General features: G+C 36.3%; 10 protein-coding genes across 13 annotated transcripts in view; 4 read left to right on the forward strand and 6 right to left on the reverse strand.

The window, feature by feature from the left end:
• The window catches only part of LOC130717038 (sugar transporter ERD6-like 6), a 4,523-nt gene extending 724 nt beyond the window's left edge, over positions 1 to 3,799 (forward strand). Inside the window, exons 3-18 of the mRNA XM_057567130.1 lie at positions 1 to 16; positions 117 to 176; positions 525 to 590; positions 674 to 739; positions 859 to 934; positions 1,046 to 1,110; positions 1,195 to 1,287; positions 1,385 to 1,465; positions 1,549 to 1,633; positions 1,926 to 1,972; positions 2,062 to 2,124; positions 2,211 to 2,270; positions 2,489 to 2,554; positions 2,634 to 2,693; positions 3,338 to 3,452; positions 3,533 to 3,799. The exon at positions 1 to 16 is cut by the window's left edge and continues 74 nt beyond it. Of these exons, the coding sequence (XP_057423113.1) occupies positions 1 to 16; positions 117 to 176; positions 525 to 590; positions 674 to 739; positions 859 to 934; positions 1,046 to 1,110; positions 1,195 to 1,287; positions 1,385 to 1,465; positions 1,549 to 1,633; positions 1,926 to 1,972; positions 2,062 to 2,124; positions 2,211 to 2,270; positions 2,489 to 2,554; positions 2,634 to 2,693; positions 3,338 to 3,452; positions 3,533 to 3,645 (1,132 nt within the window). The 3' untranslated portion in view covers positions 3,646 to 3,799. The remainder of the gene's footprint in view (positions 17 to 116; positions 177 to 524; positions 591 to 673; positions 740 to 858; positions 935 to 1,045; positions 1,111 to 1,194; positions 1,288 to 1,384; positions 1,466 to 1,548; positions 1,634 to 1,925; positions 1,973 to 2,061; positions 2,125 to 2,210; positions 2,271 to 2,488; positions 2,555 to 2,633; positions 2,694 to 3,337; positions 3,453 to 3,532) is intronic.
• A 442-nt stretch (positions 3,800 to 4,241) lies between these two features.
• On the reverse strand, positions 4,242 to 6,285 carry LOC130717037 (3-ketoacyl-CoA synthase 4). The gene has a single exon (XM_057567129.1). The coding sequence runs from the start codon at positions 6,176 to 6,178 to the stop codon at positions 4,619 to 4,621; it is 1,560 nt and encodes a 519-aa protein (XP_057423112.1). The 5' UTR covers positions 6,179 to 6,285; the 3' UTR covers positions 4,242 to 4,618.
• Positions 6,286 to 8,380: 2,095 nt separating this feature from the next.
• Positions 8,381 to 13,676, reverse strand: LOC130718175 (uncharacterized). 3 transcript variants are annotated; one of them, XM_057568689.1, is made up of 10 exons: positions 13,556 to 13,676; positions 13,329 to 13,400; positions 13,154 to 13,228; positions 12,452 to 12,535; positions 11,616 to 11,696; positions 11,051 to 11,120; positions 10,826 to 10,917; positions 9,587 to 9,628; positions 9,376 to 9,456; positions 8,381 to 8,978 (listed from the first exon to the last, which is right to left on the reverse strand). In XM_057568689.1, exons 1-10 carry the CDS (start codon positions 13,577 to 13,579, stop codon positions 8,907 to 8,909), a joined length of 693 nt encoding a protein of 230 aa, XP_057424672.1. In that variant the 5' UTR covers positions 13,580 to 13,676; the 3' UTR covers positions 8,381 to 8,906. The 3 variants fall into 3 exon arrangements, with proteins under 3 accessions (XP_057424672.1, XP_057424674.1, XP_057424673.1); XM_057568691.1 differs by lacking the exon at positions 12,452 to 12,535; XM_057568690.1 differs by lacking the exon at positions 11,616 to 11,696.
• A 2,053-nt stretch (positions 13,677 to 15,729) lies between these two features.
• LOC130718176 (protein RADIALIS-like 4) lies at positions 15,730 to 17,054 on the reverse strand. Its single transcript, XM_057568692.1, has 2 exons — positions 16,633 to 17,054; positions 15,730 to 16,130 (listed from the first exon to the last, which is right to left on the reverse strand). Exons 1-2 carry the CDS (start codon positions 16,899 to 16,901, stop codon positions 16,106 to 16,108), a joined length of 294 nt encoding a protein of 97 aa, XP_057424675.1. The 5' UTR covers positions 16,902 to 17,054; the 3' UTR covers positions 15,730 to 16,105.
• Positions 17,055 to 20,148: 3,094 nt separating this feature from the next.
• On the forward strand, positions 20,149 to 21,180 carry LOC130717434 (uncharacterized). Its single transcript, XM_057567650.1, has one exon. The coding sequence runs from the start codon at positions 20,149 to 20,151 to the stop codon at positions 21,178 to 21,180; it is 1,032 nt and encodes a 343-aa protein (XP_057423633.1).
• A 6,685-nt stretch (positions 21,181 to 27,865) lies between these two features.
• On the forward strand, positions 27,866 to 31,976 carry LOC130717437 (uncharacterized). The gene is made up of 5 exons (XM_057567655.1): positions 27,866 to 28,074; positions 28,203 to 29,961; positions 30,057 to 30,730; positions 30,829 to 31,117; positions 31,205 to 31,976. The coding sequence occupies exons 1-5, from the start codon at positions 27,866 to 27,868 to the stop codon at positions 31,742 to 31,744; spliced, it is 3,471 nt and encodes a 1,156-aa protein (XP_057423638.1). The 3' UTR covers positions 31,745 to 31,976.
• Positions 31,977 to 32,224: 248 nt separating this feature from the next.
• LOC130717438 (uncharacterized) lies at positions 32,225 to 32,668 on the reverse strand. Its single transcript, XM_057567656.1, has 2 exons — positions 32,507 to 32,668; positions 32,225 to 32,425 (listed from the first exon to the last, which is right to left on the reverse strand). Exons 1-2 carry the CDS (start codon positions 32,666 to 32,668, stop codon positions 32,225 to 32,227), a joined length of 363 nt encoding a protein of 120 aa, XP_057423639.1.
• Positions 32,669 to 45,717: 13,049 nt separating this feature from the next.
• LOC130721517 (uncharacterized) lies at positions 45,718 to 47,147 on the reverse strand. Its single transcript, XM_057572320.1, has 4 exons — positions 46,514 to 47,147; positions 46,337 to 46,438; positions 46,191 to 46,256; positions 45,718 to 46,099 (listed from the first exon to the last, which is right to left on the reverse strand). Exons 1-4 carry the CDS (start codon positions 46,874 to 46,876, stop codon positions 46,040 to 46,042), a joined length of 591 nt encoding a protein of 196 aa, XP_057428303.1. The 5' UTR covers positions 46,877 to 47,147; the 3' UTR covers positions 45,718 to 46,039.
• A 2,818-nt stretch (positions 47,148 to 49,965) lies between these two features.
• LOC130716972 (probable LRR receptor-like serine/threonine-protein kinase At2g16250) lies at positions 49,966 to 54,805 on the forward strand. The gene is made up of 5 exons (XM_057567044.1): positions 49,966 to 50,596; positions 50,700 to 52,549; positions 52,855 to 52,980; positions 53,486 to 53,508; positions 53,916 to 54,805. The coding sequence occupies exons 2-5, from the start codon at positions 50,745 to 50,747 to the stop codon at positions 54,518 to 54,520; spliced, it is 2,559 nt and encodes an 852-aa protein (XP_057423027.1). The 5' UTR covers positions 49,966 to 50,596; positions 50,700 to 50,744; the 3' UTR covers positions 54,521 to 54,805.
• Positions 54,806 to 56,066: 1,261 nt separating this feature from the next.
• LOC130718199 (pentatricopeptide repeat-containing protein At5g39710-like) lies at positions 56,067 to 60,067 on the reverse strand. Of its 2 annotated transcripts, none has more exons than XM_057568715.1 (2): positions 57,523 to 60,067; positions 56,067 to 56,728 (listed from the first exon to the last, which is right to left on the reverse strand). In XM_057568715.1, exon 1 carries the CDS (start codon positions 59,196 to 59,198, stop codon positions 57,621 to 57,623), a length of 1,578 nt encoding a protein of 525 aa, XP_057424698.1. In that variant the 5' UTR covers positions 59,199 to 60,067; the 3' UTR covers positions 56,067 to 56,728; positions 57,523 to 57,620. The 2 variants fall into 2 exon arrangements, with proteins under 2 accessions (XP_057424698.1, XP_057424697.1); XM_057568714.1 differs by having other exon boundaries at positions 56,837 to 60,067.
• Positions 60,068 to 60,948: the final 881 nt, after the last annotated feature.

A 60,948-nucleotide genomic window follows, 5' to 3' on the forward strand; every position in this document is an offset into this window, starting at 1 on the left:
TATAGGACGCAAAGGGGTAACTCTATTTTCTTTCCTTTTTCCTTTATTTCAATGTTTGATGGTTAATGCTAACTTAACGATCAACATCAATTTCATGTTCTTGTATAAAATTGCAGTCTTTGATGATTGCATCCATTCCTAATATTATTGGTTGGCTGATCATCTCATTTGCAAATGTGAGTTTGGATCATTTCATTTCCCCCCCAAAATTTATTTATAGCATGTTTTTATAGCTTGTCTTTCATCACAATCAATTTTGAAACCCAGAAGCTTCTCCGCAGAATTGATTCTAGCTTCATAATCAATATAGAAGGGTCATGGTTATTCAATTGACTCTAAATTGATTACGAGGAAAGAATTGATTCTAGAGATAATTGATTCCGGAGAGAATTGATTCTGGGTGTTAGAATTGATTTTGAGGAAGGAGAAGCCGATCGAAACATATTTGTTTAGTCTATCCAGAGCTAAATAATTTTGAGTCCGGATCCTGAGTTTGTATTGTGGACTTGTTTTTCATCTTTCAGGATACTTCTTTCCTCTATATGGGGAGGTTGTTGGAAGGTTTCGGTGTGGGAATAATATCTTACACGGTAGTTTTCAGATGTTTTCACCTTTTTTTTGCTAGTGTGGGATTAAGCTGTGTGGCACAGTTATTGAGTGTTCAATTTCATAGGTGCCGGTGTACATAGCTGAGATATCACCTCAAAACTTGAGGGGAGGTCTAGTTTCAGTTAACCAGGTAGGTTGATAATAGATACCACCAAGAGTGGATATTTCATTTGATACTTTGATGCTAGATACCTACAATTTAATAACACTCCTGGATTAGTGAACTATATTCTTTTTTTCCTTCTATAGCTCTCTGTTACCATTGGAATAATGCTGGCTTATCTTCTAGGGATTTTTGTTCAATGGAGATTCCTTGCAATTTTAGGTAATACCCTTTAAAACTTGGCAAGTTGGTAATACCTTTTATACATGATGCTGACTTGTATTTTACGTAAGATAAGTTCCACTGAGCAATTTTATGTCTTCACATTTTCAGGAATTATACCATGTGCACTATTGATACCTGGACTTTTTTTCATTCCTGAGTCTCCTAGATGGCTGGTAAGCTTTATGAATCAGTACTCTTGAGTGTCAACGAATATGTGATGATAGTTTCTTAAAGTGGATTTGGTTTACTGAATGCAGGCAAAAATGGGCATGACAGAAGAATTTGAGACTTCCTTGCAAGTGCTTCGAGGTTCTGGTACCGATATTTCTGTCGAAGTGAATGAAATTAAGGTAACAAGAATTCATCACTTTTGTTGCATTCAACGAAATTAAGGCAACTATTTGATGTGTCATAAGTTGACTTTAACAAAGGAATCATTTACTTCAGACTGCTGTTGCATCAGCAAACAGAACAACTACGGTTCGATTTGCAGAGCTCAGACAAAGAAGATATTGGCTTCCCTTGATGGTATTTCTTGTCTGTCTTAAAGCCTTGGATTGCATAGCAATGACCATCAAAGCCTAACTAGTTTTTATTGACTCATTCTGTAGATTGGCATTGGACTGCTTATTTTGCAACAGATTTCTGGAATTAATGGTGTTCTTTTTTATTCCAGTACCATCTTTCAAAATGCTGGTATGCTTTACTGTTTCTTATATTCTGATGTACTAGGAGCAATATCATAGAATTATGAAGCATTTATAGAGCTGATATCTTTTGAATGATTCACCTTAATGATCTAAATGTTCTCTTCTGGGGTCATGATAAATCATATGACTTATTTCTCCTGATTACTTCTCATCTTAGTTACTGACATTGATTTTACACAAAGAAAAAGGCACGGCTCTTAGATTGGCTTGTGTTTAAGCTTTCATTTTTATGCATAAAATTCTGCTTAATGATCATCATGTCAACATGTATAAAACAGGAATTAGTTCGAGTGACGTAGCTACATTTGGAGTTGGCGCTGTCCAGGTTCAGCTAAAAGGAAACTTGTAATAGTCCCATTTTTTCTGTCCATCATTATCTAATAATAACCTCACAAATATCTGCATGTTTTCCAGGTTCTTGCCACCAGTTTAACTTTATGGTTGGCAGATAAATCTGGTCGCCGGCTTCTACTTATTGTGAGTGAACTTTTCCACCATATTTAGTTACATGTGATTATTTGTTTGTTGGGTTAGAAAGATAATAGTCAAGTTTCCCATTGCAGGTTTCTTCAGCTGCAATGACCTTGAGTCTCTTAGTTGTAGCGGTCTCATTCTATGTGAAGGTAATAAAATTTCTTTGGTTGCTATGTATAAGTCAAATATTGTGTATTACATATATGTATGCACAAGTGCTCAGAAATGGAAGAAAACTTTCAGTACTCATGTTGTAGTTAGTACTGACAATTCAGTACTCCTTTGGGTGTCACAGCTTCTCTGGACAACTTGCACCTATTCTATGTGTGTTTCTTTTTAGGTGGTAACTTTTCAAATTTTCTCTCAGGATTACGTATCAAAGGATTCTTCTTTATATGGGATCCTGAGCCTCTTGTCTGTGGCTGGAGTAGTGGTATGTGAATACAAGCAAATTCACTAAACAGATATAATGTTTTCGATTGCTTGTTTCTCTCACCATTCAATTCTTGCAGGCCATGGTTATTGCATTCTCTTTGGGATTGGGGGCTATGCCATGGATTATAATGTCTGAGGTACTATAATTTGTGAATTCCCATTTTTGGCTCTTTCCAATGTACTGGAATATGCTAATTAATGATATGGATTTTTATGTTATAGCTGCTTTTTGCTCTCTCCCCTGTCCAAAGGGATTTTTTCCCACCCATCTAGTTGTTATATATAATTACAGTAATGAAGCTAGAATCTTATACAACACAATAAAAAACCTTTAAGATTTATAACCTACATCTTTTTGGAGTTTGATCACTAGAAGTATAGAAGTCAATCATTTTAGTCCTTGAGTGGAGGAATTTCATATAGAAGTCCCTTAAAGTGTAATTTGTAAGTTAGTCTTGGTCCCCAAAAACATAAATGAAATAACAAGTTTATATTAGTCCTGAAAGCTGAAAGTTAATATTAAAATTCATATCAATTCCTGAAAGTTATGTTATAATTCATATCAATCCCTACATAGAATTTCATGAGATTACAACATGCAAATGATTGTATGGATACATCAGCTAAGATTTATTCAGGTTCTTCTTGAGAAAAACATTATACTTCTGAAATAAAACAATGATTGATTGCATTTGCCAAGAGCACATAAGGTGTTGAAATAGAACTAGTACTCTGTGGTATCAGTTACATTTAATGTGATCTGTTGAATATTGCATCACAGATTCTTCCAATTAACATAAAAGGCCTCGCCGGAAGTGTTGCAACACTTGCCAATTGGTTCTTTTCCTGGTTGGTTACATTGACCGCAAATATGCTCTTGGACTGGAGCTCTGGAGGTTTGTGTGCATAGCATGTGTTTTCCTCTCAATATTTTTATTGTTTGTAGCTAACCAGAAGCTCCCTCTGTTCTTATCAGGAACCTTCACCATCTACACAGTAGTGTGTGCTTTGACTGTAGGATTTGTTGTCATTTGGGTCCCTGAGACAAAGGGAAAAACTCTTGAAGAAATCCAATCGTTTTTCAGATGAAGTTTTTCCTTTAGCAGCTTTTGATTTATTTTCTCTGTCATTTGCTGATTTGAGAATTTTTTATAGCAATGTATCTGGGATTATGTGTGATGCAAGGGTTCATATTTGGACCTCTGATAGTTGTTCCTTATCAATTCAATTCATTTTTCTGCTCCTTTGACTTGTTAAAATTGAAAACTAAATCAGCATCATTACTTATCTCTAACCGATTTCTCTTCCATCCAAGTTCTCCCACTTTCTCTTCCTACCGTTATTTCCCTAACACATCATTCATCATACCTCTCATTTCTCTCTCTTCTATTCCTATCTCTATAGATTTGGGTGAATTTGAGGTGTTCACAAATTTTTTTCCGGTTATAAGTTTTAAGTTGTGTAAAGCTAATAGAAAGTGACAGTTCATGTGGGGTTTTAAAATAAAGTCCTATCTGTCATGTAAAGCAAACTGATCATGATCTTGGTTCAGTTTACAAACTGAATACCCTTATTGATAGCACTTGAGTCTTAGGTGTGGCAACATAAACTGATTTCGCCAAAAGTATTCCAATAAAAGTGTAGTGGAAAGTTCAACATTAAATAAACTAATAAAAGAGAGAAAATGCTATTAAGTTCTCAGGAAGAGAGTATTAGATTGCTGATCACTTTTAAGATGTGAAATACCATCTTGAAAGGAGGCATAACTTTAAGACTTCCTTATAAAGCAAGTTGAATAGAAATCTGCTGAAGACTATAATGCTCTTGCACACACATTCACAATGAGAAACTATCTTCTACACAAGAAGACAATAACCTAGGGATTCCCCATATCATACTGTTCCAGTCAACTGAATTTGACTAAATGGAAAGCCATAACCACAATCATCAATCACAAAAGTGAAGGTGAAAAATTAACAGCATGATGATATCTAGGACAGAGATACAAATGGATACTAAGAATGGGTACCCTGAATTCAATTCTAATCAGTATGTTACTGAGCTATGTGCTGGGAGTGTGACTATCTATTTCCACAGGATACTTATCAATGCAATCTTCCCAGGGTCCATTAGGGGATGACCTCACATTCCTCAGAGCCTCCCACACTGCACTGTTACACTTGAATCCACTCCCAAATGCAATCTGCCAAACCCTGTTTCCCTTCCTCACCCTCCCTTTGGCTTCTATATATGCCAACTCATACCAAATGGAGCTTGAAGAAGTGTTCCCGAAACGGTGAAGGGTCATCCTAGAAGCCTCTACATGGACAGGAAGCAGCTGGAGATTCTTCTCCAGCTCATCAATCACCGCCCTGCCGCCGGCATGTATGCAGAAATGATCGAAAGCGAGCTTGAAATCCGGTATGTAAGGCTTCATATCAGCCTTGAACAGCTTCCTCACAAGCAAGGTTGCGAAAAACAGAAGCTGCTCACTGATTGGGAGCACCAGAGGGCCAAGTGTGGTGATGTCAGTCTTGAGTGCCCCACCAGCGATTGCCATCAAATCTTTAGACAAAGAAACACCAGTTTTTCCAGCATCATCCTGTTCCTGATAAACACACCTGAAAGCCTTATCATCAGCCCCTTTATGAGTCCTCACCACGTGAACAAGCCTATACTTTGCCCTCTTCCTATCCCTGGACTTGTTAGAGAGAAGCACAGCAGAACACCCAACTCTGAACAAGCAATTAGGGATAAGCATTGATTTCTTGTTCCCAAAGTACCAATTTTGAGTAATGTTCTCAGTGCTGACAACAACAGCATAAGTATTCCTATGAACCTGCAGCAAGTCCTTTGCAAGATCAACAGCTACAACCCCAGCACTGCACCCCATACCTCCCAGATTGAAGCTCCTAATGTTACCCCTCAACTTATACTTGTTAACAATCATGGCAGATAATGAAGGGGTAGGGTTAAACAAACTACAATTCACAACAAGAATCCCAATTTCCTTCGGCTTGATTTTGGTGCTCTGGAAGAGATTATCCAGAGCACCAAACATAACCTCCTCGGCCTCAGCTCTAGCCGCGGTCATAGAAGGCTGAGGAGGAATATGGTGCATGGCCTCAGGCACATAGGTCTCCTCCCCGAGTCCCGAGCGCAAGAAAATCTTGCGCTGGAACTCGAGCGAGGAGTCACTAAAATCTCCCGTGAGGCGGGAGTGCTCCATGAAGGAGCTAAAGGGCGCCTTGAGGCGGTCGGCGGGGCGGAAACAGGCGAAATCAACGAGGTAGACGGCGCGTGGGCGCGTGACGGCGTAGAGAGTGAGGCCGAAGACGAGGAAGGCGGAGCAGGTGAGGATGGTGATGAGATTGTACTGGAGGTGGAGCCATAAATGGTGGAGGTGTTCGATTTCGGTGGTTTGGGAGGCTTGGATCAATGTGATGATGATCAAAGGGACTAAGAATAGGGTCAAGAGGTTGGAGATGAGGTAGTGGTAGCCTAATTTCACGTACTTGAGGTTCACGCTCTGGAGGAAATCAGGGAGGATGATTCTGCCGTTTTGGCGGCGGTGGAGATTGGCTCCGGCGGTGGCGCCGCCTTGGTCCGCCGTGAGGGTCATCGAGTGAGAATGTGAATGTGGCGCGAAGGAGTAGTGAAAACGGTTAATTAACTGTTCCGTGTAGTGAGCGGCAACTGGGATTTTTTTATTATAATAAGAATCATTTCACTGTGAACTGAGGAAAGGAGCAAAGAATTTTTTTTTTATAAGCCAAAAGAATATATTGAATGAAGTAAAAGGGGTACTTCAACCCAATACAAAGAGGATGAAAGAAAAAAGAAGAAAAAACAATCGAAGGAACTACAACCAGAACCTTAAGAGAACCCCTTCCCCAAGGAAGCACAGCTTACTAGAATATGCCTCGTTAAAACCTTTCCAGGAAAACCCACTTGGGAAAAACCTGGAGAAGGAGCAAAGAATATGCATCTAATTTTTTTTATACATCGGAAAATTAATAAAAGAACAAAACTAAACACAAGCAAACGAATCCTTTAAGATGAAATGTTCAACTTCCACCGGAGGTTTCTCAACAACGTGTCGCAAAATATCTGCATTTTATTTTGGAATTTATTTTGATGAGTCTCGCCGACAATAATGACTAATTTCTTTGTTGCGGGTGCTTGACTAAGCGATAGACAGTTTATCATGATATGCATTTTATTTTCATAGACGATGATTGAACTTTCAACCTTATAGTTAAGGGACGAAATGAGCACCAGTACGCTATAATAGTATTATATTTTGGAATTTAACTAAACAAATCTCACTTATAAAAGGAGTGATGATATGGCAATAGTAAAATAAGGAAAATGATGTATGACCTAGTTTTCTATTTTGGAGTTTAACTAAACAAATCTCACTTATACAAGGAGTGATGATATGGCAATAGTAAAATTTGGAAAATGATGTATAACAAGACATAGTATTAGAGGAACAATGATGAATTGTTTTCCACCCTTGGGTCCAATAATTTCCCATTTTGATGTATAACATTTGATATTTGAAAAACCAAAATGAATGGTTCGTTTGAGTGTGTGGTTTGGCTTCGTGCCAAATAACATCTCTCTAAACACGGAAAAATCTATTGTACTCATGTAATTGTGAACACTCATTCCATTTATATTGTGATAAAAATATTCATGTATGGTTAGTTATTCATATTTTTCATATCTTTTATTTTTAAATCATAAAAATGATCACTTTTACCACGATTTTACAAAGAAAGAGTACCAAGTGTTTCATAGTAGAGTAGGACCAAATTTTTTCTCAAGAAACACCCTATTAGGCCAACTCCCAACAATCTTATTGTGAGACCATGATTTTACTTGAGGAAATCAAATTTCCTAAACAACTTTTTTTTTCATTCATAAAACTTAAATCCAAAATCTCGCTAAACGGCTAAAGAAAACTAAGCTCTAGTTTGCTTTAAGAATACAAAACTCTACAACAATTTTTTTTATATTTTCTTTAATCTAACTTGTCTATGCTTGAAAAGCCGATTCCAAACCTTGGTAAAAGAGGGGAGTGATGCCAGGCCTTAACAGCTAACGTAAAACTACGCCAATATCTTCAATATATAAAGCCAACTATTTCCTTCTTTAATTAAGGCCCAGTCAGTCAGCCAAACAATAACATTATGTCATAAATATGGAATGGAGACCTGTTTTTATACTATAAATTATAAAATAAGTGGGGGAATGGAAAAGCAAAGGAAGCAGACCCTACAATTCAAATCTAAGACTTGGAAACACTGGGAGAGGATGATGTAAGGAAGGGCAACTTTAGCAAGCAAAAATTGTTGAATTGAATCAAATGGTGCAAAAAGAAAAACAAAATTGTTGATTTAGAAGGCAGTTATATTTTTTTAATAAATTTTAAAACAAGCTAGCGATGTCATCCATGTCATCTTCAACAACTAATACCAAATAATATATGCATGCACCACACTTTTATTTAGGTCATTTTTTTGTTGTTGAACTAAACGTATTCATTACCGACAGTAATGACCAATCCCCTCATCGCAGGTGTTTGCACTAAACGGTAAATAACTTACTACAATATGCGCTCCATTTTCATGGGTGAAAATCGAACTCCCAATCTCATGATTAAGGGACGAAGTGAGCTAACCACTACGCCGCACTTTGTAGTTATTTAGGTCATCTTTTTTATTTAAAAACTATTTGCATATATAGTTACTTACTTAAACCTACAAAAAAATCATAAATTTAAAATAGAGGCAACTATCATTTCTCTAATATTAAATAAACAATAATCACCACAAAACCTTTATTATTTGAAAACTTTGCCAAATTTAACAAGTAAAAGAGCGTAGTATGTAAGCAGTTCACCTTCATATGCACAAAAACTAATCGATGATGACATGACCTACCAACTAATAATTTCTCAGCCAGAAATGTCCAAGGAGATACAATTACAATCATATCGTCCATGTTGTCCTCAATTTCTGTATAGTAGTGTATTTCCAACCACCCTAGTCCTTCATGTTTCACAGTATCTGAATCTGAATTGAATTATTTTGCATAACTAAGATGTTAGTATGTGATTCTTTTTCTAAAAAACTAATTAATAGTTGAATACTAAGTCACAATTCAGCATTACATTACTAATAAAATGAGGGAAAATTTACCAACTTAATCAGAATACCAATTAATCATTTCAGACATAACTGCAACACAGTACATCCCAGCAGAAACATAGCTGCTACCAGAAGAGACAGCAAGTAGAAGCCATTATTTAGCCGTACGACAAGGTGGAATGGAAACTCAAGCTACAGGGCCTCTTTCAAGAGTTTTTCAGTCAGACTTTTGGGAAGCCCCATCACACTATCGGTTGTCCCTACCTGCAAACATATGATCACTTAGAATTCATCTATCATCAATCTAATGTAGAATTCATCTACATTAGATTCCTTTTGATAATAATAATAATCATAATCATAATTATAATAAAGTTCTAAGTGGTGAAGATTGGAAAATGGCCACTTCATTTGAAGAACAGCTAACTGTTTAGTACAAGCCTAACAGAAGTATTAATTAGACCACATACAGGATGCAACATCTAAAAATAAATCTTCAGGGTGCAGACAGAGAAACACAGTTCACTGTCCAGCCATAAGTCTGACTCGACTTTCTCCTTGTCCCCCGAGGTCAAGGCAACATGTCTCGTATAGCTATTATGAAGATCAGAAGATGCATTGAAATTTGACAATTCTAAGAATGAAAGAGGAGTAAACCAACCACTTCTTTGACAAATGGCAGTATTAAAGGATGCTCTATTAGCAGGCCCCCAGCAACATTCAGAGTAATTCCCTCATCAACCTAAGCAAGAAGAAAAGGATAAGACGCATATTATCAACTACTCAAATCAACAGCTAAGGAGTTCCTTCCATAAGCACTGCTAGTACACAAAACATACATGAAACAAATAATTAAAAGAAAGAACACATACCAGCCTGTCAATGATTTCATCTGGTATTTCATTGAAATAAATCTGTGAAACATCACAAAAAGAAATCATTTTCCACACACTGAATGAGAGACAGAAACCAGCACATTTATATGTGCATAAAGATCATTGTGCCAATGGTTAAACTGAAATTGCACAAGCCCACGATTTGAATTAAGTTCCTCTCATTAGTATTGCGAGGAAAGGACAAAATAATCAAGAGTAATAACAGAAGGCTTCAAAATTGACATGGAAATAGGAATCAGCTGGAAAAATAACCTATATGGTAGTCATTGTTTTAACTTTTGATATGATTGGTGATTATTGAAATCATCTAGCATGCGCATGTTGTACTATCTTTACGGAAAAAGGGAATGTGGGAAAACAATTCTCATATAGTTGTATCAATGTGAATGTCATAAAGTATGTAGAGCTTGAGAAGCGTTTGATGTTACTTTTACCATGTAGGTTTCATCAGCAAACTGCAAGTCAATCTTTTAGCAAAAGTTAAAACCAGTTCTGATGCCACCATTTTATCAGAAGAGTTTAGAACCTTCATGCCGAATATGAAACATGAATTCCCCAATTGTTTGTAGCAAAGGTATTAGCAGGGACGGTTTTAAGGGGTGTTAGAAATATAATATAAATCATTCATGTGTCTTCACCCAACAACAGCTTAAGCTTTTAGAAATAGTTAGCACCAAAAAAGCTTTTAGAATAGTTGGTTCATGACATGATATCAGAGCCTCTATGGCCAAGTGGTTTAGAGTTCGATCCTTGTTGTCCCATTAGTCTAATAAAAATTTGAATTTCAGCACAAGATAGATGGGCATATGCATTGTCCATGCTTCAAGCCCAATAGGCTCTTGCGTGAGAGGGCGTGTTAGAAATATATTATAAAACCATTCACGTATCTTCACCAAACACCTTAAGCTTTTGAAATAGTTGGTTCACGACAAGGGGCAAGTGTGGGCCCTAGACATCCTTCTCAGTTTTTAAGAATTATATATGTAGACCATAAAACAAAATCTGTAGTCTCCTGGCCCGCTAATACAATTATGTATGCCAAAGTTTGTTCACCCCCCCCCCCCCACCCCACTAAAAGAGATGTATTCTCAATCTGTCCCAGGGTATTGAGTTCAAATTAGATAGCAGATCAGGTTTGAACTTTTTTTAAGAAAAAAATAGGAGACAGACTGGACAATAATCACGTAAGAGAGGAAAGGTTCCAGCAAATAATACCTCCACACGATCTGAGTCTCCTTTTCTCAATCCTGTTTTGAGATTTGTTACTAGTACAGATCCCACAGTTGCTGCATGTCTTCCAGAATAATCTGATATTGTTTAAAGAGCCAGTTAATATGAGTATATTGGAGGTGATTGGAACTTCCAAACATAACCATTGAAGGAAAAGGGGAAGAAACTATTTTTGGGTTGATAAAGATAGGAATATAACATTACGCAAACCTTTCAAGAACTGCCGAGCTTCTTCTTTGCTAGATGGCTTTTCCCTAACCACACCTTCATAGACCACCACCTCCAAATCATTTGACAATCAATATAAGCCATGAGCTAACTTTGACTTTAAAAACATAAACTTAACAATTTTTTATACAAACTATTCTTGTCACCATATGGCCATTTATTTATGAGGATAACGAGCATGAACGAGCACAAACATGCATGTTTAGGTATGGAGAATGGAAGTCATTTAACCTTCCTTAATACAAGGAATAAAATTGTTTAAACACAGGACACATTTGAGGTTATTTATTAAAGACTAGTCAATTGCAGCCCGTGAAGACAAGACTTCACTATTCACATCCACAAGAAGAGAGAGAGAGAGTGAGGGAGGGAAATATCTAGAAAGCAAGAAAAAAAAAGATTACTTTTAGCCTTATTGAACTTTTTCTGACTTTTCCCTCAAGAGGAATAACTCTCAAAGCTGTTGTTACTTATGCATAGTGATATGCAGAAGATATACTATAATGGCAAACTAGAACAGAAATATTCAGAAGAATATGATTTATACTTGGTCAGAAGTAATTAATAATGTTGGCTGGGCATCCTTTAAATAGTCATCAACAGGGAGCCTTTGTATGATGGCTTCTGCCTAAGGAAAAAAATTCAGAGCAGCTAAAGTAAGTACCAGAGACCAGAGTATCCAGCTGCAAAACTATAAGTGAACAGTAGTATTTTACAGAGCTTGATCAATAAGTTAAGCAAGTAACTGCTTCAAGCAGAGGATGAAACAAACTGAGCACATGAAATAATTTAAAGGAAAAGGTAAAGAAACCACTGAAGCAACAGTCAAATTATGAGCAACTCGATAACCAAGACATAATACAATACCTCTTCAATGATTTTATAATGAGCATGCATTCAATAAAATAAACAAGTCTCTAAAAAAAACAGAAGCATACAGTGCCAGAACCAAATATTTATCAAATAAGCATCATAAATCTTTGACTTTTGCATTCAATTTTCAATGTTCATTCAATTTTTTTCCAAGATAACAACTCAAGGATACTACCCTCATCCTGAATTTTGGAAGTTCTCTCAAATATATGTATGAAAACTAAAAACAAGAAGGGAGTATAAAAACAGAAGTGTTTGTAGCAAGGTCACCAAGACAAGACAGAATTTGGTCCGTAGTTATGCAAAGGTTCATATTTGATTTTTTGAAGGAATTACCAAATAAGCTAGATGTGAGTCCCATCAATGTGTATCATACAAAATGAAGCACACACATCCTCTAAAAAAGGAGCCGCGTATCCTCAATTAATAAATGGCACAGGTGACAACCGGCCTAATAACCAAAAAAACTAAACTAAGAGCCAACAATGGCAAGAAAAGGAAACAACATACTGTGTCAGCTGCAATTAATATCGTTGGTTCATCTACACTGTTTAGATTACCAGTAGTTTGAAGTTTGGATATAATGGCATTGGCCTGACACGCAATTCACATCCAAAATCAGAAGACAAATCGATCTCATCTCAATACACCCTTCTGTTAAGGAAAGGGAAACATGACAGAAAAAGAAAGCACCAAAGCAAGCAGCATCAGAGAGCAAGCAGTCAAATCATATATCTTCTTAAAGCATCTCCGCACTCTAGTAGAACTACTCGAGCAAACCCCCAATTAGTCCCCCAACAACATTCACCACCAACTTCAAGTTAGTCTTCAAACAATTCAAATATAAACCACGTTAATCCCTATTGGGACGAAAGCGACCACCACCACTGGGACTATGGTGACCGACATTTGAATCGTTTGAGGATTTAAAATGGTGTTTCTTTAGTCTATGGACTAATTTCAAGAGATTGATAAACAATGGGAACTAACTAATTTTAGGGTTTACTCATCATCTAATATCATACAGCACTAGCAGACTAGCACTAAGATCGGTTTGCCGCTTCTACTTAACAAAAAAAAGGATTTTCTGCGGTTTGATAATTGACATGTTAGCATAAAAGAAAGTTCAGGCAAATTCAGCAACATCAATAAGTTCATTTGCATAACAAAACAAAACAAAAATAGGACACAAACACAAACACAAACACAAACCTTGGCTTCAGCTAGGGCCATAACTAATTCTTCTGGAGTTTCTTTCCGGATGCTCTTCTCATCGATATCTGCAGTCTAAATGAAACATCAAATATCAAAGCTGTGTGTGTGTGTGAAATGAAACCAATAGAAATTTCAATGATGGTAAAGTATGTATGTAATGTAATGTAAGTACCATTAGGGTGAATTGGTATCCCATTTCGGACAAGATCTTGCGGCGTGCGACGGAGGAGGAACCCAGTATAATCTGCAAATACCACAAGGACAGAAAGAGTGATGATTGATAAATAAACAGGAAGCAAATATCAATCAAATGCTCTGAAAAAATTGATGTGAGTAACTGAATTCATATAAAGAGATGGAAATGGAACCCTAATCTAGTGCAGTGTGGATTGAATATACCTTGTATGAAGAAATGGCTGCCATCGCTAGCTGCAAGCTCTCACTCGAAATGTAACCAAAAGCTGCGGGTAACTGGGAAATATTTGAGTAGTGTTATGTTTGTGTTGTGAGGACTTTTGTTTCTTCTTATATATCATATGGTAAACTAGCAAATTTAAGCCCAAATTTAATTTTACCCCCTTCTGCTTCATTTTTTTTTTGAAACCAAATAATTTTTTTATAAGAATTATTGTTTCCTACAAAATAATAGATTATTAGTAGTTTCAAAAAAATAAAAAAAAATTGTTGGCTTAATTGCACTTTTCGTCCATGATGTTAGGTCTATGTGCAATTTGAATCTCCTTTATTTAAAAGGAGCAATTTTGGTCCCCTAAAAATTAATTTGTGCAAATTGAGTCCTGCATAATTAGTGCTCTAGGCTTTATCACTTCGGGTCATCTTCCGCTCCATCAGTATGCTTGCATAATTAGTAGCATTAAGAGGCTCCTCCGTCGGCGTTGGATTGTTCATTGTCGTCACTTGCTTCACGAGGGAAATGTTGTCACAGATCATTTGGCCAAGTTTGATTCGACTAATGCGAGTGCTTTCAGTGTTTGGAGCTCTCTTGTAGCTGGGGTTGTACCCCTTTTGCAGGCTAATGCCCTTGGTGTGACTTTCTTAAGGTCGTAGTTTTTTTTTCTTTGTTGTTGTTATAAAAAGGATTATTAGTTTTGGTCCATAAAATAATCCCTTGAAACACATCCCAATTTATGAAATACAAGGTCTCCTTATTCGAGTTTCCGTCTTTTCGGTATTTCTTTGTTTCTGAAGTTAGAACCGAATAGTTTTAAATCAACGTTTCAAAACTACCTGATTTTTTATTCAAATCTGCACATATTGTTTATTTTGTTATTATCGACTTTGATATTTTTTCTCCAATTTTAAAGTTTATCACCTTATATTTTTGTGTGTTGATTGTATTCTTGTTTTATTCTTTATGGGGTGACACACACTTTTCTCCTAAAGTTACATATGCCTGGGCTGGGGTGCAAGTGCAACTATCAATTGCGCTATGTATGCTCAGCTTGGCGATGACAACTAGCATTAGATCAGCTAAGAGGATTATTAAATTTATAGCACCAAAATAAAAAATCCTGATGGATATTTTATAAATTTATCACTGAAATTGCTCAAGTTTTATCAAAAAACAAAGCCTAATCCTCATTCTTAATTGTTACTGGTATCTTATCTTATGGTGTGCTGTTTTTGCATTCCTTCACTGGTTTGTCATTCTAAAAGTAGCGTACTTTGATGTCATCAACCTTTTTTCAAGGTTCTGATAATCTGATCTGATGTTTCATGGTTCCAAACCTTCCGGACAGCAATGATGAATCCAAGTCATGGTCGGTGGACTAAGTTAACACATAACACACGTGCTACTACACTGTCATTTTATTTATAAATAAATTTCCTTTTCTTTAATAAACCTTTTTTATTGTTATTGTTCTCTGTAACTCTGTTTTTTTAAGTAGGAAGGTCATGTGTTCAATGATCTCCTTCAGCAATCTGAAATCAATTCTGCTAATTGGTAACTTTTAGGTGTTAAATTAATTCTGAGAAAACACAAATGTAAATCCTTTAACAATTGATTCTAAAGTCATTTTTGTGAGAAGTTTCCGTGTATAAATTAACTTTTTTTTATTATTGCTTTCTCACTCTTTGGTGTATAAGTAGCCGGGTAACCAATGATCTTCGTGCATTATTAGAAATCTTTATGCAATTAATTAGTTTTAAAGTTAAAATCAATTTGGTGAGAAGTTTTTTTGAGTAGCTTCTGAGTGTTAAATTGGTTATGAGACAACAGATGCGAAAGTCCTTATGCAATGATTTAAAGTCAAGACCAATTTTCATGAAGAGTTTCAATAAGTAGTTTCTAAGTTCTAGGTACCAAATTGGTTTAGAGAAAACCGAAGAATAATTCTTCTGCAATTAATTATAAATCTAAAATCAATCATAAACTTTTGGCTGTTAAATTGATTATCATAAAACAGAAGTTAAAATCTTCTACAATTAATTTTAAACCCAAAATCAATTATGGTTAGAAGCTTCTGGTGAGCGTCAAACTCAAACTAATAAAGCATAAGCTAATCTAGATTGCAACTCAAGTCTCTATCATTCACATTCATCCAAAAAGATAAATTAAAAAGAATTTGACCGAAACTGATATTCAATGGCCATGCTTTACCATCAAAATAGGCCAATAGGGGCATATCCTTGAGATAATTTGATTTATACAATTAAAACAGTTAAGAAAGAGTGTGTTTGAGTTCAGGGCAAACACATTATCCAAAGCATACAATTACAGAAGTTACGTTTTATAGCTTCTCCATGTAACAAAGGAGTGATACTTGACATGAATAGAAAGTAAGGGGAAAACAAAAAAATGCTTTTTTTATTATAGAACCAATCTAGGTGCATATGCAATTTGATCTTGCACTTAATTTGATTGGTAATATGTTAAGGTCTCCTCTTTTTTCCCCCCACCAAATCTGGCTCTGCCACTTTCATACTTCACTGGAGGCTTAGAAATTTCATCCTGCATTAACATGAATTTATGTATGCACAATCAGACTAAGGCCACATTCACAATGAAGAATGTTCTCTAATGAGGTATGAAATGGGTGTGTTGAATCATGTGGTTAAATTAAACAGAACAACCAAACATAAGTGATACACTTCAAAGTGTCTAAATTGTAACATTTCTTGAGCCATATGCAAAAGTTAATTTGCTAATGCAATGTGGCAATACGACAATAGGGTTTATTTAAGTGAGTGCTTGCATATTTGATGCATATTTAGTTTCACGATTTGCACATAATCCAAATTATGTCTGCTCAAAACTTAAAACTTGTAGCTTCTAACAAGAAGTGATTCTAGGACATTTCACCATGGAACAAAACATACTAGCAATAGATTCCTACGTTGGGAGAAGTGGTTCTAGACAACACAAGCTACTCCAAGTAGCACACTTTTGTGAAAAAAGTGATTCTGAAAGATTTAAGCGTGAAATTAAATATGCTATGAGTATAGTAGGTAACCTTTGTTCTTCATCCATATAAGTGTAACCTTTGTTGCTGCCTCCTATTGTTGCAGCATTTCTGTAGTTAGGCAAGGGCACATGACCTTCCTCAATCTGCTTCAAGTCGTCCACAAGCATCTCATAATGCTTCTTCACTTCCTCCACTGTCTTCCCTCCGACGGCCCGGGCCAGTTTCTGCCACCGATCCGGCGTGTCCTTATCGTAAATGGCCAGAGCATTCTCAAATCTCTTGTTCTGCTTTGTTGTCCAACCTGAACTTGAAGTCATATTGCAGCAACACAACAATGGTAATGAAAATTCAATGTTTTTATGGTTGAGCTATGAGAATGAGGATAACAGTGCTACCCTTTATATACTAGTGGATGTGCTTGGAAGAATGTGGGTGTGATGAGTTGTAGGGTGTATGTCATTGTTGTTGCTCATGCTAGCTGTTGCTTTCTGAGAATATCAACAGTGGGACAAATTGTCTATAATCTTTGAACTTTTCAGGAAATTTTCATGTGTTAGCCAAATAGTTTAATGGTTAGGCTTAAAGAAATATTGTACTTAGAGGTAAAATATATTTAAGATGTGCAAGTAGGCTCATGGCTCTGGCCGACTTTCCCTAAACCAATAAAGTTATTGCATCCTGTGAATTTCACTCATTCTTCCATCACTGGATTTTAGGAATGTATGGACGGTAAGAAAAAAAGACAAACCTGGTCTATATATAAGCAGATTTATAATCAGGGAGGGGCCGAATACATTTTATGGATGTAATATAAGCAGATTTATCTTTTATTTTTACAAGAGGTTAATTCCACGAGTTAAACATGTATCTCCGAGGGTTAGCTCAAGTGGTAAGAGTTAAGGGACTTAAGGGTTGGGGAGGGGAAGGTCCAAGATTCGAATCCTGGAAGGAAAATTTAAAGGATTTTCTAACTTACTAACTACTAACATTTGTCTATAAAAAAAAACGAGTTAAACATGTAATCGCGCGCAAAGTCACATGACAATAATCTTACTGTTACATTGAGGTTTACCATCTAGGAAAATATGGATGGTAAGGAAATCAAATAAAGATCAGAAAAATGATCTTGAATTGACAATTTCACATGTGAATAATGTATGTCCATGTCCCCATAGGATAGCTCAAGTGGTAGGAGCTGGGGGACATATATATGAGTTGGGTAGGGGGAGGTCCAGGGATCGATTCCTAGTGGGTACAATTTATCTTTCCGATGTACGAAAAAAAACATGCATGTGGATAATGTTTCATTCACATTTCATTAAAAATGAAAATAAAATAAGTAGAAGAGAATATAAGAAGAAAAAATAAATGTAATTGATGATATGATTATAAGAGAAGAGATAAATATATAGAAAGTGAAGTGGAGGTGTGAATAAATCATAGCTCCGCAGGTATCATGCAACCATGAAGAAAACTTCATGTCAAGATAGTAACAATACTTTTTTGAAAAAAATTCTGCTATAATTGATTCGAAAATCCTTATATAATTAATTATAAAGCCTGGATCAATTCTGAAAAAAGAGTATGTGATACACTATTTGGATCATGTTTTCTTTTCTCAGAATCAATTTAGTTCTAGTTGGCCCAAATGCAAGTTAATTAATACAATTCTAGTCGGCCGAGAGGATTTAATTTGCAGCCGAGTGAAAGATGTATTGGTCGGCCTGGACGACTAAAATGAGACTTTATTCCGTCCAACAGTCAGCCTGGAAAATGCAAAGCCAACATGATTAAAGATCTAAATGTTACTCAAGTGTAACCATAATCTCGAAAACTCTTCACAACATATAGCTTCCCTAAAGTTAAGTGTTTCCATTATAACTCAGACCAAACTCTATAAATAGTTAAATACAAGTACATCCCTCGTTGCTCTGCTATGGATAAGTAGCTCACCACCGTGTACAAAGCATGACGAAGGAAACGTGAGGAGTAACAGCTCGATTTATGAAAGGACAACTTTTTACTTTACACTTAAAAGTGACTCGCATAAGTTTCTTCTCAAAATATTTTATTTTCAGAATCAATTGTAAAAGAATTTATAAACATGTATGAATCCAAACATGTTAATGGTGATGTGTATGGATCAGAAGACAAAAAAAAGCACTAAAGGACATTTTCATTTTTTGGGTATTTTCTATTTCTGTGTTTGTGGTTAAGACACGAAAGTAGCTGCAGTCCATAACCGGTCCTTACTCCCTTCTTACTCAACAATCTTCAATTCTAAGAAAAATGTAAGCTGGGTTGGCTCCAAATACTGCCATTTTTTTTAATTAGTCCGTATAAGTGATCATGGCTTTTGTACAATTTCTGAACTACATATATCATATACGACTTTTGAATCAGTTTCTTTATCCTCACAATCAATTAAAAACTCAAAAAGTTATTTATAGAATTTTTTCCAGAAAATTAATTTTGTATGTGTTTGTTTTTGAGTTCGGAAAAGTTAAAGCACATTTACTAATCCATCCATTTAGTTTCTTTGGCTTTTAGAACTTGTAATTCGTACGAATGTTCATTGAATACGTTTCCAACTGAAATACAATCACAATATTTGACTCTAAATTAAAATTAATTGTAAAATAATTTTCAAAAGTGTACTTAGTAAAAGGTACCATCGGTATGGTATGTATATGTAAACAAAGGTTATCATTGGCTTATGAATATTTTTTTTACTTGCTAATAGGAGAGTATAAGATATCTAATATGCTTAAAAGTTATTTTATAATTGATTCTAAAGTCAGGTCAGTTTTAGAGAGAAACGCCTAACTTGAATCTGAAGAAAAATAAACTTATGCAATGCCAAAGCATGGCTAATTTGTTAGCTATTAGAGCAAAAATAACATGGTTAGCTGTATTATATTGTTGTCTTGAAGTTAAATCATGTCCTTACAAAAAGATAAAAACTAGTATACGATGGAAAGTGAGCCTGAGAGATTAAGCATAGCTGCATAGGGTCCTTGTTATGTTGAATTCTAAATAGGCTTGTGTAGGTGATATATCTGATAGTTAAAAGCATGTAGTCTATTGAGGACTGATATGTAAAATAGTGTAATTGTCTAGTAGCACTATAAATACTAGACCCTGTACCTATATTCAGAGTTAGTGATAATAGAAAATATTATTCCACAATTCCACACTTTTCGTTTTGCTCTAACAGATTGGTATCTAGAGCTCTCAACGGTCCAGTGGGTAAACCGTAAAAAAAAAAAGAAGCGTTCTTGGCATTGTTCGTTGTCGTAGTGGCTCTGTGAGAGAGTTCCAGCGGGTTGCAAACGTAGCAACCGTGACTCGGCGACGGTGCAGCCGTGAGTCTGCGGCGGGGACCTGGGTATTGTTCTTCTTTGTGTGGCTCTGTGAGGTGAGTTGCAACGGGTTGCATTGTGACTGAGCAACCGCGATTCGGCGACGGAGACACTGCGATTTGGCGACGGAGCAATCAATCTTGATTCAGCGGCAGGGCAATTGTGATTCCTACTGTTTCACTACACGTTTCTTTGATTCATGATGGGGAGTAATGGAAATATCCCAGCAAACCTTCCAATCTTTGATGGCAAGAATTGGGATCAATGGTGTTCCAAGATGCGGGTCATCTTCAACTTCCAGGAAGTGGGTGATTATGTTGATGGTGGCTATGCACAGTTAGGGGAGAATCCAACGGAGGCTCAGCGAACTGCACACAAAGCGGCAAAGAAGAATGATCAAAAGGCTCTCTTCTACATCCATCAGTGCGTGAATTCAAAGGTCTTTGACAAAATCTCAGAATCAAAAACCTCCAAAGAAGCATGGGATTTGCTAACGAAGTATTATGGTGGTGATTCGAAGGTAAAGAAGGTGCGACTCCAGTCTTTACGACGTCAATATGAACTGCTGCAGATGAAATCTGATGAATCAATTGCTGATTACCTTTCAAGATTGGGATCTTTCACCAGCCAAATGAAGAGTAATGGTGAGGATTTGACTGAGCAATCGATTGTTGAGAAGGTACTCCGCACATTAACCCCAAAATTTGATATGATTGTGGTTGCAATTGAAGAGACAAAGGATCTTAGCCAATTGAAGTTGGAAGATCTGCAGAGCACACTTGAGGCTCGTGAATTACGGGTCACTGATAGAGAAGCAGAAACTGAGATTGAACGAGCATTGATGGCCCAATCCAAGAAGGGATCCTTTGATGATAAGAAGAAGAAGTGGAAGAAGGGAAAGTTCAAGTCCCAGAAGGAAAATTTCTCTAGCAAAGAGAAATCTGATCTTGAAGATAGGCCTGAACCTTCTTCCACAAGAGGAGGTGATAGTAGAAAGTTTAGTGGAAAGAAAAAGACCACTGACAGAAGTCAAGTTCAGTGTTTCAGGTGTGAAAAGTTTGGCCATTATGCCTATGAGTACAAGAAATTTAGAGGTGGTTCCAATAAAGGAAAAACTCCCAAGAAGGCTGAAGAAGAAGCTAACTTGGTTCAAGATGACTCAGACTCAGATCCTGTAATGTTGATGGCTACAACCTGTGAGAGTGGTAAGGATTCTGAAGTTTGGTATTTTTGATACCGGGTGCTCCAATCATATGACTGGGCGCAGAAGATGGTTCTCTGAATTTGATGCTACAAGGAAAACAGTGGTTAGGTTAGCAGACAGCAGCAAAATGATGACTGAGGGTGTAGGAAAAATAGCACTCGAAATGGAAGGAGGCAAACCTGCATTCATAGAGAATGTGTTATTTGTTCCCGGCATGGAATGCAATTTGATAAGTGTGGGACAACTGATTGAAAAGGGTTTCTCAGTAGACATTCAGAGACGTACACTCAAGTTGTTTGATCCGAAGGGAAGATTCGTTCTTATGTCTACAATGTCAAAAAATAGAACTTTCAGAACCACCATCAAAACTGCAAATGTTGCGTGTCTTCTCACCACATCTTCCACTAATGAAGCTTGGCTCTGGCATCACAGGTTTGGACATCTCAACTTTAGGAGCTTGAGTGAATTGAGAACCAAAGAGATGGTCCTAGGTGTACCTAAGATAATGTTACCTACTGAAAGTTGCATAGTTTGTCTAGCTGGAAAACAAACTAGGCTACCATTTGTGAAAAACCTTCCTATGAGAGCTAAGCATATCTTGCATGTTGTTTCCTCTGATATATGTGGGCCTTTTGAACATGCTTCTATTGGGGGTAACCGATATTTCATTACCTTTATTGATGAGTATAGCAGAAAGTTGTGGTTATTTCTGATTCAGTTAAAGAGTGAAGCCTTTTCTGTGTTCAAACGGTTTAAAGCTTTAGTTGAAAGACAAAGTGGTAGAGCCTTGAAAATTCTGAGGACAGATGGTGGTGGTGAATACACTTCCAATGAGTTCAAAGATTTCTGTGAGGCACAAGGGATCATCCATGAAGTAACACCTCCTTACACACCGCAACATAATGGCCTTGCTGAGAGGAAGAACAGAAGCATTGTTGAAATGGCCAGAAGTATGCTAAAGCAAAAGCATTTACCACACACACTATGGGGAGAAGCTGTGCAAACTGCTGCATATGTTCTGAATCGGTATCCAACAAAGAAGATACAAGGTATGGTACCTGAGGAAGCTTGGTCTGGAACCAAACCGAGTGTTGCTCATCTGAGAGTGTTTGGGTCCTTATGCTATAAGCACATTCCAGCAGCTAGGAGGAGCAAACTAGATGATAAAAGTGAAGTGATGATTCTTGTTGGCTATCATCCTACTGGAGCTTATAGGCTCTACAATCCCTCTACTAACAAACTCTCAATCAGCAGGGATGTAGTGGTGAGTGAGGGTGAAGAATGGAACTGGGAAAAAGGAGGAGTGAGTCCTAACAGTCTAGTTTTCCCAGTTAGCAATACAGATGAACAAAATGTTGGTGAAGCACAAGCTCAGAATGTTGGTGAAGCACAAGCTCAGAATTTGCTTGATCATAATTCAGATGGTACTCTGAATGGAGTTGATCAACGTCATTATCATACCTCTGATGAAGATACAACAGGGAGTGGTGATCCAGAGGAAATTGACACGGGAGGAAATCATGAAATTGTATCTCAAACTCAGGAACAAATGAGACCACAAAGGAATAGGGGATTACCTTCTAGACTCACTGACTTTGAGATGATTCCAGATAATGCAGTTAATGAGGATGGTGAGTTAATTCACTTTGCCATGTTGGCAGATGCAGAACCAATTCACTACCATGATGCATTGAAGGAGCAAGTCTGGAAAAATGCTATGATAGAAGAGTTGAAAGCCATTGAAAGGAATAAAACCTGGAGTCTGACTAAGTTGCCAAGTGGTAAGAAATCCATTGGTGTGAAATGGGTCTTCAAGGTAAAACTGAGCCCTAAAGGTGAAATTGTGAAACATAAAGCTAGACTAGTAGCAAAGGGTTTTTTACAAAAACCCGGGATTGACTATGCTGAGGTTTTTGCACCAGTTGCTAGACTTGAGACTATAAGGTTAGTGGTGGCTCTAGCATGTGGGAGAGGCTGGTCCTTGTTCCATCTTGATGTCAAGTCAGCCTTCCTCAATGGACCCCTTGAGGAGGAAGTCTTTGTGGCACAACCTCCTGGCTTTGAAATAAAGGGGAAAGAGGACATGGTGTATAGACTAAGCAAGACTCTTTATGGTCTTAAACAGGCTCCAAGGGCATGGAATAAGAAGATTGACTCTTTTTTCCTCAAGCATGGCTTTAAGAAGTGTCTAGTTGAGCATGGAGTGTACATAAGAGGTCAGAAGGGGAGCAACCAATTGATAGTGTGTTTGTATGTAGATGACCTCTTGATTACAGGGAATTCTGGACAAGAAATTGAGGAATTTAAATCTGTTCTCAAATCAGAATTTGAAATGACTGATTTGGGCAAGGTGGCTTATTTCTTGGGAATGGAATTCCTGTACAAGGAAGATGGTTTGATTTTGCATCAAGAGAAGTATGCAAGGGAAATACTTAGTAGGTTCAAGATGTCTCACTGCAATCCAGCTAGGACACCTGCTGAGACAAACACTAAAGTGGAAGGTATAAATGATGAAGAGAACACAGATGAAACTGAATACAAACAGTTGATTGGATCATTGCGATATCTGTGCAACAGTAGGCCTGATATTTGTTATGCAGTGGGAATGTTGAGCAGATTTATGAATACACCAAAGAAATCTCACCTCATGGCTGCTAAAAGAGTGTTGAGATATGTTAGAGGCACATTGAAGTTTGGTATTAGGTTTCCAGCAAGTGGTGGTAAACAGAATGGTGAGGGACTAGTTGGTTTTTCAGACTCTAATTGGTGTGGAGACAAGGTTGATAGGAGGAGTACCACTGGGTATGTCTTCCTGTTTCAAGGAGCTCCAATCTCTTGGACCTCTAAGAAACAACCAGTTGTGGCTCTTTCTTCTTGTGAGGCAGAGTATATTTCAGGTTGCTTTGCTGCTTGTCAAGCGGTTTGGATTGTATCTTTGCTGACAGAATTAGGAATTCAGATGAATAAGCCAATCAAGCTGAATATAGACAACAAGTCTGCCATAAACCTTGCTAAAAATCCAATATCCCATGGGAGAAGTAAGCACATCGAGACTAAGTTTCACTTCATTAGAGAGCAAGTGGAGAAAGGGAAGTTGGAGTTGGTTTACTGTGCAACTGAGAAGCAAGTTGCAGATGTGCTCACAAAAGCTGTGAAGACAGATCAATTTGTAAGGTTGAGAGGAGAGATTGGTGTAGTGTTTTTTGGACCTATTTGAATTCAGGGAGAGTGTTATGTTGAATTCTAAATAGGCTTGTGTAGGTGATATATCTGATAGTTAAAAGCATGTAGTCTATTGAGGACTGATATGTAAAATAGTGTAATTGTCTAGTAGCACTATAAATACTAGACCCTGTACCTATATTCAGAGTTAGTGATAATAGAAAATATTATTCCACAATTCCACACTTTTCGTTTTGCTCTAACACATCTCTTTCACATTTACAGAATGTAATCTCATATTGTACACACACTGAACAAAACAAGAGTACAAGTTTGATACAAAACTCGCTCTGGATTAACTGAAAAAACAACACTTTTGACTTTTCAAATCAAAATTTTGAGTTTAAGAGCTAAATCTCATTCATATAATAGAGAGCTATTTGAGCTTAAGTTTTCTACATCCCTTTTCATAAAAGAAATAAAGTAGAAGAAAAACCCTTCAAAAAGATAAGGAGAAGTCATCGAGAATGCTTGTGAGGAGAAGTAATGTATAATACTTGATAAGGAGAGGTCCTTTGAGAATATTTGATAAAGAGAAGTCATTACGAATACTTGAAAAGATAAATCTTTGATACTTGGATGATTTGTGGAATCTCTTTGTGGATACCAAGGATTGAACGTAATTCATGTTGGGTGTTTCTGTCTTTTTTTTCAAGTTCTACATTGGAATGTCAAAAAAATGTTGAACAATTTTTAAGTGAGAGTACTCATACACCAAATACAAGTTTGGGTGAAAGATATAGTTCCAATTCACTTCTGTGATTTGCTTTTTAACTTAATGTGAAGATTCTCCAAAATTTTATACGCACAAGGTCGAACTTGGAGTTTAAACCCCTTGAACCATGGTTGGGATGCAAACTCCAAGCCAAACATAGAAATTACTTACATATAAAATGGGCTTATTTCATTCACATAATCACATGGAATGAAAGCAACAACAGAAGAATGTTATGTGGAGCAGAATCTTAATTTTATCTTTTGACTGAGGCTACTTTATCTCTTTGCCTCCACGGATGGAATAAAACCAGGCTCATCAATTGGTCATTCTATTTTATTTTAATACATAACATAAGTCAGCATGAAAGTGTGATGCTGATACATTTGGAATCCTTATCATCCACGCATATCCCAAACTGAATTTATCACTGAAATTCTACTTCAGAACCTTTTATAATCCCTCCCCACTGCCAATACAAATTGGAATTAGGGCCACGGCACTAATTTGTAACCACAGATTGGGATATCCATGTTTAGATTCCAAGTCTGGATGCTCTGACATTTTTCAAAGATAGTCCAACTATAAAATATAATTGTTCAAAAAATGCCACTTCAATGACTAATTTTCTCACATGATCACTTAGCATTTTGCTTCCATAAAAAATAGGATATGTTTTACCATATAGAGTGGGTATTTATATCAGTGATAGAAGAATTGATTTTACTAAAGTTAGTGTAGAGTTAAAATAATGTGATTCATATTTTGGATGCCCTTTTATAAAAAAATTGTTTTTCTAGAGTAATTTTATAAAATTCAATTATAAAAATATCATACTTAACTATGTTAAACGCAAAAAACAATTATCTGTTATCGTAAATGGATTGAATTCTTGACCTGTGCAATCAATTTACTGCACACCTTTTTTTTTAAGCTGAAATTTTATCTGGATCGACAAAACTAAGAAACAATCATGTCCCTGAATAATAGCTCAAGTGGTAAGAGTTAGGGTACATGCGGGTTTGGTGGGGGAGGTCCTGAGATCAATCCCTAAAGGGCGCAATTTATCTTTCTGATGTACCAAAAAAAACTGAGAAACAATGTCAATAACCCACAAATATTTCACCCGTTTCATTTTATGTTATTGTGCTTCATCATATCTTTCATTCCATTTAGCTAAAGTTAGACATCCAAACACATCATTTTAGAAAACATGTCAATAAATTAAAAATGATAATTAAATAAAATTAATATATTTAATACCTTATAAATATCAAAAGATCATTTATCGGCAATTGACTATGTTTGACATACCTAACTGATGAGCTAGTTAGTCATCAAAAAAGAAATAATAAGCTAGCTGATGGTTTAAAGCTTATAAGTTAGCTTAAATCTGAAAGCTGAAAAACTATCTAATTGAATAAAAGTGTTCGGTAAAAAACTAGCGGTTGAACAAACTGAAATTGTAAAATAATATAAAAACTAGCATACTTGTATGATTCGGTTTATATTTAACATTACTTTTTTACTTATTAATATTGTTTTTTGGTCTTAATCAAGGTATCCCCACAGCCAACAGTCATGAGACTAATCCCTCGCCACACGGTCAGCGCACTAAGCGGTAGGGGGCTGGCCAAGGAGTTTTTTTCTATTCGCAAGAGTTGGGATTCGAACCTCCAATCACTTGCTTAAAAGATGAAGTGCTGAACCACTACACCAACCCACTTGGTTACTCATTAATATATATATATATATATATATATATATATATATATATGACATTACTTTATTTACTCATCTAAAAAATATATTTTCAATTTATTTTTATTTTCATATTTTTATCAAATTAAATAGAATAAAAAAGAATCCATGATAAGAACGAGAGCACTACTTAAGATAGTTGAATATATATATATATATATATATATATATATATATATATATATATGACATTACTTTATTTACTCATCTAAAAAATATATTTTCAATTTATTTTTATTTTCATATTTTTATCAAATTAAATAGAATAAAAAAGAATCCATGATAAGAACGAGAGCACTACTTAAGATAGTTGAATTGATCTCTTTGGATGAGTTGAAGACTAGAAAAAAGGAATTTGTTATTTCAGCGAAGGTATTATCATTTAGATGTTTCTTGAGATCTTAATTTAGAAAAAGTGTCTAATTTATCCGAGTTTTACTGGGGTTAGTTGAAACTGAAAATTATTACAAAGATGTTTCAAATTCTTAATAAATTGATATGCCTTGTTTTAGCACTTCCTATTTTAACAGCATCTATAGAGTAAGTTTTTTCTGCTGTAAATGTTGCTAAAACTCGGCTTCAACAAGATTGAAGATGACCTTTGTAGAATTTTTGTTAGGCTTAATTGCAGTTTTCCTCCCTCATGTTTCACCGTTGTGCGAAGTTCCTCCCCCATGTTTAAAAGGAGCAGATTCGCTCCCTCATGTTTCAAAATGTGCAGATTCGATCCTTCCGTTAGTTTGCCGTCTGGAAGCTAACGGCAGATGCTGACCTGGCTTCCTTTTCACACCCCCCTTGCATACCACCCCTATTTTTTAAAAGAAAAACACGAAAAATAAATATAAATGAAAATATGCTAAACCTAAATCCCCAAATCAGACTTCATAAGCCTTCACCAAAATTAGAAACCCTCTTTGTGCGATTTCCCTCCTCCATTTTTCCCCTCAATCTCTAAAGTCCATTGATCTCTTCGCCCAAACTGCTCAATCGCACGGTTCTTCGTTGAGATTCCCTTCAATGGCTGGTGGTCCCAGGCGTGGAGGTAGAGGGCGACAACGACGAGGCAACGACAAGGGAAAGGAGCCTGTCGGTGAACAAAGCACACGTGAGGGGAAGGGAAAAGAGCCTGTCGTTCAAGAACCTGTCGAGGGAGAAGGAAAGGAGCCCGTCCTCGAAGGGTGGCAGTTGTTTGGAGCTGACGATATTCCAAACCATTTCCGATTTAGGTACCAACATTTCTGCCCTTTTTTCCTCTTATTTTTTGTTCAATGTTTACTTTTAGGTAGTGTACATTCATTGTAAATTGAATGGAATTTAATGGGGGTTGTTGAAATCTTAACTGTGTTGGTTGCAGGCCTACTGTTGTGAGTAAATTGACATTGATTATTTGGCATAAAGGTCATTTTGTGTTTGAGCCTACATGTGCGTATGTTGAAGGGGAGTCTGAAATATTGCCAGGTTGGGATCCAGATCAAATAAATTCAATAGAAGTAGACAAGATAGTGACAGCACATTTAGGGTATGCTTCATATAAGTGTTTGTGGTATAGGGCTCCTACTTTAGGGTTGTTTGATGGCCGCAGACCACTTAGGGATGATGGAGATGTTCATCAATTTCTGAGTGATGTCAAGGGTTTCTCTGAAGTTGAGTTTTATGTTGAGCACTTGGAAGAAACTGGAGTACAAACTGGTGAATTGCAGAAAGGGACACAGATATTTGTGGAGGACATTGACTCTGAAACAGAGTCTGCTTTTGTGAGTGTAGCAAGGGAGGCAGAGGCTGAGATTGACAGTCTTGCAAGGGGGGTGAGTGAGGTAAGGGCGGTGTCTGAAGTTGTGAGTGAAGAGAGTGTGGTGCACGAGGGTGTGAGTGAAAAGAGAGTGCTGCCTGAGGGTGTGAGAGAGGAGGTTGTGGTGCATGGGGGTGTGAGTGAACAGAGGACTGTGTCTGAGGTTGTGAGTGAACAGGGGGTACAACAAAATATTGTTAGCCTGACTGGGGAGCACATATCAGATGATGACAGCTTGGATGATGATTATGAAGCACTGAGTGGGGAAGAAGAATCTGATGATGTGAGCCTTGATGACTCAGACTTTGATGAGAGATGGGAGTGGACTACTGTTTTGCCAACTGGAGATGTTGAAGCTGTAACTAGTTTGCTTGGTTCACAAAACCCCAATTCTACCAACTATGATAGTTTTGAAGATGAGTATGGAGACTCTTCAGACCTAGATACTCCACCTGGAAGTGATTCAGATACTGAGGAGAGACCCAAGTTTCCTAAGTTCAAGCAAAAGGAAGATGATTCTGAAGTCAGGTTTGAGGTAGGTCAGATATTTAGTTCTGCTGCTCTTCTTAAGAATGCAGTGAAGGATTATGCCTTGCAGAATAAGAAGAATGTTTATTTGGAAAAAAATGATCCAAAAAGGGTTGTAGTTAAATGTACTGAGGAATGTGTATTCTATCTTAGGGCATCTAAGTACAAGCAGAACACATACTTTCAGATTGTCACATTATATGATGAGCATACATGTGTAAGGACCAGCAAGAATAGGCAAGCTAAGACCAAGTGGATAGCAAAGAAGTTTGTGTCTATGCTAAGACACACACCTTCCTTGAAGGTAGGTGCTTTGGTAGAGGAGGCAAAGATAAGGTGGGGGGTTGTGTTGTCTAGATTTCAAGCTTACAGAGCTAAAGTAACTGAATTAGAGATGATACAAGGAGCAGTGCTTGAACAGTATAGACATCTTAGGAGTTTTGGTGAAGAACTCCTAAGAAGCAATCCAGGTAGTACAGTCAAGATCAAGAGTGTTGTGGGAGCTGGTAATCCAGTGTTTGAAAGAATTTACATTTGTTTTGCTGCCTGTAAGAGAGCCTTTGCAACCTGTTGTAGACCCTTAATAGGCTTGGATGGGTGCTTTTTAAAGGGATTATATGGTGGGCAGTTATTGGCAGCTGTTGGGAAGGATGGGAATAATCAAATGATTCCCATAGCATTTGCAGTTGTAGAGGCAGAGACAAAGGATTCATGGGCTTGGTTTGTGCACCTGCTAGTTGATGACTTGAGTAGTGTGAGTCCAAATGCCTGGGCTTTTATTTCTGATCAACAAAAGGTACCACACTCTAATTATCATTTTTTTGTCTTTTATATGGTCTTTCATTTTTTATCAACTAACTGGCATCTCCATCACATTCATGTTATTAACAGGGATTGGTACCCACTTTACAAGAGCTGGATCCAAATGTGGAGCATAGACTTTGTGTAAAGCATTTATATGGGAATTGGAGGAAAAAATACCCCGGTCAAGAAATGAAAGGAGCACTTTGGGCAGCGACTAGAGCAAGTACTGGTCCAGAGTTTGAAAGGGCTATGGATCATATGAAGACATTAAATGAGGAAGCATGGAAGGATATGATGGAGGTACCAGCCAAGATGTGGAGTAGGTCAGCTTTTAGTACTAATACAGTGTGCGATCTGCAGGTGAATAATATGTGTGAGGCCTTCAATAGGGCAATATTAGAATGGAGAGATAAGCCAATTATTACTCTAATTGAAGGCCTCAAATATTATATCACTAACAGGATAGTGAAGCAAAGAGAACTGATGTTAAAGTACAGGGGTGCAATTTGCCCTATGATCCAACAAAAGCTAGAGGTGAACAAGCAGAAGGCTGATAACTGGATACCTATGTGGAATGGAGATGGTGGTTACACTTTGTTTGAGGTTAGTAGGAGTCAAACAGACAAGCATTCTGTGAATTTAGCTACAAAGACTTGTTCTTGTAGGAGATGGGACCTAAGTGGAATTCCATGCTGCCATGCAATAACTTGTATGTGGCACAACCATGTGGCACCTGAAGAATATGTTCACCCTTGTTATAGGTATTATTTCAACACTATCCTCCACTTGTTTCATTTGATTTAAAAAAAAATGTTTATTACCTTTCTCATGTGAATGATGTTTACACTCACATTTGTAGCAAACAAAACTTCTTGGCTACTTATGATCACATTATCCTGCCATCTAATGGGCCCAAGTTGTGGCCTATTAGTCGATATCCTCCACTTGATCCACCTTTCATGAGAAGGGCACCTGGGAGGCCCAAAAAGCAGAGGAGGAAAACAAATGATGAGCCCAGAGACCCCAATAGGCTGAGGAGGTACCAGACCACAATTCAGTGTAGGAGGTGTGGTGAACCAGGGCATAACAAAAGGACTTGTACTGGTAAGCAAGCTGCTGACAGGGCTATACCAGTGGGAGGGAACAAGGTGAGATAATGATTAATTTTGTTTAGTACAATTGATTATATTCTGTCATATGCATTACTGATTAGGTTGAGGTTGTTTCCCTTTCAGGATAATTCCCAGATGCTTCATCCTGAACAAAGGGCAAGTGGGAGTGGATCTGCTCAAGCAAGAAATGATGGTGCTGTTGAAACTGGTGAACAAGAACAATTGTTGACTACTAGAAGGAGAACTAGAAGAGCAAGTGGGAGTGGAGCTAATCAACAAGGGAATGATGCTGCTGTTGAAACTGGTGCACAACAACCAGGGGTGACTACTACAAAGAGAACTACAAGAGCAAGTGGGATTGGAGCTGCTAGTGAAGGAAATGGCGTTGCTGTTGATACCAATGCACATGAAGCTGCTCCAACTAGAAGGAGACCTCCAAGGGCAAGTAGAAGGAGACAACCTCAAGGTGAAGCCTCCCAAGCTGCACAACCAGTTCAAAATCATCAACCAATTCAACCTCAGCAGCCAGTTCAAGCACCATATATACTGACACAGTGCTCACAGACAGCCAGCTCAATAACAACTCATGCTCCAGGGGTAGCAAGTGGTTCTCAGGGAACTGGAAGGCCTGGGAAGAAGCAGAAGCTTGTTGTTTTAGGATGATGTTAAGCAAAGCAACAATGCATAATAAGATTTTTTTGTTAGGCTGCTGCCAAAGTGTTATGTTATCTTGTTCTGGGCAGAACCTTATTACTGTTATTTTGTGTTAGTTTGTGTTACTCGAGTATGTTAATGCTTTCAAGTTGTGTGTAACTTGACTATGTCACTTGCTTTCAAGTTGTGTGTAACTTGACTATGCTATTTTCTGTTATGGATGATGTTCTGTTATGGATGATGTTTAGTATTCAGTTATTCTGAATGTTGTTTATGGATGATGATGGTCAGTTAGGCTATTTGCATATGATGTTTACAAATTAATAGGAATTCATTCAATATGTAACATAGGAATCAAAGAAATAGGATAGAACTGAGTAATTTTCATTGCATTCATATTCAAGTTACAAAAAAACAAGGCTGCCAGACATGATGACAATAACATACCAAACCTCAAACTACATACCCCCACAAATACTACCTAAAAAATCATGCTTTGATAACCATGATACCAATAACAATGATCAACAGTACAATCACAATAACACACAACCCTAAACACCTAATTAAAAACATCTCCTTCTTCTTCAACACTTCAATCTGACTCAGCAATCCAGAAATCATCAAGTTCTGGCGTGTATTTACAGGAGGATCATGCCATTTGAAGAACCCACACCTCCTTACCCTACCCTGCAATTTTGCCCATAACAAATATTAGTTTTTTGATGTAAGAAAATTACATTTTAATTGAAAGTTTGTTTCAGAAAGTACCTGGTATTGTCCACACCCATAGAACCTTCGACCCAAATTTTCCTCTGTCCATGAAGTCCTTAACGGAGACAACACCCCACAGTCACAGTAGAGAGTTCTACGAACAGTGGCATCACTGTAAGTGCTTGTCGAAGATTGGCTCCCATCGTTAACTCTTGTCATGCTTCTTCGTTCTCCTTTGATCTCTTATGGATTTTCGAATGCCCTTCGTGTTCCTCTTCTCACTTCTGGCCTTCGTGTTCCTCTGCTAGCCTTCGTGTTCCTCTGCTAGCCTTCGTCTTCCTCTTCTCTCTTATGGCCTTCGTTCGTCTTCCTCTTGTCTCTCCTTGCCGTCGTGCTCCTGCTCCCTTCTGAATCTAGGGCAGATGTTAAGAGGAAGAAGAAGATGGTGATGTAATTTAGGGAAGTCACGTGTTTGTCACGTGATTTTTTTTTTCTCAAGCATAAATGAGCTTAGTGGCAGCTTAGTGGCATCCTGGTGGACATGTGACAAAGACACGTCAATTAATGAAAGCCAGGTCAGCATCTGCCGTTAGCTTTCAGACGGCAAACTAACGGAAGGATCGAATCTGCACATTTTGAAACATGAGGGAGCGAATCTGCTCCTTTTAAACATGGGGGAGGAACTTCGCACAACGGTGAAACATGAGGGAGGAAAACTGCAATTAAGCCTTTTTGTTATATATTTTTAGAGATAAATTTCTAAGAAAATTATTGTTGATACAATAACAAATAAATTTAGAACTATGAAATAAGAAAGAATTTATTTAAAAAAATTATTATCCTTTTTTTTTGTATATCAAAAAATAAAAAAATATTATTCAAAGTAAATATAATATTTATTAACAAATATATTTTAGTATTTGTTCGTTTTCTAACAAAAAAAAATCCTAAATCCACCCTTTTTTGAGTGAATCAAAACTGTAAGAAATGCAAAAACTTTGGAATCCTTATCATCCAGGTTTATTTTACACAGTGAACCACATAAAAACTTCACAATAGATATTTCAAACTAGATAGCTAGTTGGTCTATTTTCTATTAGTGAGGTCCCGTCCTCACAAGTTGATCATCACCATATTCATTCTGAGATGCCCTTGGTTAATATGAACTATGTGTATGCTCACTGCACCAAACAATTTCAATCAAGTCTTTACAATGACATAAAGTTTTAGCAAATAATAACGTTCTTGGGAAACTTTGAATTGAAAGAAGGGATCTATAAAGTCATAAACCCAAAAGAAAAATTCCGATGTAGACACGTTAGAAAGCATTTGGAAATAGAAAGTATTAGATATTATAACATCTTCCTATCAAAGGAAATAAAGATGGTAACAATTTTATCTATGGCAGAATATGTTAAAAAATGGTCGATTCACGAATCATACTTTTACATGTTACGAAATGACAATGTAACATTTAGTGTATATTATTAACAATATTTTTGTTGTATTGAAATTAATTTATAAGAAAACTCTTTTAACTCATGAGCAAGATTTTTCTTGCAATTCGATGTAGAGATAAGATAATCGGAAACCGTATGCAAATTATGGCTATCAACATGGGCTATCTAAAATTCTGCCAGGCTGTAATATATGAGTACAGAATATATAATCTGATGAGAGCTGATTGTTTGATACTTCATACTTGAGATTCGTAGATAAAAGACTCAATGACAATCTAGATATGTATGATGACATTTGGCACTTATTATTATTAGAGTAAAATACACTTACCCCCTCAAGGTTTGCTAGAAAAACACTCCACCCCATTTTTCTTCAAAATATACACTCCACCCCACTCATTTTATTAAGTTAACCTCATTCAAAAAGATGCTAACGGAATATTCAATTTAAATCAAAATTATTTAATGTAAACTTATTTTTCCTTATTTTTCTGATTTTTTTTTTCAAAAAAAACGTCACTTTCTAATATTTGACCAAACAAATATTCTCAATGCTTACATATTGTTGGAGCTGGTATATAAAGTAACCATTTTATAAAATAATTTAAGAATAAATATGTATGAAATAGTTTTAAATTAAAACTTATGGTAAAAGTACGTTAAACTTCCACTCCATAAAAGAATATAAAGTTATATTATTATTTTAATTAATTAATTAATTTGGATAATATGATCGTGTTGGCTATAACATGTTAAATGTTAAAGTATATATTACTTTTAGTAATTGAAAATGAGGAATGTTTTTTTTTGAAAGGCAAAAAAGAATATATTAAGATGAAGTACAAGGGGTACTTCAACCCAATACAAAGAGAGAGACAAAAGAAAAGAGGAATAATCGATGACTAACAGTATAGTAGACAAAGATCCATCTACTACTAAGATACCCCCACCTCTCCTTGAAAATGAGGAATGTTATTGATATATGATAAGAGAATTTTATTAAATAATATCCATACACTACTCAATGAATTTATAAGCAACATTTTTTTATAAATCTAGGAAAAAGAAATTTAATTAGTATTTATTTGGTGAAATTTTAATTAGTATGAAATTAATTTCGAAATATTTTTATATAATTCACTATTTATAAAAATCTTTTTATAAACTTGGTATTACTAGTAATTGTGATGTTATATTCTTTTTTTGTTGAAACTAACATTTTTATTTTTTAAATGGAACTAACGTTAAACGATTTTTATTTGAAAGTGAGGTTTTTTTTTTTTGAAAAAAATAAATTAAAAAATAACCAAAAAAAAAAGAAATGGAAAAATAAGTTTACATTAAATAATTTTGATTTGAAAGGAATATTCCGTTAGCATCTTTTGGATGGAGTTAACATGATAAAATGAGTGCGGTGGAGTGTATATTTTGAATAAGAATGGGGTGGAGTGTTTTTCTAGCAAACCTTGAGGGGGGTAAGTGTATTTTACTCAATAATTTTGATTTGAATGGAATATTCCATTAGCATCTTTTGGATGGAGTTAACATGATAAAATGAGTGGGGTGGAGTGTATATTTTGAATAAGAATGGGGTGGAGTGTTTTTCTAGCAAACCTTGAGAGGGGCAAGTGTATTTTACTCTTATTATTATTATTCAAGAACGGAGCTATGCACCCCCCCCCCCAAAAGGTGGGAACTACACCTAACGAAAGAGGAACCTTTCGCATCAACACACAACAGATGCCCCAACTCAATACGGGTTTTGAACCACTCTAAACACTAAGGATTGGCGGGCATCGGTCTTGGCCATCTAGTCTGCACGTGCATTCCCTCTTGGAGGGTGTCGAGAAGCCTCACATCTAAGGTTTATCCAAAAGATCCCGCACATTCCCAATCAAAGACGCATACCAATGCTGAGGGGTTAGAGCTTTCTAAATCAAAGAGACAACCATTTCAGAAACTGAGTAGCAAAAAACATTCATGAAACCCTTCTCCCAGGCTATAGCTTTAGACCATGCCAAAGAGCAAGGATTTCGCCATGTGAAGAATGTTGGAATCACCCTCCAGCTCTATTTCTCAGGTATCCCACAAAACCCGCACAATGAGGGGTACCACAAACGTTGCCATCAACATTCAACGCAGCAAACGACACATGGGAAGGGATCCAAGAGACCAACTTGGGTTCCCTTTGCACCGAGCGGCTTGTGAGAAGCTGGGAGAAGAAATCCGCGGAGGCAAAGATATGTGAAACCATAACATTCAAAGACACTTGCTTCTGCTCGCGCACCAAAGGCACCAAGCGCAACCAACACAATAAAAGGGTCAGGTTCTCGGAATAAGGGTTGCACATTGGACCAACTTTTTTTTGGTCGAAATGACTCAGTGGCGGAACCAGCAATTTTGGGAAGCTGGGGCAAATTTATTATTGAGTCCCTAAATTTTGTCTTACCTTGTAAATTTTTGTCTTTTCTCTCTTTTTTTTTTGGCCAAAAAATTTACTTGGTCCAAAGAAATATTTTCGTTTTTTTTTTGTTTGAGGTAGGGCAATAGACCCACCATGCCTGGTGGTGGATCCGCCACTAGAAATGAGGACTTTATCTAGTTATCTAGAAATATGTTGGGCTTTTACATTGGGCTTTAGGTATGTATTCTGACCCCTATAGATTTTTAGTATTTGACATTGCATTTGTGACCTGAGCATATGAATGTATTAGAGTATGACATGATGGGTAGTTTAGGAATAGGGCTACCATAAGCTTAGCCCATTAGAGTCTTGGACGTGGAACTGCATTGTGATTATTCGTTTTTTTATTAGATAATATTAAGATCTTGAAGATATGTGATGTCAAGGGGGAAAGGACATACTCGTTGACCTTAAATGGAACTATAGTGCATGCTTGAAATAATATGGAGATATTTTAGGGGAGGAAAACAAAAAAACGGCACATTGATTATTGATTGAGAACAAACGTGTATGTAAAGCCAAACTATGTGAAATGAAACATTATCAGCACACAGCAACGAAGAAAAATTAGCAGAAAAGTGCCTTTCAAAGACAGAAATAATTGAGGAAGTTCTCCAAATAATGATGATTTCTACTTTATTGTTTAGTATGAATGAGTGTAACAGAACTGGCCGGGACCATACACGGTTCCACATTATATATGCCGAGGACTGAGTCAATGACATACATAACATAACATATCGTGTTTGAATGTCATTTTCCTTTCAATGGTCATTTTCGCAATTTGTTCACATCCCAATTTCTTTAAAAAATGAGAGATGTGATGACCAATATGATAGTTGGTCACTTGGTTGTTTAACAAAATTAATAGAAATATATAGAAAAATGAGTAGAAATAATTTATAAAGGAAAACTAGTCTAAATGTTTTATGAAAATTCTTTTGCAGGTCATATGTTAATTATAGCCGACATGCATGCATTCACATGTTACAGCCGACATGCATGCACATAATCCTGATTCCACAGGTTTCCTCCTATAATTCATGCCCTTATCTCTCTAGTCTCTAACACACGCTTCTCATTCAATAGTTTGTTTTGGATGGAAGCATAAAAAATGTACAAATCTACCTTTTATGTGTGTTAATTCATTTTGTGTTCGAAGAATATTGTAGAAGATAAGGATTAAATTTTAAATCGCTTAATCATAGAGACTCTGATACCATATCATGAATCTATTATCTTAAAACTTAAGATTTTAATTAAGTTACCGGACAGTTTTTATATTATTAATTCTAATAGTCCTTAGATTTTTATATTTGGGAGAAGTAGTTATAGAACAAAGAAGCTATTAGCTGTTATTTTCACGAGGATAGAAGTAATTCTAAACAAAATTAGAAGTGAATCCAAACATGGCATACAAGTTATATGCACAATAATGTTGATCACAATTTTGATTTTGAAAGTAATATACCGATTAATGTCAAATTAAACTATGATTTTATAAACGAGTTTGATTTTATTTCTTTGGCGAAAAAATATGTTTAATGGCGGTAAAAAATAACCAGTAATTATAAAACTAACCGCGACTAAACGTCATTTCATATTTGCCCAATGCTTATTAGACTATATTGATATTGCATTAATTATGTGCAAGATTCATTGGTGCTTCTTCAAGGCTTGGTGGAAAAACCCGAAAGAAATAATACGACAAAAATATAAAGACTATACATATACGGATATGAAAATGAGAAATGTAGAATCTCCTTTAATCTTATATATATCCATTGATTTTGTGTAGAAATATACACTCTACAAATTTTTGTATCCATTTTTTAATAAAAGGTTGTTGATTAGTTATGAGATAGTTCTTAAAATATAATAAAATAGATGCATGTATATGCATGACTTGGATATATGTAAGAAAATAAAAACTAAAATAACCAACTCGAAAAATGAAACATAGTGTGAATCATGTTATGAATCATAATACAAAGTTTCAATTATAAAATTTTAACTTAAGGTAACACAATCAATCATTTAATTCATATTTCAATATAAATCAATTTTATTTTTTTACTGAATTTGAACAATATATACATTAATAAATCAATTTCTACTTACTTTTTTTAAGAATACTAAATATTGAAATAAATCAAGGAAAGAAATTGAATAAGGATTGATTCTTAAAAGTCAAAACTCATATTCTACTAATTATTGCATACTAAATATTTGTTGTTTTCTTCATTTCAAGTTCTTTAAAAATAATAGAAGAAATAAACACTTTTAACTTCATCTCACAATGGAAATATTGAAAGAAATTTGAACTAAACATAAAGAATTATATATTTGAGGAAGTTTTAAAGTGCACTACCAAAATTATATAATTTGCAGTCGATTGAACTCATCATTGGTTCAATATATTTGTTCAGTGAGCCTAGTCAATAAAATGAGAAATATAATAAAAAATTAAAACAATTTTTTTTGAAAATGAAATATATATTAATAAATCAAGGTTTGAGAGCATGTTTCTCAGATAGAAAACTCAAATGCGGCTGATTTGCTATAGTGGAAGAAATAGCAAATCATAAGAAATATAAGACAAAAATTAAAACAATTTATATACTAAAATAAATATTTCACAATGAAAATAATTTTTCCCTGTGTATTTATTAACTATAATTTCATAAAAAATAATTTTTTTGGATAAACATCCATAATTTCAAAAAATAATATGGCACTTTATTGAGTTTAGTCTTTTATAGTTCAAAAATTATATCTCTGATTAATTTTTTTTCTACTTTCTGTCAATTTTAATTAATTTTTCTTATATTTGTGTTTCTGAAAGTATTATTTAGTTACTTATAATTATGCTTGGCTATATGTTTTGATGGCAATAATAAAAGTGCAATATTTTAACAATTACACCATATGAAAGCTACAATTAGTGACTTAAGGCTATAAGGATTAAATTTCCAATTTTAAAAGTTTCTAAATATTAGGTTTGACTAGCATTTTTGGGACAAGACGTGCTGCATCAATTATCACATTTGGTCTTGTAGATGGAAGACAACATTTAAGTCTCATATCAAAAGTATTAAGGAAATAATTAAATATATAAGATTTCCATAAAATTTCATTAGAATTTTATTATAAATTGAGGCACTCTCCACACCATTGATCATATCTTCAAACTCTATAGACAAACACACACACTCATATTTGCAAATTAAGATGCAAGGAAAGAAAATGGTGTCCACTTTTGTTCCTTTTCTGACATTAGGCCTATTGTTAACCTCATTTGTTTCAAGCCAAATGGATGAAATCTCATGCTTTGAGGCTATACCGTATTTGGCACCGTGTCTAACATATTTCACAGGTTTTAGCCAACCATCGACTTATTGTTGTGGCGGATTAACCACTTTAGTTCAAAGGGCTGACACCACTCAAAACCGCATGGACCTATGTGATTGTTTTAAAAAAGCTTCCATACAATTTAATGTTAATGCTGACAAAGCGAAACAACTCCCGCAACTTTGCAACATCTCTATTCCGTTTTCTTTTGATCCTCAAATTGATTGCAACACGTAAGCCTCTCTTTATGATTTTCATCTTATTCATGTGCACATGTGGATGCTTATTTGACTATATTGATGTTACATCAATTATGTGCAGGATTCCATGATGCTTCTTCAATGTTTGGTGGAAAAAATCGAGAAGAAATAATAGGAGAAAAATATGAAGACTATACAAATAAGGATATGAAAAAGAGAAATGTGTAGAAGCTCCTCCAATCTCATATGTGCCCACTGATTTTGTAAAGAAATATAGGCTCTAAAATTTTTTGCATCCATTTTTAATAAAAAGTTGTTGATTAGTTATGAGATAATTCTAAATATGTAATAAAATAAAAGGATGTATATGCACAACTTGGATATACGTAAATAAAATAAAATAAAGTCAAATAACTCACCTAAAAAATGAAATATGTTATGAACAATAATAAAATTAAGTTTCAAATATCAAATTTGAACTTAAGGTAACACAATCAATCATTTAATTCATATTTCAAGATAAATAAATTTTTATTTTTTACCAAACTCGAACAATATTATACATTAATAAATCAATATCTACTTAATTTTTTAAAGCATACTAAACATTGAAATTAATTGAGTAAAAAAATTGAATAAGAACAAATTCTCAAAAGTCAAACCCCCATATTCTACTTTTATGAAAATTCCATTTTTCTTTCCACATATACGTTCACACGAGATTCAAACTTCTGACCGCATGATCAATTTGTATAGCAACATAATTTAATCATTTCCTTATCACTAACATTTTCTAATTTGTGCTTATTCTCACGTGTAATATCTTTATTTGAACATCATAAACATGTAAGATTTAGAATCACAACAAATAAAAGAAACTAGTGTTAAATAAGTGATCACATGTATTTGAAAGCATTGAGGCAAAACTTAAATACTTTACACTCACAAGATTTTGTAAAGGAGTAAATTAGGATTCAACACTTTTTTCTTCTTATATAAAACTTCGATTCTTTCTTCTTAAAAGTAGTTTACACTGTCGATATTCATGTAATTATTTTTATTTTTATTTTAAAATCAATAATTTATCTCTCTCTGTTCATTATTTTCTTTCACGTTTTCTATCATCTTGAACATAGTTTAGAGTCTTTTTTGTTCTGCATCTCACAAGTAGTACCTCCATTGCCACTTTGATGTTCTCATCCACGTCTGTGTGTGCACGTGCAGATTGAAGAGGGTCCCTAACAAAATTATTTGGAAGAGGGTTACCCTATATCGTTGCTTTGGAGATGAAAAAAGATACTCATTATTAATTTTGAAGCAGTGATGAAGATGATACTATGCAAATAGAAGACATTTCACTATAAGTTTTTGGGAATTTACGAAATGTTGTAGTAGCTGTAAAAAATTGCAGTAGTTGCAAATTTTAGGTGAATTTGCAAAATGTTTAAAATAAGAAGAAATGGAATTTAGTTTTATTGTGTACCAAACTAGAGGAAAAAATGGTGGGAGTTAACAACAAGGAAAGAAAACAATTCGTTGAAGAAAAAGAAGCAGAACAAATAAATAACATTTAGAAAAAATTACAATGTAATTACCTATTACCCAATAGGTCAAATTCCTTTTTAGAATAAGACGCATGGTATTAATTTTATCTTTAGTTATGCTCCCCTCAATTTTAGTTTTTCTTCCCTTAAGTTTTCTTATGGGTGTTCTTCATGTTTGTTAGGTATTGATGTTTCTGGATTTAAGGTTATTTTCTAGATATATTTCTTTTAGTTTCATTAATTAATTGGGGCTTATCTCATGTCTAATTATATTTTAAAAATTTAGTATTTTTATATATTTATTAGATATTTTTATGGGTTCTCTTGTGTTTTGACAAAAGATGCACAGAATGATTTATCTGTTACACAGTCTCAAATTAAAAGCAGGATATTTTAGTAACACAACTAGTTTGGATGCAAAGTTGGGACTCAAGCCTAGCTATGTTTGGTGCAGTATATATACTCAAGGCCAGGAAGGTATTTTTTGGAGGATTGGTTTTTTCGGGAGTTGGGTTTGGCACCCCACCTATGGGGCTTGGCACCCCACTTTATCAAATACGGAATTTAAAATTCCGTATTCTCCCTATTGAATACGGAACTTAAAATTCCGTACTGTATTTAAGCATGCGTGTCACATTTTCAACCACTCATTATATACTAAAACAGATACGGAATTTTATTTTTCGTATTGATACGGAACTTTAAATTCCGTATTTAATAAAGTGGGGTGCAAAGCCTAAGGGGTGGGGCACCAAACTCAATTCCCGTTCCGGGACCGGGCGAAAAGCATTTGGCATGATATAAATGGGTTCCTTATGTGCTTAATCATAGATTGGTTATATCAAATTCCCACAAGGTCTTCATGGTAAGACAAATTATTGACCCGGATACTTTTTTCTGAAAGTAGAAGATGGTAGGTAGAGCTCTTATTTCTCAAATTTTTAGTCCCTTGAACCTGCCCAATCAATAGATTCATTAGATTGGCTATCTATTTTTAGTACCTTGTGCTATTTGAAAGAGATTGCTCATTTGCTTGTCCCTCTTCAATGCTTGGAAGGATCCAGCGCTTGCAAATTAAATCCTAATAATTACCTCTCTATCTTTGATTCACGATTGTCTCACATTATATGTTCCATTTTCATCTTGTTCTTTGGTTCATAATAGGCTTGTCCAGAAATTTTGGGCCCGTCCGAAACCGACCGGCCCGTTACCAAAAAAGGCCATCTCGGTTCGGACGGGTCGGTTGGCGGTCGGAAAAAAACCGAGTTAGGCCGGTTTGGTTCGGTCGAGTTCGGTTTGACCTCTGAGCCGACCGAACCGACCGAACCCACTCTAATAAAAAAAAAAACCTAGAGACCTAATACAAGCCCAGCCCAAAGCCACCCTTTAGAAAAAAAAAACAAAAAAACCCAATTTCATAATATAAATACTCCTTAACTCCTTAACCCTAATTCAATCTTCATTCTTCAGCCGTTCTTCTCCCTCCCTTCTTCATTCTCCAGAAGCTTCTAACCCTAGCAGCACCACAACCTCCTTCTTCTCAACATCTTACCCTAGCCGCCGCAACTGTCCTTCTCTCTTCTCCTTCTTCCCTCACACATCTCAAACCTTAGCCGCTTCATCCTCCATGCTTCTCTCACCCGACAGAGCTTGTTCGTTTTCATTTTGCTCCAGAACAAGCCAACCATCGATTCTGGTTTGAAATCGCAAGGATGAAACGAGGAATCTCTTTCAGATGAGGAAAAGAATGGAAACTTTGTTCATCTTCTCTGGATCTGATCTGAAATCGCAAGAATGAAAGCTTTTTCGGTTTCCTTCCCCTTCAACAGCCACCGGACTCAACTAGTTCGAGAGCATGCAGAAAGACAGGCTTCGTAACTTCTTTCTCCCTCTCTCTTGATTTCACTTTTATGGTTTCCTTTCTGATTAGTTCTTTTTGCAGATCTAGAACTGGAAGCACAAAAAGTTTCAAACTTTGTGAAGTTGAGGAGTAGATCTACAGTTTGAACTCTGAATAAACACTGAAAATTGGAAAAATCAATGTAGAAATGGGAAATTTGAAAAAATCAATGTACTGTGTGACTTCAAAGAAATATATCTGACTGGTTTTAATATTTTGGCCCAGAAAATTCGTTTGGTTTTGATTTGGTAAAAATGTTTGAATAAAATAAAAAATGGAATAGATTTGGGAGTAAAGGACACAAACGAATTTAAAACCAACCCGACAGAACCCGCCCGACCCGCCGGGTACCCGAGCAACCCGCAACCGACCCAAACCGAAACTTCCCACGGTCGGTTGCGGGCCCAGTTTTGTGTGTGCGGGTTAGGCCGGTTTGGGCTTTTTGGGCCCGAAACCGACCAAACCCGACCGATGGACAGGCCTAGTTCATAATAAGTGGCATTGCAATTAATGTCGTAGCTAATTCTCTTGCTACTCACTTCATGCTAGGATGAAGTCCCTCGACTTATTTCCACTTTTAGTGTCTCGTGTACTACCTCCGATCCTATTTATAAGCAACCAAAAAAAGAAATCACATAGTTTAAGAAATGTAGTTAAACTATATAAAATGCATTAAATATGTCTTGAATCAAAATAAACTTTCAAAATTACCCTTTGTTATTAGTGTTGGAAAGTGAGAAAGAGAGAGAATAATTAATGAGACACATTTAACAAGTTAGAATTAATAAGGGCATCATGGGAAAAAAATAATTAGTATAGCTTAAACTTTCATTTGTTTCTTATAAAAAAGACCAAAAATTTTCTTCTCTTCCATACTTATAAATAGAACAGGAGGTAGTACCTTCTTTTAATATTGTTCAATGAAACTTTAATTAACCGTAAAAAAATAAAAGGATAATGTGAATTATGATACAACTAGTAGTATTTCGGTAGGAAACCATGTGTATAATAATTCATTGCCCACCCCTAGTGCCCTTTTATATAATCCATTGCTTATCTAAAAAAAAACTATGTGTGTCGAAACCTTCACCACAAATGTCACGTCACATAATTTTTTTTTAAAGTAAGGGCACATAAATTAACATTGACACGTATTGAGTACTTAAAATTATGACTTAATTGCACATTTGATCTCCCACTTTTATAAAAGCCACGATTTTGGTCCCTAACAAAATTTAATTGCATTTAGGACCCCCAACGTTGTTCTCCGTTAGCAACTTTAGTCTTCCGTCCCAATTCCGTCAAATTTCTAACGGAAATGCTGACATGGCATTTGTAAATAATATTTTAATTTTAAAAAATTATTTTCTTTAATTATCATCTTTCTCTCTCTCTTCTTCTCCTTCATCATCCTTTCTGGACTTTAGTTAGTTGAACAAAAATATCATCTACCCAGAAACCACAATTTAATCACCATTCTACAAGTGTAACATCAAAATCATACAATGATCCATGCCACCAACAAGTTTAATTCTTCATCATGCCCAACGATGGGGCTTTTATTGTGGGTGGTACTGATGCTTTCTCTTCCAAGATCAAAGCTTTCCCACTTAGTTTTCGCCCCTCATCACTTCCTTTAGAAATCCAAAGCAAAATCTTCTTCTCAGAACATCTAACATGAACAGGGTCATTATCTTTCACTAGAGGTTGCTGAACCGTTTTGCAATTATGGGTCTTCCTCTTCTTCTTCTTCTTCTTGCCCTGGATTTTGCCCCACAATTTCCACCGCCCCACCCCCAAATTGCAATCCACAATCTCCACCCACAACCTCCACCTCCCTCATCCCCAAATCGAAACCCACAACCTCCATCGCCCCACCCCAAAATCGCAACCCAGCCAAACCACAATGCCCCAAAATAAAAATAGGCAGAACAAGAGCAGAAGAGAAGTGTAGAAGAAGAGAAGTACGACAGCCCTAGGGCCCCACCGCCCCCAACTCCCACCGTGCCCAAAACCTTCACCGATTCAACATTAAGAGAAGGTTGTGAATTGCAGATCAGAGAAGGGCACCAAATCGACGAAGGTACAACAAATTATCCATCGATTCAACGTCAACCATGAAGGCTAACGTTATTGGTCCTCCTCCCCTTCGAATCTAGGTATTGAGAGAAGATAAAGCTACAAATCTGAGCATGAGAAAGGGAGATAAAGATCAGGATAGAGAGGGTGGTGGTGACTGGATGAGGGTGTGGGTATGGTTTCTTCTTTCCTTTTGGTTCCTACCCATTTCTCCAAGGTTGAGATTTGGGAATTAGATTTCCCACCCCTGGGTTTAGAATTGCCACCCTAGTCTTTTTAAAAAAATGCCGGGAATACCCTCCGGGACTTAAACCTCCATACCAGTCCAGAGGTTGATGTTCTGGACTAGTCCGAGAGTTAAACCTTCGGATTCTTTAATTACAGTTAAAATAACATGACTTTAGTCCAATTGCAGCAAATATAACATGACTTTAAAATTGAAAAGTTACATAATCCAATTTAAACAAAATTACAATACAATAATCCAAGTTAAGCATTGGAAAAGTAAAGCAAAATAACAATACGAAATCTAAGTTCAGCATTTCAAAAGTTACACAAATAGTCCTTAATATAGATTAGTAAAGAACTAATATTAATCTTCTGTTATGTTTGTGAAGCTTCCAGGTGGAGGTGCACTGTCCTTTGAAAATACCTGTATAATGAAAACAGATTCAAATGCTTTGTTGTAGATGTGGAAAAGATTCAAATGCTTTTATTTTAGATGTGGAAGAAGATTATCATACCTTGACTACATTGGACAAGGTTATATTAAGATAACAATTAGACTTTCTAGGAGAGAACACAGCGACCTGAAAGCAAAGTGAAGAAACGATGTGATGTCCAAGTTGTCCAAAGAAGCTTAAAATGTTAAAGTTGCCTATAGATTAACCTTTTGGAGAAGCAGAACAGATCCAACAGTTATGTCTTTCGCAAATACGCTTTCAGTGAAGACCTTGTGATGGATACTAGCGCCAACAGTGCCCGTAGGGTCCTGAATCTCAATCTCAGATGTCATGAGAGAAACATGAATCATTTCACTGAAATATAAGGAGGAATAAGGAAATACCTTGAGTGTAACTGTTGCATCTCCAAACCCATTGGGATTGCAGGATTTGATAACACCGATGACGTGATCTACTCTTTCATGATGGTGAGTGATTGCGCCCAGAGGAGTGGCAGATCCGTTTAATTGCAGGGCTGAAAGCCAAGCATTGGATTGGAAATCGGGATCGGTGTCGTGGCCGTCTTGGAGGACTTGCCTAACGAATTGTTGGGTTGAAATGTTTGGTTTGTCGTCGGTGGATCTGCGGTGAATCATGGCGGCCTGGACGGCGCCAGCTGGGCCGGGAATGAGAGGACGAGAGCTGGAGGCAAGGTTGTCTTGGCGTTTGCAAGGGCGGATGAAGGTTGATGGTGGATCTTGTTCCATTTCTTCTGGTTATTTCCTGCAACAAGGGAAGAAGGGAAGTAATGTAATGGTGTAGGATGCCTTTGGTGCATAGGGGACTAATATAGGAAGTAAAGGGATTTATGGTGTAGGAGGAATGAGTAATGGGGTTGGTGGTGAAGATTAATGGTGGTCAGAGTTGGTTGTGTAGGCAGTGATGGTGGTTGAGATTGTAATTGATGGTGGTCAGAGTTGGTTGTGTAGGCATTCTGCTGCTTGATAAGGGTGATCCAGGACTATAAGTTTCGGATCACTCCAGGACTATAAGTTTCGGATCACTCCAAGACTTTAAGTTTCGGATCAATCCAGGACTATAAGTTCCGGACTGATTCATAATTAAATTTACCACCCTCCCTTTTTAAGACGTCCGAGAGTTGAAAACCCGGATTAATATGAAACTTCAAGATTCGTACCTCTAAAACCAGATACTGTCACAGACAGAAACGTGAAAATGCAGTGACAATAATATGGGACAAACAGACCTCGTTACAATACTGGAGCATTGTCTTAATACATGTAGGAAAATATTCTTGCTAATAATATGGTTACAGACATGGTTACAACATTACAAACATGAATCATATTATCAACCTGAGTAACAGGAACCTCAGTAGCAGGGGCAGGAACCTCAGTGGTCGCCTTCGGAGCCCCCTTCCTAGCACCCTTCCTAGCCCGCTTCCGAGAAGTCGACACATCTGTATCATGATCACCTCGCCTATGAGAAGCGTGGAGACAGGCACGACGATCGGCCAACTCTTCAGACGATACCCTCTTAGTTTGCTTTGTCCTCGCCATAATCTATCAGAAAAAATAAGGAAAACAGATTAATAGCTATGTAATGAGTAACTAACTAGTTGAAGCAATCCACAAGTATACACAGTAAACTAATGTTATGAAATTTCAATACAATTCAAATAATGTTATGAAATTCAAATGTGAAATCTCAAGTTGGTTATGTCCTTAACCACTACCCTAAGATAGCCAAAAGCATGGAAATTATCTTCACCCCATTCATCTTATCATGAAAAACAATAACAGAAGCAATAGGAGAGACAGTACTGAATCTCTCAAGTCCGAATCTTGAAGTCCTGGACCAGTCCGAATCTTGAAGTCCTGAACTAGTCTGAATCTTCAAGATTCGGAGTACGAATATCCCCAAATTCGCACCTCAGAACCCCATATACCCCAGAAATCACAATAGGAATGAAATTTCACCAAATCAACTCATAAAAAGGGATTCGAAACCTAACCTAATCTGAAATACCTAAATTTGAAACCCTAAATTTGAAACCCTAAATTTGAAATCACAACACTAACTCATCAAAATACACATGATTCAAAATACACATGATTCTTGGTCGTGGATTCCAACAAATTACCTCAGTGTGGTCGGTTTTGAATCACAGATGATTCTTGGTTGCTTTTGGTCGTGATGTGTGGGTCGATTTGGGTGCCTCTGGGTCGCTTCTCCTGAACCAGTCCGAGAGTTGATGTTCTGTCCCGTTACAAATGTGAATCTGAATTGATAGTTTTGTTCTATTATTAACTGAGTCCGACATTTGAAAATTCGGAGGAGTCCGAATGTTATACATTCGGACTAAAACACGGAGGGGCAATATTGGTTTTTCCCCACTTTTAAATGGGGTGGCAATTCTAAACCCAGGGGTGGGAAATCTAATTCCCTTGAGATTTGCAAGATTGAGGAAGTGTCTTTCCTGGTTCCTGAACTTATGATGAAGGAGAAGAAGGGAGAGAGATAAAGATGAAGGTTTAATAAAAGAAAATAGTTTAATTTAAAAAAAAACTAATTTTTTCAATTAAAATATTTATTTACAAATGCCACGTTTACATTTTTGTTAGAAATTGGACGGAAGACTAAAGTTGCTAACAGAGAACAACGTTGGGGTCCTAAAATGCAATTAAATTTTGGTAAGGACCAAAATCATGGCTTTTGTATAAGTGGGGGACCAAATGTGCAATTAAGCCTAAAATTATTTATCATGAATACTATTATATAGTATTTTTCCGGTAAAATACTGAATTGTATAAATAACCCATAAGGATAACTTTATTCAACCTTAAGGAACCAATATAATTATTTATAAATAAATAAATAAGTAAAATGTGAAATTTGTATCTCATTTTATTTTAAATACTATTGGTCCAAATAAGACAACGATGATTTTATCTAGTCTTTAACTTGGGTGATTTAGATAATAATTAACACTTTTTTTGTGAACGAGAGAAATGATATAATCAACACTTAACCGTACTTAAACAAAACCAAGTCACTTGGAGTCATAATTCATACTTTTTTCGTGAAGCAAGCTCAATCGCGAATGCTTTAGCTAATTTTGGTATTGGTTTGATGGAGGACATGTGTGTCTTCGACTCTCTTCTGGGATTCTGTTTCATCCCCCTTCTTGTTGGATAGTGGCCTCTACTTGTTATACTAGAGGCTTGTAATTTATTTTTGTTTTTATTTTTCGTGTGCCTTAGCCCGTCTTTTTCGTCGAAATAAAACTAATCCAAACAATATATTATTAACTCAATAAAAAAAAGGACAAATTAAGCTTATATATAGTAGTTAAATACATATTTTTTTCATGAAAAACTCATTAATTAGCCTCTACCGGTTAAGTGAACTGATGAGCATGAAACGAGAGAATAATCTAATTGTTATCCGCGGTTGAAATCGTTAGGATAATTAAGATTAAAAAAAAGACATGCTCATCCCCAAGTGTTGTTGTACAATGGTACTGGGTTGGAGAGTTTTGAGAAATGTTCCAAAGACAAATTGAGTATGTATAAGACATGGTTTAATAGATATTATATTATCGTATAAAAAAATTGTTAATGTTAATAATTCATGTCTTAGAAATTGGTCAATAGTCAAGTTTTGACCATAAAAATAATGTAAAATAGTGTCACACTTTAAAACTGTTTCGCCTTTGAAAATTCTACGTGCAAAAACACAAGTGGACACTAGAGTTTCAGTCACAGTTTCATCAATGATTTATCAGATATCAGTATCACAAATGGTGACTCATCCTCACATATCAACTCTGCAACACAAACTGGAAAGAAAAATAAAAAGAAAATTCAAAATTGAATATGTTCTCTAATATCTCCCTCTAGGAAACTTCTAATCCACAAACTGACAATCACTTCTTGTTTGCAATTGATTATCTCTTTACAAAACCACCATTAACACACACCCAAATTTTATTAATTGTTCAGAAAACAAAACACTTTGATATTGTTCAATCTTCATTCTTCATTCTTCACCTCCCAACCCCAAAAGCATTAATAACACCAGTGAGTTTGAATGTGAAACTTGTGGCAGTTGATGCCATAATTTTACCACTCACTTCCCTCATTAATGCACTTCCTGAAATTCTCACCCATTCTCTTCATACCCATTTAATGTTTTTGGTAAAAGATTTCATTTCAATTCCAAAACAAAACCATCTCTTTTCTTCTGTCACATAAAAAGCTAGCTAGCACACTCACCCAGCTTTACATCACAAAAACATCCTTAAACATGTGTAAGATTGTGTTTCATCAACACTTATGTACAAAGCCATAAAAACAAGTTCAAAAGCAGACAAGGACATTCCTCAGAGTTCACATGAGATAGCAGAAGAACAAGAACACCAACGAGTGCAGGATCACAACGTGTCATCATCATCACCATTGAAGGTAAATATCAAAACTCTGAATGAAAAAATCAATTTATTTTTCTGGGTTGTGTGCTGAATTTGCTGAGTTCAACTAACAAAGCTAGAAAACTTGGTACCTGCAGATGAAATTGAACTTGCAAGATTAACGTGAAATTGAGTTGATTACAATGAGCATGGGAGTGAAGCGAGGAGTAGCAGTGAGTTCAGTTATGGTTTTGTTTTTGTTGATTGAATTAACATCAACTACTAGTTTAAGTTTAAGCTTGAGCTCCAGAACTGAATGGTTTTCATTGCTGGAACTTCGTTCTTCACTGGGGATAAGGGGAAAGGATTGGCCCATCAAAGCTGAACCATGCCGGAACTGGACCGGGGTTCAGTGCCGGCACGGTCGAGTGGTGGGCATCCACGTGGCTGGGTTGAGGAGAACCCGGTCGGGTCGTCTCAACCCGAGCTTTGAAGTGGATGCTCTCAAGAATTTCACTCTATTGGAGTCTTTCAACGCTTCAGGGTTCATGCTGAACGGGTCTATTCCAGAGTGGTTTGGTGAGAATCTTAGTGTACTTCAAGTGCTTGATTTAAGGTCTTGTTCAATAACTGGTGTTATTCCTGGTTCACTTAGTAATTTGAGGATGTTGAAGTCTTTGTTGCTTTCAGGGAATAGTCTCACTGGTAGAATGCCTTCAAATTTGGGATTTTTATCAGGGCTTTCTGTTCTTGATCTTTCTGGGAACATCCTTTCAGGAATAGTACCCAGCTCTTTCTCTAAGCTTAGTAACATTACAAGGCTTGATCTTGGTTCTAATTACTTATCTGGGTCTGTTCCACCTGAATTGGGTTCCCTTTCAAATCTCAAATTTTTAAACCTTTCTGATAATGCCTTCACTGGTTCTGTCCTTCCTCAACTGAGTAACCTTTTTAAATTGGTTAAGCTTGATCTTAGCATGAATTTTCTGTCCGGGTCGTTGCCTGGTAATTTGTTTTCTTCTGCTCATTCTGCACTTCAACTTGTTGATGTATCCAACAACAACCTCACTGGTCTATTGCCTGAATGGTCTAGTTCAAAATTTAGCTCTACTGGTGCCAGATTCAATCTCTCAAACAATTTGTTTTATGGATCTCTGAATACTTCACTGAATAAGTTTAAAATGATTGATTTGTCTGGTAATTATTTGGAAGGTGAGGTCCAGGGTGGCCTTAGTAATAATGTTACTCTAGCAAGAAATTGCCTGCAGATGATTCCAAACCAGAGGGGTTTGGAAGAGTGTAGAGTGTTTTATGTTAAGAGAAATTTACTATTTGATGCTGGTGGCGAAGATCTAATGAAGTCTAAGTCCAGGAGCAACAAACGAATGATATTCATACTGGCAGGAGTATTTGGTGGTCTTGGATTTATTGTGCTACTGGTGTTGGTCCTCATGCTGGTCCTAAAACAATGTTATAAGAGTAAAAGCTTGGAAATTCAAAGGGGGACCGCAAAAGGGGGGCCGGTTCCGGAAGGGGAAAGTCCTACACCTCCTAAGGGTTCTGTCTTTGTAACCAGTGTGGGAGACTCATTTACTTTTGAGCAAATGCTCAATTTGACTGGCAATTTTGCTGAAGCAAATCTCTTCAAGCATGGTCACTCTGGAGACCTCTTTTGGGGAGTGTTGGAAAGTGGAGCAACTGTGGTTGTCAAAAAGGTAGATTTGAATTTATTCAAGAGAGAATCGTACTTTGCGGAATTGGGTTTGTTAAGCAAGGTTTCACATGCTAGACTGGTCCCTATCCTGGGGCACTGCTTGGAGAATGAGAAGGTGAAATGTATAATTTACAAGTACATGCCAAATGGAGATTTGGCTACTTCCTTGCACTCAGTCCCTAGCTCAGATGGTAAATTAAAGTCCTTGGATTGGATCACGAGACTGAAAATCGCAATAGGAGCTGCTGAAGGCCTAGCTTACTTACATGAGTGCAGCCCTCCCCTTGTTCACAGGTAACACCAAATGTAATCTGCATTGTTGTTAATGTCTTCTCATCAATGATTGGAAAGTTGTTATTATTATTATTATTATTATTATTATTATTATTATTATTATTATTATTATTATTATTATTATCATGGAATCAAATTTAGAAGCAAAATCTGATTGGATTTATGTTGGCCAAAATTATTGCTTTACAAATGTGTTGTATCTATGTGATCTTTGATATCTGATTGATATCTTTTGCTTTACAAATGTGTTGTATGTTATGCTATAAGCTCGCTAATTACTGACGCTTTACTTTTGATTTTTGAAGAGATGTTCAAGCTAGCAGTATACTTCTTGATGATAAATATGAGGTGCGACTTGGAAGTTTGAGTGAGATTACTGCCCAAGAAGATCTTCATCAGAGTGTCATCTCAAGGGTTTTTAGCAAGCCTAGGTAAGTTTTGTGTTCATTAACACTAACAGTGTAACAAGGCACAGCTGTATTATATATTTAATGAAAATTAAGAGAAGAGATACTATGTGATCTATAAATATATTGAATTTTTAAATGGTTTCAACATACCGGCTCGAAATGGGTCAATTATACCTACAAGGAAATAGGCTTGAATTAATTTGACTTGCTAGATCAATTACTTGTCTTAGTTAGGATTAGTATAATTAGTTGCTTCTATTCTTCTGGTGCATGTTTGTGTATAAATGCAAAATTATCTCATCCTTGTCGTTTGACCTAATAATTTAAACTCATACTTGAGTCATAAGTAAATGAAAATCTGTGTATCTTTAGTTAACTGATTGATGTAGCTAACAAGATTGCATACTTCTTGTGATCAAGTAACACTAAGTGCAAGCAAACAGAGTTATCACTGCCAGTTAAATTTTTTTGGTATTCAACATATTTGTATTCAGAAAGGTTTTAACCTTCCCTTGTGATTTTGCAGATCTCCTATTGAATGCAATTCTGGTGAGTAAACACTGGCTTACCCTTTTCTAGTTTTTATCCTTTTGTTGATCCATGTATCCATTCTCCGTGTAACTAACATTTAGGAGAAAATGATTCTTGCGCATTCACATAGTGCAGACACCTCGTAGATACCCAGAGTAAGAAAGGAAGAGAAGAGAGAGAAGTAATGAGTGTGATGTATGATGTGATGTGATAAGAAGTGAGAGATAGAGAGAACTGAGGTGTATGTGGAGTTCTAACTATTTGAATGTCTAAGAATCATTACTGCCTTAGTGGATATGCTACATAGGTTAGTCCAGGGAGAGGACATGCACACTTATATATGAAAACTTTGCATAATGACCTTTACTGTGTTCAAAACTAAACTCATCAGCATTTTCCTTCTTTTATGTTTTGGTAATGAACAGATAAATCATCTGTGACATGTGCCTATGATGTCTACTGTTTTGGGAAGGTTTTACTTGAGCTTGTTACCGGCAATCTCGACATCAGCAAATCAGATGATGCCGCCACCAAAGAGTGCTTAGATCAAACGCTGAGCTACATCACCATATTTGATAAAGAACGATTGAGTAAGATCGTTGACCCGTCTTTGATCGTCGATGAGGACTTGTTGGAAGAGGTATGGGCAATGGCGATTGTGGCCAAGTCATGTCTGAATCCAAAGCCTTCCAAACGCCCTCCTATGAAGCATGTCCTCAAAGCACTGGAAAATCCATTGAAGATTGTGAGAGAAGAAAATTTCAGCTCAGCAAAGCTGAGAACAACTTCATCTAATAGGTCTTGGAGCACTGCATTCTTTGGTAGCTGGAGGCACAGCTCATCAGAGAGTGCATCTGCCACAGCACATGGAAATAGGGAAGGTGGTACTAGTGGCATTAAACAAGCAGGAAGAGTAGGCTCTCAAGGTAGTGGTGGCAATGATCATTCATCTTCCAATAAAAGGTCATCCAATGAAATTTTCCCTGAACCTTTGGAAATGCAAGATGTGGAGACTGGAGAGGCAAGATGAGGACTTGGGGAATGGGTTTGGTTATTCTTTTATTATGGTCATTCCATTATGGTCCATCACCATGTTTCAGCAATGAAAAACCTTACTGCTGTTAATGATGGCTTTTTCTTTCCAAAGTATATTATAACATGTTTGGATCAACTTCTTTATTCCCAGAGAATCAATTATAACACCCAAAAGTTGCTCACTGAAGCTTTTCCTCAAACTTGATTTTGGGTTTAGAATCAATTGTCTTGAAATGTCTGGTATATAGAAAGCTCCAATAAAATTGAATATGTTTACTCATTCAACTGATTTGTAAGGGTTCTCAATTTTGTGACGAATTGGAAATGTGAAAACATTGTATTAATCATGAACTTTAATTTGAGGCGAAAATTCATCGGACTCAATTATTTCAATTTTGTCATTTCACTATCCAATCGGCTAATTATTATTTTTAAATCCGAAATCTTTCGATATCTATTAGAGCTCTTGCTTTCCTACTTATCTGAATAAGAATTCCTCCGTATTGAACTAAGCTCTCAAAATAAGTGCTTTAGTCTAATCCAATTCAATTTTAATCGGATTGGATTTCAGAAATTGTAAATATCAAAATAAACTATGAATTAGAAAATAATCTGAAACATAGTTTAATACAAGTCTAAATCATCATAGTTTATAGACTTTGGAATAAATAAGTCAAGACAATTATCAAAATCTCCAACAAATATAAAGCATTAAGTTCTTATTGGTTCAATATTTCATCACAAATAAAATTAAAACTAAATCAGTTGCAGCCTGCAGCTCCTAGATAACAACTTGCTTTCACTGTCAATCTTCAATCTCCATGGCTCCATATAACATGCCGCCATAAAAGACAATTGCTGCAAGAAAATGTAACATATTGATAATATTTGTTCACTGTCAAGGTGCTCATTATAAGCAAGGTTCATGGGGAAAAATACATTCTCTGTTCATTTTCATTGTCAAGGTGTTCATTATAGTTCAATGTCATGGTTTTTTAATCATATGTCAAAAAGAAAAGCCATGTTCATTAATCATTATAACAGAAAAAGAGAGCAAGACAAAAAGTAAAATGTTTTTTACAAGAGATTTTCGGTTCATTCTCAATGATAATAAACTTTTCATCTCACATTCTCTGTTCTGATTCAGTTCTTTCAAGGTCCTAGAAGAGATTTTCAATGCCTTCCTGTTCAGGAGAGTCATGCTTTTGGCATCTGATCAATAGCTGTAATTATGCTCTAAAAATGGGAAGATATATTTTCTAAAAAACGAGCTTTTAACGAGAAAGAGAGGTAGAAAGAAGAGAAATATCAGCATGTTTGAAACATCAGAATTGGAAAACTAATCAAAATAGGCAAGATTCATAGATCCCAATAATTATGATTTTTAATATACATAACTTCTAAATAAAATTGAACCATAGTTTTCAAACTGTGCATATAACTTTTCTGGGCACTTGCTGATTTCAGCAACATAAAGATCACACAATAGAATCCGTGAAATTGGAAAAGTAGAAGGTATTGAGAACAATAGCACGACAGAGTGGAAGCAGAAGTTAACCATGCTTTTAAACGATCACACAAGCAAAATCTATTACGCAATTTTTGTATCCCAACTAGCAAAATCTATTATGACAGATGCAGATCACTCAACCCAAACACAGCCACACTGACCTGCAAGTGCAATTCCACATCAATACACTTGACGCAATATGATTTGGTTTGGTTATGAACACCCCTATCAGCAGGTATACTATTACTACCATATCAGCAACATACATAAAAAGCAAAAACTTGAGCAGATTACGTGCTAAGTGCATGTTTAGAACCTCTTCTACAATTGATTTTGTAGTCAGAATCAATTCTGGGCAGAAGCTTCAGTGAGCAGCTCTAAACATCAGAACTCATTCAGGTGAAAGAGAACCTGATCCAAGCATGTTATAACCAGATTGGAGCTGGTACATTTTTCGAACTGGGGGAGCAGCATAACTGCTTGCCGAATACTGACCAGAGGAGCAACCTCATACAGGAGGAGCCCGCATTACTTGATGATGGGACATTGTCGCCGGTGGTTGGAGAGAATACATGTATTGCAGTCCATATATTCACGGGAGGGGTTATCCTCCGGAAAGGTGATCCCATTTGTCGAATGGCAACATAAGGTGCAGTTTCTACTGCTGGGATATTCGGTCTGCTACTCTGCTTTCTGATAAGAAAAGAGATCTCGTAAGGGAAAGATAGAAGAAGGCCAAAGAATGGAGCCTACTGAATTTAAACAATACATGGAAAAAATTCAGCTATCTGATTCTCCCACCTCCACATGGCAAGACAAAGAGCTACTGGGAACATGATAGCCCGACATAAAGAAGGAACGTGACTTATCTTAAAACCCATCAAGCGCACAAGCTTAAGGGCTTGGAAGGCTGAGTCCCTCAACGGAAAATAGCCACCCGCAACCTCCAAAGAGCAATTATTACCACATTTAACATGTAATTAGACACATAATTTTAGTCAAACCCCCAACAACCCAAGAGACCAAAAAAGAGCCTATAAGAAGACATAAAGAACTTGAGAAAAACATCTTCACTCTCACAATAATCTCGAACCTGAGCTTAGTGATTTACACACTGAGCTAGGGACCCGGGGAGTTTAGGGAGAACAGATTCAAATATTATCATTCATGTAAAATAATAAATGGCAGATCATGTCAGATAATACTTTCTTGATCTCAGCAACCCTCATTCAAAATTATTGAAATTCATATAATCATAAAACATGATTCCCAACAACCTGGAAGTAAATTGGCAATAGTAAGAAAGACCTTTTGCTTTAAAAAGCAAAAAGAAAACAATTTCTACTTATGATTGAAAGCAACTTACTTCATACTTGACAATTAAAAAAAAAAAGATCTAAATGACCTGGTCTAGAAGGAGGTCTTTAATAGCTGAAGAGTTTCACATAAAAGATGATAAATTGCTTTCCGAGCAAGGGAGAATTTACCATATGGCAAGTCTCCAAACCAAAGCATGCTAGATGCAAGCTGGAATAGTCAGCTTAAGGTTTATGGTAACAGATTTCAACAAGCAAAACCAAAGATATTAGGTACTTGTTGAAGCAAATGAACACTTTCCACCATCAAGTAACAGGCCATCCATGGCAATTTCAGATAGCACATCCAGAAGAGCAGTCATTTCAGGTTTGCTGAAATCAATTTCATTAAGTACTTTAAGTAGCTCAGAATCACTGAGATTACAGCTCCTCAATGTGTTGTGAATTACCCAACTCATCTCATTGTACCTTCCATCATAATGTAGAGCTTTAATAAGAGCAAGTACAGAGAACATATGAGGAACAAAACCATAATGCACCATCTCCATGTACATATTATAGGCCTTATGAACTTCAAGAGATCTAGAATGATCAAATATTAATAGATTATAAACTGTTCCATCTGGCTTATAATTCCCATGAAGCATTGTGTGATGAGCTTTGATTGCTACTTTCACACTGAAAGTAATGGCAGGCCCTACCAGACGCTTAAATTCATTATTACTGCAGTTCTCTATCAGAGTATCATATATTATATAAGCTGGCATACCAAAACACCTAAAAAAAACCGTCCACAGAAGATACCACTTAGCTTCTGTTGTCCTAGCTATCTTATTCAGTCCATTCAACAACACACTTAAGGTAACATTATCTGACAAATAACCATCGTGTCCCATTACGTAATCCAATTGATAAGCCTTTTCCAAGTCCCCTTGAGCTAAATAATCATTGATCAAACTAGAATAAGTATCTTCATCCGACAGTTGTTCCATAAGGGTTTCATACGTGTCTTCATTCAGACTCAAACAGCTCCTCTTTTTATCCATCTCCAGCTTCAGTTCATACGCCTTCACCGGCTCCCTGATTTTGCAAAGCCCGGATATTACTTGGCGATAACTAACAGTATCAGGGGACAAACCCATCTCAGGCATGCCCCTGAAAATCTCGAGAGCCTCCTGAACCCTCCCCAAAGAGCAATACCCATAAATAAGCGCGTTGTATGTAACAAGTGAGGGTGAAAACCCAGTAACAAAATCAGGCAAAAAACCCTTGTGTACCATTTCATGATGCAAATGAAAAGCCTTACTGAATTCACCTTGAAGACAATAACAATTCATCAAATTGAAATAAGTATGCTCATCTGGCGAGAACCCCCCACGATGCAGCATCTCTCGGAAGAGATCAAAAGCTTCTGACAGTCTTCCCACCCAGCACAGGTTGTCTATAAGCACCTCATACGTTACAGAATCAGGCAAGATGCCCTTGTCATCCATATCCTTCTTCATTTCAAAAGCCTTCCCCAGTTTCTCCTCGGGTGGGAGCAATAACGCGCATATTACATGGCAATAACTAACAGCATCAGCGGTCAAACCCCTCTCAGGCATTTCCCTCAAAATCTCCAGAGCCACCTCAATCCCCGTCCCTGCAAAGGCATTCGTTTGAATAACCGCATTGTATGTATCAAGAGAGGGCGAAAAGCCTCTATCAATCATTTCTCTGAAAACCTTTACAGCCTTAGAAGCCCTCGACTCTTGGCAGAAGGAATGAATGAGACAAGTGTAAGTCCTCTCATGAGGGGTCAAACCCTTGTGATACATCTCCTCAAGAACCTCCTCAGCCTCTGTCATCCTCCTTTCTTCTATCAACCTTTGAATTACTGCATCCAATGACTTCAATACTGATTATAACACCTTCTTCGGTCGGATCGCGTAAATATTCGGCAGGTTTCGGACCACACCCTTCTCATTCATTTCTTTCAACAACCCCCAAATGCTTCTGCTAACCCCACCTTCCTCGATTTTGATTCTAAGTTCCCGGCGGCAGCGGCGAAGCTGCGGAACATGTAAGGGTTCGGCGGCGACATGCCGTTTCGGACCATGTGGCGGCAAAAGGTTTTGAGGGGAAAACGGAGGAACTTCATTGAGTTGGGATTAAACAAAAAAACCTACCTTTGGTCTTGCTTTCTCTCTCTACAAGCCTCACGTGGATGGATGTTTGTTTGTTTGTGTGGTCAAGATTCTGTGAACAGTGTACTTGATCTGTCTCAGTGTCTTGGAACATGTTATGTTACTGACAATTGAAAGCCGCCCTTAACTACTAAGTAGTACCATAAAGCAGATCACAGGTTATACGATGAGCTTCCCTCCGGTGCTCGCCATTCACACTAACTTTCCATCCCGTATTGGCTGGTACCTTAAACCCAACACCGGGTTCTGCTTTTACACTGGACTGACTATGTTATGGTGCAGGGTACCTGGATCTGAAGAGCTTGGTTATCTGGTGACTATCCCTCTCATGTTTTCATTCTACATGCCGAGACATGCCAGGAGATTCCGACCGCCCGTTCCCGATCCCAGTGAAGTAGTTCAGTTTTTGTTTATAAGTCTCTTTTTCATAGTTCTCTCTTGTTCATATCTTTTAATGCCTTTTCTTGTTTGATGGCTTATCATCACATTGGATGGAGCTAGTGTGACTTAGTATATTTTATTGTTTGCTTTGCTCACACAGACTGCATTCTCATCACTTTAAATAGCATAAATGCTACCCCTTTCAACAAAAAAGTACACCTAACTATATATCCTGCTTTCCTTTTGCCCTTTCGCTCACAAAGATGATAAATAAATATGATTTGCATCAAGCAAGAAGTATCATAATAACCAAAGCTAAAGCCTGAAATAGAGAGATGGAGAGAATGAATCACAAGAAGTAGAGTTCTTTTAGGTCATCTATGACTACAACTTTGATTCAAAATGAAATGATAAACAAAAAAAATGACACAATTCTTGTATGGTTGAATGGTGAATTTAGATTGCAAGAAAAGCATTAGAGAGAAGCAAGTATAAGGAAACCATGGAGGAGAAAAAGAAAAGAAAACACGAGGAACAAGTATTGTAACTTGTGAATAAGACTAAGAGTTAACACTCTCAGCAACTTATTTAAAAAAAAACTCTCATTTAAAGACACTTTTATTTTTCTTTGTAAAAAAATAAGTAACTTAATTTTAAAGAGTTTCTTATAAATTGTGTTTGGACCAACTTTAGCAAGTAACTTAAAAAATAAAAAGAAGTCGGGCCAAACAATAAGGGTAATAAGTTATTCTCTATAGTGAAAATTCCACTTTATTATATATGACTAGACTAGTTATTTATTTAAAAAGAAATAACTTTCCATAAATTCTATAATCAATAAACAGATTTGAACAATCAATATAAATCAAATGTTTTTTTACAAACTCAACTTTCCTTTACATATTATATTGATCAGAATTGATGATTGGTTGATGTGTTAGATGAAGGATACCCTTTACATATTAAACTCAACAAAAAAAGATCATGATATTTCAAGTCATAGTGGCACTCATGGTCGATATGGTACAAG

Source organism: Lotus japonicus, chromosome 5 (assembly GCF_012489685.1).
Source record: "Lotus japonicus ecotype B-129 chromosome 5, LjGifu_v1.2".
NCBI classification, from domain to species: Eukaryota; Viridiplantae; Streptophyta; class Magnoliopsida; order Fabales; family Fabaceae; genus Lotus; species Lotus japonicus.

Coding starts and splice junctions, on each gene's coding strand:
- LOC130717437 (XM_057567655.1), top strand. CDS start 27,866: ATGGCTGGTGGTCCCAGGCGTGGAGGTAGAGGGCGACAACGACGAGGC. Junction 30,731..30,828: donor TATGTTCACCCTTGTTATAG/GTATTATTTCAA, acceptor TCACATTTGTAG/CAAACAAAACTTCTTGGCTA. Junction 31,118..31,204: donor TACCAGTGGGAGGGAACAAG/GTGAGATAATGA, acceptor TTTCCCTTTCAG/GATAATTCCCAGATGCTTCA.
- LOC130716972 (XM_057567044.1), top strand. CDS start 50,745: ATGAGCATGGGAGTGAAGCGAGGAGTAGCAGTGAGTTCAGTTATGGTT. Junction 52,550..52,854: donor AGCCCTCCCCTTGTTCACAG/GTAACACCAAAT, acceptor TGATTTTTGAAG/AGATGTTCAAGCTAGCAGTA. Junction 52,981..53,485: donor AGGGTTTTTAGCAAGCCTAG/GTAAGTTTTGTG, acceptor GTGATTTTGCAG/ATCTCCTATTGAATGCAATT.
- LOC130717438 (XM_057567656.1), bottom strand. CDS start 32,668: ATGACAAGAGTTAACGATGGGAGCCAATCTTCGACAAGCACTTACAGT. Junction 32,426..32,506: donor ATGGGTGTGGACAATACCAG/GTACTTTCTGAA, acceptor GCAAAATTGCAG/GGTAGGGTAAGGAGGTGTGG.
- LOC130721517 (XM_057572320.1), bottom strand. CDS start 46,876: ATGGAACAAGATCCACCATCAACCTTCATCCGCCCTTGCAAACGCCAA. Junction 46,257..46,336: donor CTGTTCTGCTTCTCCAAAAG/GTTAATCTATAG, acceptor CTTTGCTTTCAG/GTCGCTGTGTTCTCTCCTAG. Junction 46,100..46,190: donor CCTTGTCCAATGTAGTCAAG/GTATGATAATCT, acceptor TTCATTATACAG/GTATTTTCAAAGGACAGTGC.
- LOC130717037 (XM_057567129.1), bottom strand. CDS start 6,178: ATGACCCTCACGGCGGACCAAGGCGGCGCCACCGCCGGAGCCAATCTC.
- LOC130718176 (XM_057568692.1), bottom strand. CDS start 16,901: ATGACTTCAAGTTCAGGTTGGACAACAAAGCAGAACAAGAGATTTGAG. Junction 16,131..16,632: donor TATATGGATGAAGAACAAAG/GTTACCTACTAT, acceptor ATGTTAATGCAG/GATGAAATTTCTAAGCCTCC.
- LOC130718199 (XM_057568715.1), bottom strand. CDS start 59,198: ATGACAGAGGCTGAGGAGGTTCTTGAGGAGATGTATCACAAGGGTTTG.
- LOC130718175 (XM_057568689.1), bottom strand. CDS start 13,579: ATGGCAGCCATTTCTTCATACAAG. Junction 13,401..13,555: donor CAGCCATTTCTTCATACAAG/GTATATTCAATC, acceptor TGGTATTTGCAG/ATTATACTGGGTTCCTCCTC. Junction 9,457..9,586: donor ATGAAATCATTGACAGGCTG/GTATGTGTTCTT, acceptor CTTCTTGCTTAG/GTTGATGAGGGAATTACTCT.
- LOC130717434 (XM_057567650.1), top strand. CDS start 20,149: ATGGGGAGTAATGGAAATATCCCAGCAAACCTTCCAATCTTTGATGGC.